The sequence below is a fragment of the Phoca vitulina genome, unplaced genomic scaffold (genome assembly GCF_004348235.1).
Source record: "Phoca vitulina isolate PV1807 unplaced genomic scaffold, GSC_HSeal_1.0 scaffold44, whole genome shotgun sequence".
NCBI lineage: Eukaryota > Metazoa > Chordata > Mammalia > Carnivora > Phocidae > Phoca > Phoca vitulina.
Window position 1 is genome coordinate 10262755 of NW_022589747.1, and position 71773 is coordinate 10334527.

The 71773-nt window shown below is 40.9% G+C and overlaps 3 protein-coding genes across 3 annotated transcripts; 2 read left to right on the forward strand and 1 right to left on the reverse strand.

Moving 5' to 3' along the window:
- Positions 1 to 18131: 18131 nt before the first annotated feature.
- Positions 18132 to 22831, reverse strand: MRPL32 (mitochondrial ribosomal protein L32). The gene is made up of 3 exons (XM_032430512.1): positions 22667 to 22831; positions 21104 to 21285; positions 18132 to 18850 (listed from the first exon to the last, which is right to left on the reverse strand). The coding sequence occupies exons 1-3, from the start codon at positions 22794 to 22796 to the stop codon at positions 18596 to 18598; spliced, it is 567 nt and encodes a 188-aa protein (XP_032286403.1). The 5' UTR covers positions 22797 to 22831; the 3' UTR covers positions 18132 to 18595.
- Positions 22832 to 22935: 104 nt separating this feature from the next.
- PSMA2 (proteasome 20S subunit alpha 2) lies at positions 22936 to 33099 on the forward strand. The gene is made up of 8 exons (XM_032430521.1): positions 22936 to 23077; positions 26717 to 26793; positions 27491 to 27623; positions 29088 to 29210; positions 29936 to 30017; positions 31524 to 31597; positions 32672 to 32729; positions 32818 to 33099. Exons 1-8 carry the CDS (start codon positions 23037 to 23039, stop codon positions 32932 to 32934), a joined length of 705 nt encoding a protein of 234 aa, XP_032286412.1. The 5' UTR covers positions 22936 to 23036; the 3' UTR covers positions 32935 to 33099.
- Positions 33100 to 38142: 5043 nt separating this feature from the next.
- Positions 38143 to 41556, forward strand: CUNH7orf25 (chromosome unknown C7orf25 homolog). The gene is made up of 2 exons (XM_032430522.1): positions 38143 to 38313; positions 39276 to 41556. The coding sequence occupies exon 2, from the start codon at positions 39297 to 39299 to the stop codon at positions 40560 to 40562; it is 1266 nt and encodes a 421-aa protein (XP_032286413.1). The 5' UTR covers positions 38143 to 38313; positions 39276 to 39296; the 3' UTR covers positions 40563 to 41556.
- The last annotated feature ends 30217 nt before the right edge of the window (positions 41557 to 71773 follow it).

The window sequence follows — 71773 nt, forward strand, 5'->3', positions numbered from 1 at the left end:
ATGTCACCACTTGGAGAAGAGGCTCCTGAAGAATCACCCTGGAGACCTGACTAACTAAACTCTCTGTTAGGCTGTGATGTGCATGAGCTATAACCCTTTCATTGAGATATGACAGACACATTATGGATTGTATCAGTGACTGGCATCAATCATCCTGACTAACATAGACCATGACCAAGATTTTCATCTACTGCTTAAAAAACCAGTGGATGGTACCTTTTAAAATAAAGCTTACATTAGGGCAACTCAGTTTGGAAAATATTTATTAAGTGTTTACACTGTAAATTCCTTTTTACCTTGGGAAACTCTTATCTGCCCTCTACCTGGAATTTTCTTCTGCTCATGGCCCACCTCTCACTCATGCTGCAACTCTCAGCTTACCTCCCATGCCCACAGAGAAGCTTTTTCCAAAAGCAGGCTCCCTCACCATTTTCTCTCATAACACCTTGTTGGTTTCCTTACACAACACTAATAACAATGTATTTTTTTTAAAGATTTATTTATTTATTTTAGAGAGACAGAGCACACAGCAGGGGGAGAGGCAGAGGGAGAGGGAGAGAATCTCAAGCAGACTCCCCACTGAGTGTGGAGCCTGACACAGGGCTTGATCTCATGACCCTGTGATCATGACCTGAGCCAAAATTAAGAGTTGGCTGCTTAACCGACTGAGCCACCCAGGTGCCCCTACAATTTCTAATAATACATTTTTCTCTGTGTGTGTGTTTATTCTCCATTAGAGAGTAAGCTCTGTGAGACTGAAGCTCATCACTGCAGAGTCCTTACTCATGGAATGCAGCACATGGTGGGAGACAGTTGTATGAATGACTAAATGAATGAATACATACATGCTTTGGTCATTAGCACTGCAGAGAACAAAGTTGAATACAATGAATTAATGATTAATAGTGAGGCTTAGTCAAGTATATAGATAAGGACAAGATAAAATGCAACGTGGTATTTTTCAAAAGTTATAGAATAAGAAGCGAACCTAAAGGAGTTCTCAATGGCCAACACTGGAACAATTTGAGCAACCAAATAAATAATATAGTATTGGATTATAATCCAAAGTATAAAATAAATATCCATGAGTCCATACTGACATAAATAAATGCTTGAATAAATAAATAAATGGGAAGAAGAGACAAACCTCACATACAGAAGAATTCTAAATAGCTCATGTAGGTCCTTCCCCTCAAGGAGACAGCATCTAATCCCTGACACTTGAATGTGGGTGTGCTTAGTGATTGCTTCCAAAAAGCAGAGTATGGAAAGAGGGGAGAAAGTAGCTTGACAGTGGAGGAACTTGGCAAAAATTACCTCAGCTAGGTATTTTGTTATAGCAGTCTGAAGACAGTAAGCCTAGGTATGTATATGTGTGTGTGCACACACACACACACACACACAGGCAGACACACACACACATGCACACGCACATATATGTATATATGAATTAATTATAAAGAATTGGCTCTTGCAGTTATGAAGGCTGGCAAGTCCAAGATCTGCAGAGCCAATATATATACCAGTTCAAGTCCAAAGGCTGGCATGGCAGACTACTGTAGAACCAGGAAGAGCTGATGCCCTAATTCAAAGGTCATCAGGCAAAAGAAATTCTACGTCACTTGGGGAAGGGTCATCCTTTTGGTATATTCAAGCCTTCAACTGATTGGATGAGACCCACCACATTGTGAAGGCAATTTGCTTAACTCAGTCTACTAATTTACATGTTGTTCTCATGTAAAAACACCCTCACAGAAACACCCAGTTGGTTTGCTCTGGGTTTCAGTGCAAAAAACAAACAGAAAAGCAAAAATAAAACTATCCAAACAAACAAAAATACCCAGAATAATGTTTGACCATTAAATTAACCATCACAGAACCTAGGGAAACATGATAAATAAATGTAATGTGGTTTTCTAAATAGGATCTTGGAACAGAAAAGAATATTAGGCAAAAGTAAGGAAATCTGAGTAAAGTACAGACTTTATTTAATAATAACATATCAATATTGGTTTATTAATTGGGACAAATGCATTACACTAATGTAAATTGCTAGTAATAGAGGAAAATGTGTGAGGGGTATATGGGAACTCTCTGTACTAATTTTGCAATTTTCCTGGAAATCTAAAACTATTCTAAAATAAAAAATACATTTAAAAAAATGATAGAGTAGTATGTGTATAGGAAACACCACGTCTGAGTAATGGTGTCAAGAAAGGTTTCCTGGACAAGGTGGTTTTTGAAATATCTATTTCAAATGCAGGTGAGCACCAGAACGTGGAAGCCCTTGAATGTCAGGCTGGAAAGTTTTTATCTGAATGTCTTAGTTGGAGCTCTAGATATTAAAAATTAGATCAGAGAAAAAGTGGGGAAAGGGAAGCCAAACAGATTATTGCTGGGTCCAAGGGAAGGTATGGAGGGATCCAATATGGTGCTAACAGTGGAAGCAGAAAGAAAGTAGTGGATTTGAGAGACACCAAGGAGTGAATTGATGGGATTTAGGAGCAGGCTGGATATAATGAAAGATCCAAAGGATTTTAAAGGATTTTTCAGGGATTTTAGCTTGAGAGACCTGAAGAATGGTGGTGACCAAGATTAAGGTAAGACAAGACCAAGAGCAGATTTAGAGAAGAATGAAATTTTACATTTGCATTATCCTCAAACTATTCTGGACAGGACATCTGGAAAGCCTTGGAAAATATACATGTGGTATTTGGGAGGTTGCCTCTGGTTAGAGTTAGAGGTATTGGAGTCCTTGTCAGAGGTGGGAAATAGCTGGAGTCCTGGACATAGAAGAGATGCTCAAAGGAGGAGGAAGGAAGAAGGTAAAGGACACAATGCTGGAAGACATGGATCTATAAGGGGAAATAACACAGAAACCAGAGGACTTTAAGAGGCCAGAGGAGAAACAGTGACGTGACTGAAGCTTAGTATAACTGCCTGCCCCCTCCCTGAAGAAATAAAGCAAAAGAAAACCAACAGCCCTATAAAATACGCTGCAATTGATCAATCTAAACAAAAAACAAACAAACAAACAAAATTCAGGAAAGGAGAAGTTATAGCCTATTGGGAAGTCTTTTACTGTTAAGTAAAAATGACCATTGAAGGTGTGGTTAACAAATTGAATGCAAAGGCAAAAAAAAGATTTGGGGGAATGGGCAGTTGATATAAAGAAGGGGACATTACAATAATAATCTAGACCTGTAAGTTAGAAATAAAATAAAGAGTGAATCATAGAATTAAAGGTATCTTTATATTTAAAGAATAAGCAGGGCACCTGAGTGGCTCAGTTGTTAAGCGTCTGCTTTCGGCTTGGGTCATGATCCTGGAGTCCTGGGATCGAGCCCCACATCGGACTCCCTGCTCAGCAGGGAGTCTGCTTCTCCCTCTGACCCTCACCCCACTTGTGCTCTCTCTCTCTCTCTCTCAAATAAATAAATAAAAGTTTAAAAAAATGAAAGAAAAAAGAATAAACAAAATTTATTGTATTATCCTGATATAGTTTATTATTTACTTGATACTCAAGTGCAAATGGTATTAAACTGATGGTTTAAAGCATGATTTTTAATATCTGTTACTTCAAAAGAGAAAATAAATGAAAATATATATCAGATAGAAAACAAATTATACAGCAAAGAAGAATAAAGAGGAAACAATGTTTTAATATGCTTTAAGAGGCACCAGAAATATAGAAAATTTACTAATTTGATTGCAAGTGCAACTCAGTTAGTAAACACTATTAAAATGCAAAAATATCAGATTAGGCTAAAATGCCAGTTCAAAAGAAAACAAAATATTGTAACACAGAAAAGTTAAAAAATAAATAGGCAAAAATGTAAAATGTAAAATGATTTGTACACAAGGTTGTTCATCACGACATTAATAATACCATAGCAATACAAACACTCAGTGTCTACCACCATGACATTTGTTGGATGAACTGTGGCTCATCTACACAGTGCAGAACTGTGTGCCCTTCAGGCTTTTACTGGTGTAAGGATGATCTCTCTATCCTGCTGCAGAGATGCTTCCGGGACACATGGCTGCAGGAGTCACTTAGGTATTCTCTCTCCCCAGACAGTGACAGGAGTGCACTTCCATGCCCACTTGGATTTTGCTTTTGCCAATTCAGTGTGAGTGGAAGCATTGTGCCTCAGCTCTGTGTGGAGTTGTTGCGAGGCCGTGTGCGATTGGACTTTTTTCTTTTCCTTCTGCTGAGCCCACACAGAGTTCCAGATGGTAGTTGCTCCTTTAGCTTGGGTTCCTAGCTGATTGGCAAGGGGCATGTAACATGAGTGAGACACAGACTTTTGCTGCATAAAGCCCCTGACATTTTGTGTCAGTTTGTTGCTGCATCTTAACACAGTATCTTAGCAGATACATAAACTTGTAACCAGAAGTAGGGTGCCTTGGGATGGGATATTGTCTAAGGCCCAGCAGTCGAGGGTTTGGAAACTTAGTGGAAGCTGGAAGGATGGTGATCCATGCTACGCAGTGGTAAAACATCTGGTCACATTTGATCAAAGAGGATAACGCGTGGAGAAGGACCTTCTTGAGGTCCAAAGAGTCATAAAAAGAGTGGCCTGGGAGCCCCTGCAGAGACCAGAGCAGTCCTGCTCAAGAAACAGCCCCTAGGTAGAAGGTCCTCATGACTGCTGCCCAGTGGGATCTCAGAGTTGCTATGGAGATTGCTATGTTCCTCCCATTGGTCCACTTTCCAACTAGGAATGTCAACCATGACAATCTTACTCCATCCCTTCAGGGCACGTTGTTGGGTGTATGAGTGTGTGTGTGTGGTGGGTAGATGGTCAGATAACTTGTCATTTTGGTTCATAAGTCTCTGGATCCAGGAAGCATATCAAATGTGAATAGATACAACCACCTTAGAGAACTATTTGATAGGTAAACATAAATATGATATGAATTATTAAAAATAAAATATATTTATATCCCATAGCCCAGCAATTTCCCTCCTAGATAAAAAACCCAAGAATGCATATAACCACCAAAAGACAGGTACAGCATCTTTATCCAAAATAATCCAAAATAAGAAAGAGTCGAAATGTCCATCAATAGTAGAATGAATAAATAAATTGTGGTATTTTTACAATAGAATACTATTGAACAATATACAGGAATGAACACTTACTACATAACAACATCTCACGGATATGATGTTGAGTGAAAGGAGTCAAACATAAAAGATTATATACTGTATGATTCTATTTATATGAAATTCAAGAACAGGCAACTATATTGATAGAAATCAAAATAGTAACTATCTCTGTGTTGGGAAAAGGGCACAAAGAAACCTTCCAGGGTGCTAGAAGTGTTCTGTTATACCTCAGAGACAAAATTTCAAATAAAATAAAATATAAACAAAATAAGAAAAGCCACGTCTGGATCCAGCGTAGAGACATACACTGACCCCGAGTGTAGGGGCTACCACCAATCATCCAAAGAGTCTGGACTTGGGACTAAGGCCGGGAATGGGTTAGTTAGCATCCTCAGGTTAGACGAGTGTATTTGTATGCAGGAAAGAATTTGAAGCAAATATTTACTGCCAAGAAAAGTGGGCTCTGATAGTTATTATGACTGTTCACAGGTGTGCTGGCTTTCTCTCTTCCCAAGCATATAATAAAGTTGCACTTCTCTGAAAATAGCTATGGCCATATTTTCTACAGCCAGTGAAATGTGAGTGAAATGTGGTGAGTCCTTTGAAAAGCAGAGCAGGATCTGCCATGTTCCCTTCCCTCTGCAACTCACCAGGTAGAGCTGCTCCCTCTGCTCGGGGCCAGAGGGAGCACCTGAGAGGGACACGGACTCTGAGATGAGAAGCGGACTTGTGTTTCAAACCACTGAGGTCTCGGTATTGTAGGCAAACGTACGCACACAGGCAGACACCAGCCTATCCTGACAGCTGGCAATCGTTAAGTAGAAAAGGCCAGTGGTAAGAAAACTATTTTTATGTATCCTTATATGAAAGAAGGGGGAGGAATAGGAATAGATATGTATATTTGCTATTTTCAGAAAGAAACAGTGGAAGAATACCACAAAAATTAATTTTTTAAAAATTATTGATAATGGAAAAGAAGAAAGAGTTAAGAGGACACAGGGAGAAGCCAGACTCTTTGACTACACCTTAACATACAGTTCTCCTGACAGCGACAAAATTATTTAGAGCTAAACACACACACACACACATGAAGCTGAACAAGATCAGTGGACTGAACAATGTTGATATTCTGGTTGTGATATCATACTATAGTTTTACAAATGTTACTGTTGGGGGAAACTGAGTGAAACGTGTGCATGATCTCTCTGTACTATTTCTTACAACTGCATGCAAATCTACGCATATTTCATTAAATATCAAAATAAATCAAGAAGAATAAAAAGCATTCCCTATATATGACAGCAAATTGTATCAAATGATTCAATTGTAGTTCGAGTTAGTGACCTAATCATATGAAGAACAAAATTATTTCAAATAACTTTAGAATAAATATTTTGATTGCACATCCTTAGTGAAATATATTACAGAGGCAAAGTAAGCTATGAAGAAAACTTTTTTTTTTTTTTAAGATTTTGCTTTTAAGTAATCTCTACACCCAATGTGGGGCTCGAACTTACAAACCTGAGATCAAGAGTCACATGTTCTACTGACCGAGCCAGCCAGATGCTCTGGCTATGAAGAAATCTTAAACTTTATTTAGTAACCTTACCATCCTTAGTAATAGCGGTATGACTATGAAATACATTTTTCTAAACTGTAAGTTAAAGCAAATAAACACTTACGTTAATACTGTTAGGAACTAAAATTCTCAGCATTCTGCAGCAAAGCTGCAAGCGTAAAATCAAAGAAATAAAAGTCCTGTAACACTGCATTCAAAATGAAAATAACAGTATGAAGTCATTATTATTTTCCTTTTAAAAACAATATATTTCTGGGCACCTGGGTGGCTCAGTCGTTAAGCGTCTGCCTTCGGCTCAGGTCATGATCCCAGAGTCCTGGGATTGAGCCCCACGTCGGGCTCCCTGCTCCGCAGGAAGCCTGCTTCTCCCTCTCCCCCTCCCCCTACTTGTGTTCCCTCTCTCGCTGTCTCTCTCTCTGTCAAATAAATAAATAAAATCTTTAAAATATATATATATATTTCTCAGTTTTTTTCCATTTAAAAATCCTGAAAGCAGTGACAAACTGGGAGCAATCAGCACCCCAAGCAAACAGATCAGAACCTCTAAATATTATTCACTCTGGTGATAGATTGCTTGCAATAATGGTCTCAACCATTCCCCTGGTATTCATATGCTTGAGTGTTTCCCTTGGAGTCTAGACTTGGCCATGTGACTTGCTTTGGCCCATAGGACATTAACAAATGTGATGTAAGCAGAGACTTGAAAGCACTTTCTCCTTCAGATTTATCCTCTTGCTGCCCTTGGCGACTTTGTGATCGTCAACATATGAAGAACCCTCGTAAACTGACTGGATGAAAGAAATATAGCCTATTTGCCCCTGGTGTCCTAGCCTACTGCCCACCAAAGGCTTGCCATGTGAGCAAGACCATCTACATAAATTTCAGGGATAGTACAAAATGAAAATGTGGGGCCCTTTGTTTAAAACATATTAAGGAGAGCATTTGTTATGATGAGCATTGGGTGTTGTGTGTAAGTGATGAATCCCTGAATCCTACTCCAGAAACCAATATTGCACTGTATGTTAACTACCTAAAATTTAAATTAAAAAAAAGAAAGGAAGAAAGAAACAAGAAAACCAGCCACAGCAGAGCCCTGGGGCCAAGTATGAGTCTCTTCAGAGCAACGGGCTCTGTGTGCCTGAAACGGTCACAAACCTGGCCCTGCATGCAAATAAGACTATCTTAGATCACCTAGTTACCTACATTGTTTATAACAGATGTGTGAGAGAGCTCGGCAGAGACAAGATGAGCGGTCTCAGACAACCCACAGAATCATGAGCTAAAATATTGGTTAGTTTCAGCCACTAAGTTTTGGGACACTTGGAGCAGAAGCTACCTGACCTGAGCACCAGTGTCTAAAATATTATGAACTACTGTCTAAAGAACATCAGGAAAAAAACTATAAATATATATTGAAATCTAATTAATAATATCCTCAATGAAGTATTTAAGGGGAAATGTACTGATTTCTTTTTTTTTTTTTAAGGATTTTATTTATTTATTTGACAGAGAGATAGAGAGAGAGCACAATCAGGGGGAGTAGCAGAGGGAGAGGGAGAAGCAGGCTCTCCGCTGACCAGGGAGCCTGATGCGGGGCTCCATCCCAGGACCCCGGGATCATTACCTGAGCCGAAGGCAGCCGCTTAATCGACTGAGCCACCCAGGCGCCCCGAAATGTACTGATTTCTATAAGTTACTTTGAAATTCACTAGAAAAATAGCAAAGATTCATGGATCAATACAGCATGGATAGATGGATACATGTGAAAAAACAAGTACACTGAAATGTTAATGGCTGAATCTAGTAGACGAGTATATCAATGTTCACTGTACAATTCTTCCAAACTGTCTTTATGTTTAAAAATTCTCAAAACAAAATCTTGAATAAGAAAGGATGCAAGAGCCAAACACTGATTGAAACACATATTAAATATATAAAACCCTGTGTAGTTACAATGATACTCAAAAAATGACTTAAGACTGGTCACCATTATTGATAACAAGGACACCAACTCCATGTTCTAAAAATTGGCCAGTAAAGGGAAGGAATTCCATATCTACCCTGTTTTTCCTATATGACCAATATTTATCCTCATTGATAAGGGAAAGTTTGTTTATTTACAGGGTAATTCCAACTAAAAATGAGTGGGTGATAGAAACCCATCATTTTGCAAGTCCTAATGAACTAATTGATTCAGGCAAAGCTCCACTAATAGATGAAACCCTTAGATGAAAAGTTAATGGGGAACTTGACAGTGGAAGAATCAGACTGTTGCCACCAGAACCCGCTGATCAGACTTCACATCACTGAGAGTGGGTCAAACACACATTAGGTGCCTTCTGATGTAATATATCAAGGACACAGAACTACCTATGTATTAATTGTGTCAAATACAATTGAATCTGCATCCAATCAATCACTAAGGTTAACTTCCTGTTTACATGGAAGGGGACAGTGGAAGAAGCTAAATAACATAAGGAAGTAAACATAAAAATTCAAAATGTGAAATATTCTGCAGAACAATAAACCAAGGCATGACAAAGATGGGGGTGGGGACCACACTAGATGAGCAGTATGTAAGAGACCTAATGATCAAATGTACTGTGTGGGTTTGTTTGCTTCCTAACTCAAACAACCTACCTATAAAATGATATTTTTAATTAATTAATTTATTTTTTTTAAGCCAGGTGTGGAGCCCAGTGTGGGGCTTGAACTCATGACCCTGAGATCAAGACCAGAGCTGAAATCAAGAGTTGGACACTTAACCGACTGAGCCACCCAGGCACCCCAAAACAATATCTTTAAGCAGAGAAATTTTCATTTGGATTGGGTATTTGAGGATAACAAGGAATTGGTATGTTTTGTTAAGTGTGATAACATTGTAACCATTAATAAAAATATCCATATTTGTAAGGGTGAAATGATAAAATGTCTGGGATTTGCTTGAAAGACTAAAAGTTAATTCAAAAAAGGAAAAATGAAGTAAGTATAGCAAAATCTTGATACTTGTTGGCATATGGGGGAGTTGTTATAGTGCTTTTTTTAAATTTTATTTTATTATGTTATGTTAGTGTTATGTTCCTTTTGAAAAAAATTTTATTTATGTTTGAAAAACTTTTTCAAAATAAAAATAGTAGTCTTCTGGATATTCAGGTGAAAAACAGCCATGTGACTTGCTTTGGCCCATAGGACATTAACAAATGTGATGTAAGCAGAGACTTGAAAGCACTTTCTCCTTCAGATTTATCCTCTTGCTGCCCTTGGCGACTTTGTGATCGTCAACATATGAAGAACCCTCGTAAATTTCACAAGAAATTTTTAAATATTCAAAATACAAGGAGAAAACTTCCAAAACTCAATTGTCACAGAAAGCTTTAACACATTACTCATAATTTGTGACAACAGATTAAAAACATATTTAGATTTGACTCATTTTACTATCCTTTGGATGGATGGATATTTACAAAATAATGAAGGCAAAATTCGAATTGGACAAACAAAAGAGGGTTACTTTTATAAATGAGTAAAGAAGTTGCTTCTTTCATTTTTAATTTTTTTTTTATTTTTTAAAGATTTTGTTTATTTATTTGACAGAGAGAGCGAGAGAGGGAACACAAGCAGGGGGAGCGGGAGAGGGAGAAGCAGGCTTCCCGCTGAGCAGGGAGCCCAATGTGGGGGAACTATTTTCCATTAGTGTTTTAGAAATGTGTGATTCATTAGGCTTTATTTGTTTGTTTCTATCAAATTTTATACATTATAGCTTCTACCACCGTGTGTGTTGTTTTTGTTTTTGCATTCTTTCTCCCAAGTCCACTTTTCTCAAGTAAAAATGTTAAGATTTATATTTTATCAAGATTTAATTCTTCAATTTTTATTCAAAAACAAAATTTACTTTTGTAGTTTTGTCTATTTTAGTGATAATTTTTAGACAGTCACTATGAATTGAATACAAGTTTACGAGTTTATAATTATTTCTTAGACACTAAGAAAATTGTGAAAATTTTTGTGATAGATATAAATAAGGAGATAAATAAAAAGACACAGAATCTGAGAAACAGATGGGCATAGGGTGAGGGGTGACAGAGAAAGACATGGTGACACAGAGTGACAGATACACAGAGGAAAAGCATGAGCTGTAGCATTCTAGGCCTCACATCTGCAAACAAGGTAGGAGAGGAAAGAGATCTCCCTTGCACGATATCCCAAAGAGCTGGCACTTCTTTCCAGAAGTCTTCTGGAAACCTATCCTTACTCCTCACTGGGTGACATGCAAAATCTCTGTAACCAGGAGATTGTCATGATCTGACAGGCATTCCCTTTTTTTTTTTTTTTTAAGATTTTTTATTTATCTGACAGAGAGAGAGACAGCGAGAGAGGGAACACAAGCAGGGGGAGTGGGAGAGGGAGAAGCAGGCTTCCCGCTGACCCTGGGATCATGACCTGAGCTGAAGGCAGACGCTTAATGGCTGAGCCACCCAGGAGCCCCCTGACAGGTATTCCTGAACCAATTTCACCTCTAAGGATGAGGAGGTAATCTTCAGGCTCTTAAACTAATCAAAGCCCAGCCCTGGCATGGATGTGGATGGAATGGCTGCTCCATCATGGGGTCTTGGGTGCAACAGATGTTTGGAAGGTAAGGTGATAGGGTTGGCCTGGGACAGTCCCTGTGTATGCCCATTGCCCTAGTATAATGACGTATATATCCCTCCATTTCACTTTCAAAAGCAACTTGGTTTAGATGACAAATTATATGGCAATCCTATTAGGAGAAACCCACAAGGTCAATTACACTTATTACTCTTTGTATAAACTGGTACTAACTCTGAGAAAAGCATTGTTACTTCCAGAAGTTACAATGAGAATGTGTGATTATCTCAATTTTCAATGAATCTTGGTATTTATATTATTAAAGAATTAACATTTAAGGGAAGCCTGGGTGACTCAGTTGGTTAAGCGTCTGCCTTCGGCTCAGGTCATGATCCCAGGGTCCTGGGATCGAGCCCCGCATCGGGCTCCTTGCTCCGCGGGGAGCCTGCTTCTCCCTCTCCCTCCGCCTGCCGCTCCCCCTGCTTGTGCTCTCTCTCTCTGTCTCTCTGACAAATAAACAAATAAAATCTTAAAAAAAAAAAAGAATAAACATTTTAAAAAGTCAAGCATGGCTGGTATTATGGTCCGAGTAGATAGTCCTAGACCCACCTCTAATATTCACTAGCTTTGTGATCTTTGTTAGGTCTAGGGTTAAATTTCCTGAGCTCCAAAATGAAGCCACTGGACTACATCGTTTTCTTTCAAGCTCTAACAACCTATTCTACTATAAATATCCATGTGCCATCTGGGAGGCTGGCCAACATTTGTTCTATAGAATTAAAAAGTACAGCTTTTAGATGAGCACGTGCCAACACCAAGGAGGCAATGAGGCACATGGGAGAGCCCAGGCTGGCTTGAGCTACCAGCTCCCCTCCAGAAGCTCCCGGCTGGGGGCGAGTTTGTGTCGGGTTTGCCATCTATAAATCCCAAGGCAGTCACCATAGTGAGGAAGCCCCTAGGATTTAGGATTTAGAATCGGTTTAATCTCAAACCTTAGCCTTTTTGCTCGTCTGACAATGACAAGGCTTTGCTTGTGTGTCTAAGTCTATCTCACAGCATGGCTTAATTTCTACTGTGAGGCTCCAGTCCTCCTTCCAGGAGTAGAGTTTGACAGGGGGCTGGGTGGGATGGGCAGGGCACAGACTCCTGCCCACTGTCTCAGCCTCCTGCCCTCCTCTTCTCTGGCCTAGGGCTTTTTCATCTGGTCCCTGGGGCAGGGCAGCCAACCTACTAAATAAATATGTGCCTTCCCCAATCATTTTTCCTGATTTAATTCTTTGCTTTCTCCCCTAAAGGCCAAGATTTTGAAAAAGTCTCTTTTTCCCTCTCTTTCTGCTTTTCCTTCCTTGAGAAAGTAAATAAAATGTTCTGGCTCCCCAAATCAGATAAACACCAAAAGATACAGGAAGTATCACAGAAAAAAACATTAAATTTTTACAGCAATATATGCTGTAAAATTTTAATTAGCAGTCTATATAAAACATTCAGCACTGTGCCTCACGCATTGCACACACTCACCTGTAATTATCAGTATCTGCTCTACAACGTCATTTTAAAGGGTATTTAAAACATATGCAAAATGCTTGACATGTCCAATAAACATCACTCATATTGAAGAAAAATGATTTTGAGCTTAATATAAAGACTAAAATTGTTTTTGAATCAGGAAGTTAACTGGAAATAATAATTCTTTAAAAGCTTTGAGAATTTTCCTCCTATTGCTCATTTTTACCTCCTGTAAACCACATCCTATGCTAACTTCCAAAGTACCATTAGATGTCCCCGGCCTTCGTGTTCTGGAAGCTAATATCAGCAAAAATAACCATTAAGCCTCCCAAATGATACCTGACTTATAACACCAGCCATTAAACCATCAATACACTGGACTGAATGGAATTATTTGCTTTACCTAAATCTAACGGCAGGAAAATGGGAAAAGCAAAAGTATAGATTAGGCTGTGGTGAGAACAGATTCAGAGACCCAGGCTTCTAGGCATATTCCAGAAAAGTATGGACATGAACCAGGCTTCTCAGATTTCTTCCAGCTTCTGGGCTACTTCAGTAAACAGAACACGTCCGAGGGAGGTGAAAGCCATTCTGACTAACTAACAGGACACAGTCTCTGTCCACAGCCAATGGTTTGAGTCAAGGGCACTGGGGTGGCCCTTGCAACGAATGTGTGGGACTAAGGGAGGAAAACCAAAGAACCTTCATGAAGGCTAGGAAATAAGATTGGAATACATAAAGAAAAATGCCATGTCGCTATGTAGAAAGACTACGCCAAATTCACTAAGTTTTACGGTTAACATCTCATGCAGTCTCAAAGAATACAGAACTAGACTTCTGTCTGTCCATCATTTCATCACCAGTCTCCTCTTTTACTGTATAATTCCCATGAGCATTAACATGTTTGAGCTCTAGGTTTGCAGCACTCCTCTAGCTTTTACCTTATTTGTCCACTCCCTTGCAGAGGAAAGCTTTTGGAGAGAACTCTCCAGGAATACTGCTTCCCTCCTCAGTCTACCTATTCTTCAGCCCACTTCAGTCTGGCTTCTGCCACCAACACTCAATGATACGGGTTTTGCCAGGTCACAAAAGACATTTGTCATGATCACGGGGCCTCTTCTATCCTCATTCCGGCCGCATTTGACAGAAGGGGAACTCCCTCTTCTTGACATGCTCTCCTCTCTTGGGATCTGTGGCTGGACAACCTCCTGATTTCCTCTTCAGTTTAGGGTTCTCTCCTCTCTCTTGAGTACCTGCCCTGGATAATCTCATTCACCTCCATGCCTTAAATATATGGCTTTGGTAGAAACTGACGAACGTCTCCAGCCTTGCAGGACCTGGTGGGCTGTTATTTCTCTAAGAGGCAATGCAGTTCACGTGCTGCCCCCTAGTGAGGCGGCTCGGGATGCCTGGTACATTGCGGCACTTGGCAGGGTTTGGTTTCCAGGCTGAAACTGTCAAGCTGCTTCTGAGCTTAGGTAACAGGGTCCAGGAGACCAGATCGCTTTGGCCTCCTAGCTTTCCTCCTGACCTGGCTCCAAACTGCATCCCTAACACTCCCTCGCAACTTCACGAACATGGAGAGGGGGAAGGCAAAGGAGGTCAACGGGACAGGAGAGGAGTAGGGTGACACAAGGGCATGGCCCCTGCAGGACGTGTTTCCAAGCTGATATAAATAGCCCCGGGCCACCAGAACACGCTCTGTGTTGCCCTCTGCTGTAGAGACGAGTGAAGACAGCGGCTGGAAGAGACACCACTCCCATTCGAGAGGCAAGAGCTGAAACAGAATGCAATATAGGCCACGGGATGACACTGCTCCTTGCGAGCTGCAGTAAAGGCAGAACATCTATTTTTGTGTGTTTGCCAGGGAAAGAAACACTCATCATAGATAGTAGAGTTCCTGAGCACAGATTTAGAAATTCTGACGGACTAATCCTGTCCCTGAAACGTACCAACTGCGTATGGGAGGGTGGGGGCTGGGATGCAAGAGTTCTGTGAAAGGAGTGTTAGTGATCCCCACACCAGGAATGTCTGAAAGTCCCCTATTTTTGTACTTCATAAAAGAAATCTTGAATTTACAAGTCATACCTCACAAATTATGAAAAAAAATGATTCATATTTTTAATAGATTTATCACAATTTCTTTAAATGGGGGTCATCCATAGTACACCTAGTTATCAAAACTCAGTTTACCCACAAAAAATATATATATTACATAATGCAAAAGTCCTCACGTAGGTATCTGCCTGTTTCATCGGAGTTAAGGTTTTGAATAAAAGCATTTGAAGAGAGGAGAGCCAAGACTTGCCCTGTTTTGAAACGATTCTGGCTGCTGTGTAGGGGACAGACTATAGGAGATCAAGGTGGCAGCAAGGACAGCAGTTAGTGGGAGACTCTGATATTCTAGACAAGGATAATGGGGGCTCTGACTGGGGTGAAAGCAGTGCAGATAGTGGTGAGTGGTCAGATTCTAAGTATATTCTTAAATATAGAACCAGTGGGATTTGCCGATGTGCTCAGACTGAATGTGAGAGGGGAAGAGACAAGAGATAGCAAAGTCAAGGATGACTGAGGTAGGTTTTGGAACTGAGCCAACTAGGAGAATGGAGTTGCCATCAGCTGGGATGGAGAGGTCTAGGGAGTAGGGGAAGTAGGACTGGGAGAGAAGGAACTCCGAGCCAGGGATCCTGAGTTTAAGGTATCTGCTAGACATGCGACCCGAGATGCCATGTAGGCAACTGAGCATGAGTCTAGAGTTCAGGGGAGAGGCCCATGCCAGAAACATCGGATTGGAAGGAGTCAACATACAGTGTTATTTAAGGCCGTAAGTCTGGATGAGATCACCAAGGATGGAGCCTTGGGCACTCTAAAGGCTGGGGAGAAGAGGAGGAACAGTAAGGGAGTCCAGAGGACACTCAAGTAGGAGAAAGGCAGTGAAGCCAAGTGAAGGCACTGGGAGAGGAGTGAAGCCTGCCGAGGTGCTGGTCAACAAACAGCTCCAGATGGGTGATTCCAACAATCTGAGAGACGGGGTGCGCACTCCACTGTGGAGGGGGCAGGCACAAAGACTTGGACAGACTGTGAAGGCCTGAGAGGGTTTAATGAGGAGCCCGGTTTTGACCAGGGGAGTGGTACAATCACAAGTGTGCTTTAAACTACCTTGGGGCGGTGACACTTGGAAGCATATATACTAGGTAGTGTGATACAAGGTGTAGCGGCAGAGAAAGGATTTGTAACTTTCGCTTATATACTTTGCATTGTTTCATTAACTACAATCATGTATCACTTTTGTAATTTAAAAGCTATTAAAGAAAATTAATTAGAAATATGAGAAGACTGGAAACTAATAATTGGAAAGTGCATAGTAACAACAATTCAGGAGAGAGATGATGGGGTTAGAACGAGGATGCCGGCAGGGAGATGGAATGAAGTCAGACACTAGATTTTCAGAACCTGATGATCTGCTAGGACCTGGTTAGAGACAGGAAGCTGGAGTGTAGCGCTATTAAGCTCAGAGGTGACACGCACCTCACCAGCCTCTCCCAACCACATCATAATGTGAACCCTCGTGGAGACTTACTCTCCAAAAGTGCCTGGGAAAATGTCTCTGCGTCTTGAGGGCAGGGGACAGGCAGGGAGGGGGATCATTTCCAATGTTCAGAAAAATTAACAAATTAGTTACATGAGTCATTTAATTCAAACTCATGATGCTTTTTTTTTTTCCTGATAGCAAAAACTGGTAGTATGAAGTAATAAAATGTATTCAAAGATGACTTTAAGGGGACAACCTCTTCAAAAAAAAAAAAAAAAAAGATAAACACTCTTTCAGGACACTGTTTCCTAACAGAAACTAGACATCTGGTTTTGCTATCTAATTTGGGGATGTATTTTATGTAACATTTAGCTGTCCAAACAAGAAGTGACCCTGCCCACATACGCTCCCTGGGTCTCCCTGCATGTAGAGCGCGCTGCGAAATCAAAGGACAATGTGTTAGCTGGGGCACACAATTCAACACTCTGCTAAACAGACAGCTGAGACGCTGAGTAGGCAGGGGACGATTCAGGGGTGTACGGAGATGGCCTCAGATTTCATGACTCACTGATTCTACCCGAAGTATATTTATCTTAAGTTTGACACATGGCAATTCTAAAGCTCGTCAAGAGTTTAAGAAATAATTATCTGCAGAGGAGTGCCTTAGTGTGAATACCCACATAACCCAATTCCTCCAGAATCTCCATTTCATGCTTAGATAGAACCAAACCTTAAAAATTATTTACTGGGATTCTAATACTTTAGAAGTTTTAAGGATTTGTTTTTACTAAATTGTACTTCAACACAGTATTGGTCTATACTGTACCTCATGAAATTGATTCATTTTCCTTCTAGGGATCCTAACATGGATTACTCCATCACAGAGTTGTCGTTATGAAGTCCCACGGGAGAGACGGCCCTCAGGTTTTAGTACCAACATGGTTGTGTGTTTCTGGAACATGTGTCTTACCTTGTAAGATTTATCCATATAGGTTCTTTCAAGGGAAAGAAAACTTGAGTTGAATTCACTGCCTGTTTCCAATAAGTATTCAGGCTAATGTGGCATGCATTTTATTTAAATCTATCTCTAGGCTTTATATTATTTTACCTACTGATTTTCCATTTAACTGTAATTCCCTTACTTATCTCAGTGTGTGTGTTTTTTTAAGAGATTTATTTATTTTAGAGAGAGAGTGGGTGTGCACGAGTGGGGGGAGGGGCAGAGGGAGAGACTCTTACGCAGACTCCCCACTGAGCAGGGAGCCTGAGGCAGGCTCCACCTCAGGACCCTGAGATCCTGACCTGCCCCGAAACCAAGAGTCGGACACTCAACCGACTGCGCCACCCAGCTGCCCCTCTCAGTGTGTTTTAATAACTTATCTCACTTTTTTTTTGAATGAGGCAGGAAACACATAAAATAGCAAACTTCGGGTTCAGGATAGATACAAGAATAGGGCAGGGAGAGGGAAATTTAAAATGAATTACGTTAAGTTAAAGAGACCATTGCTACAAAGAGATACATATGATATAATGAAAAATAAACTAAAAGGATATATTAGAAGAAAAATGCAGAAGACTACATTCTTAATACATGTTCTGTATACTAGTGAATCTACTCATAACTCCTTTTAAAAATCTCTCCCCAAACTATAAAATACAAATCTCATGAGCCATCTAATGAATTCTGAATGTCATTTTGATTTAGCATAAAATATGAAGAACTATTTCTAAGGAAATTAACATCATACAATCCCATATAAAGCAAATTCCACCAAAGGCAATTTTAATTTGCTAAAACAAAACAAAACTGAACAGAACAAACCTCCTTTTACTGCCACAACCACCATCTTAAAAAACAATACCCAAAATTCAAATAACCCATTTCCAGGTGTTACTTAAATGAAAGTATCTGTGTATTTTTGTGTAAGAAAAACCACTGGCAAACAAAATCAGAATCAAAACACGTAATTCTTGCTATGAATTTTAAATCATTTGTTTTATTTTTCTGTACTGGAAATTTTATGTTTACTTAAAACCTTACAGTATAACAGAAAGACATATTAACCCATTGTGCCTCTGTATAAACAAATATTTTCAGAGTTTACTCCTGGTATTTTCTTCAAATTACCCCACAAAACTAATTGCTTTGAGAGAACATTTTACACTAGATTGATGATTTAAAAACAAGCTCGAAACCAACGTGAAAACAAAGAATTTTCCTCTCTTTCAGGACAAATGTTTTATATGAAGTTATCCTCTTCAAACACCTTTGGTCTTAATTCTGGGTGAACCAGGATGGTCGCTTCCTGTCTCGTTCAATGATTCTCTTACCGCGATCTTGTTCAGACGGCGCCTCTCCTGTGTACAGCACCACAGTCTCCACGGCAGGAACCTTAAAAGGGCCCCCTTCTTGTTTCCCTATCTGTCTTCTGATTTCTGCAGTCTCCTTGCACACCTTCTCATAGCAATAGCCACAAAGGACGTGCTTCAGTTTCAGGTGACCACATTCAGGACAAACGTCAATATTGTTCTTTAAAAAAACAACGGAAACATATTTTAACAAGAGGCCTAATAATGCACATGTAATCATGGACAGGAATAATGCTTACACTTGAACTTTCTTGGACTGTTCATGTTGCATAAGGTCATATACCATCTAGTTCAACCTCACTTTAATTTTTTTTTTAAAGTAGGCTCCATGCCCGTTGCAGAGCCCAACGCGGGGCTTGAACTCACGGCCCCGAGATCAAGACCTGAGATGAGATCGAGAATTGGACACCCAACTGACTGAGCCACCCAGGCGCCCCTCAACGTCACTTTAATAGGGAAACTGAGGACAAACAAGTTTGAATTAATAGAAAAAGTGGGACTAGAACTCAGGTCTACCAACTACGAACTTGGTACATTTTTACTTAAACACAGCAGCCATATTAGGTAAAATGATACTCTATTCTCCCACCTTCAAATACTAAATATCTAATAAGGAGTTCTTCAACACAATGGGGGGATCCATACAGCCAGCATCTTAATAAGAGACCAAGGGAAACGGAACTCACTTTTTTTTTTTTTTCAATCTACCCCTGGGGAAAACAAGGTGACAAACTTTACAGCTGGCTTCCCCTGATTTATCAGTGTGACTTAAATTCCTGTATGAAGCTGCTGGTGTACTATAGCATATGGTGTAATAGCTGGTATATGGTATAATTTTTCTTTTTACGAACGAACACTGATTATTCCTTAATGTAAAACTCCCCCGTCATGCTACAATTTGAGAATGAGTTTTTACACACATCTACCCAACTTTAATAAGACAATTATAACCTCTGAAGAAATCTTTTCATTGTGCTCTAAAGGTAGATTTGAAGTAGAAAAGAACAATTGTTAAGTAGGAGCAGCAAAGAAATTCCAAACACTTCATAAGATTAACATATAAACGTTTGTGAGGCAATGACAAAAAAGAATTACATTTTCTGAAAGGAGCAAAGAACCTTGCAAATGACTTGCCTCACCAACTTCTCATTGTCCTTGCTACACTGGACACTGGACTGCATGTCTAACTGAAGGTATGGGAACGACAGTCGGTGCTCTCTTCCTGATCAAAGCACCAGCATAATATACTATGTGTAGCCGGAAGCAATTCAGTGAAGAAAATGAATCCACAGGGTGCTATTCTTCTCCCTCAGAATAAACGCAATGAGGAAATTCATGGAACAGCTTACTCTCATTCCTAAAATTGTAAATTCTCTCAACCAAATTGTATATATTATTGTTTTAATGACATACTTTTCAGTTTCAGACTTTAAGTCCAGTTCCAAATGTGACTCAGTAATACTTTTTGGCTTGAGTTCTAAGGGCCTGGTTTAATACTGAATGTTGGAAATTTATGAAAAGTCAATTCTCTGTTCTTGAGTTTCATCTGTAGGGGAATGTCATGGAGCAAACAGTAACTCAGATCATGGCTGTTAAAACCGTAAGTTAACAAATCAAAGGTAATGATAAACACTGTAATTTTTGTTTACTAGATCAATGAAGAGTATTTCCATGGGGGCAGGGAGAAGGGGTGGAATGGGAGTGGAGATCTGGAATTGTCCGAGGACAGAAACACACCAGAAAGTTTCAAGAGAAGAGTGTGAGTTCAAGAATCAGAGTGCCTAGGCTCACATCCTCCCTCTACCACTTAATAGTTGTTTGTGACTACAGGCAAATTCTTTTTGTCTCAGTTTCTTCAATCCTAAAAATGAGCAAAGCTATTTTTACTTTGAAGGGTTATTGTGAGGATTTGGTGAGATAATTCACATAAAGCACTTAGACACATCACAGGCACTTAATAGATGTTAGCTATTTTTATTACCTACCTAAGGATTTTTTTTCACAGTATTTTATTTGTCACAGGGAAGGATAGGATAAATACGTATGGGTTAGTAAAACTTGAGATCTAATATACCTACTGCTTCTGACTTTAATTTTAGACTCTGCTATGATTAAGATATTTACCCACATATGACTCCAAATCACCAGCTCCTAACAAAATTCACATAGGTTATTCACGACCTAGTCCTCCGTCCAGACTCCAAACTCTCTCCTTGACTGTGGTCCTAATATTTAGGCTACAGGACTATAGACACATAAACATACACAATGAGAATGCTATTATTTTATTTAGGCCAGAGGGAAGTACATGTATAAGCTCTAAGAATGATTTACCCATAGGCTATGTAAGTACGAAGAGGAGATGCAGTGGTGGATGTGAGAGAAAGCACACCCACAAAAATCAACATATTACCTTAACTTTAATAAGCTTCTGAGGGTTTCTTCTCCTACAGCGGTTAACTTCAATGCTGCGTCTGTTCTTAGGAGCTGCCATCCAAAAGATACTATCGGAAAGGCTGAAAATCTCCTTACTTCCATTGGTATCATCTGCTGGTTCTGTAAATACAGCTGGACCTTGGACTGCTAATGCTGGTCCTACAAAAACAAAACGTGGAAATGCACCACGGATTTCTAGTTTCTAAATGACTCTTTACATATCATCCTCCTTAACAATCAACAGTGATATGTCAATAGACATATATAAAATTTAGAGTACTACACTCAAAAGACATTAAACAGAAGCCTTGGCTATTAAAATACACTAAAACTCATACATGAAGCAATTTTAAACAACATGAATAGAATTTTTTCTTAGAGGCACCTGCTGAAATGAATCAGTAAAATTCTACCACCGAGTTTCTCACCTTCTGAAATACAGAACTCAGGGGTTTAGTAGTAAACATGAATAATCACTCAAACTGTCCACATTCTACTTGGTAGGCAGTTCCTATTTACTTTACAAGTAAATCTAAGCTTGAGATTCTCAAAATATATTTCCAACCTGCACTCAGATAACTGCCTCTTGGCACCTTTTTATTATATTCCAACTGAGTTAGTTCCTTTGTCACACAGCCTGGTAGGCCCTTTAAGTCACTTAGTTCTTCCTAATACTTGACTACTGTCTGTTCTCTAAAGAAAAGCACTAGCTCACCACTCTGCATGATATTTACTTATAGGACTATCAACGTTTCAGTTTTGCTTTATCCTTTTCCTGCTCTTCTTCAGACCTAGAATATGTCTTTTGGTTTTAGGAACTCTTAAAAACAAACAAAGCTGTCTAACATTTAGCAACTGGTATTCCTTTTCAATGTATCTGTAAGTATCGCGAAGCACAGCTCAGTGGTGAACAGCACAAGCTCTGGCCGGCCTGTGTGACCTTGGGACCTTCAGGAGCCTACTTCCTCAGCTGAAAAGTGGTGATACCTAACGGGTCGGTGTGGAGATTCCCCAGGAAGCACACGTAGGCTTTGGCTTATCGTGGGCTCTCCGTTCAGACTCCCTGGGTAGTATTATGTTCGGGACACCTTGGAAATAAACGTAGAATGTAAATGTCAAAGTAATGACAATTTTAACATCTAAGATCCTTCTAACTAAAATTAGTTTCCGGGGAAAACACAGGGATCAGCAGGATTCAACTGCAGAGCTCAAACAGCACAGAGGAGGACAAGCTGCTTCAGGGGGTGGGAGACTAACATGGAAACAGGATCTAGATCGTGGCGAACCTGATCTAAGCTAACAAGCTTGGTTACATTCTGTGCATGAATGGGACAATCAGAGGACTTTTTCTGTCTTTTGGGGTTGGGGGAGGCAAAACCAACTGCTTCCAGTTTCTAAGTAAGGAATTACCCCGGACAACGTCCCCTACGCGCCGCGGAGGATCAAAACGCGGGAGGAGAGCGAAATATAAGCGGTGTCTACCAAGCTGCCTGGAGTCCCCTCATCCGATCTCTTCTCCACGGCGGCCTGCCTTACGTACCCCACGGAAGACTGGAAAAACCTGGTCCGCTCTGCTGAAGTTTCCGCTGTAGTAGTTCCCAACAGCTCCGGAGGAGTCCTCGGGCTGCCGGCCACGGTGGGACGACAAGCACCAGCATGGCCGACGCCATCTTCCTCGCCCGAAGACCACGCCCACTTCGCTGCTGCGTCCCGCCCCCACCTCGAGCATGCGCAGAGACGCAGCGTCCGGCAAACCTGGCTGCTGGAACTACAACGCCCAGCATGTCCCTGGAGCGTCTCTGACTCTCCTCCAATCAGAGAGAGGAAAAGGAAGGCGTGGTGAGGGGAAATGGAAAGAAACCGGCCCCAGTGCGCATGTGTGCGGATGTGCTTTGGCACTCCAGGTAAAGATGGCGGAGCGCGGTTACAGCTTTTCGCTGACTACATTCAGGTATGGAAGGGGCTCCCAAAGTCCTCCGCGGAGCCGAGGTTGTAGGAGTTCCCTCTGCCCCGTTTTTTCCGTCCTAGTCTCTGGCTTGATGCTTCCGGGGGGCCCAGTAGGAAGTAGAGATGGAAATGCGACTTTGCAAAGTCATTTTCTTGGCCCGCCCGCGGCCTGGGAGCAGCGGTGCCGGGAAGCCGCGGGAACTCGGGTTTGGGGATCCAGGGCGACCTTGGGGCTGCGGGAGGGTAAGGTCCTCAACTCGGGATTTACTTTCGCTTTGGGGACTGGAGAATAAGGCAGTTTGGGATTAGCTGCATCCGGGTGTCCCGTTCGGAACTCAGGATTTCCTTCCTGACCTGTAGGCCTGATTGGGGAGCTTCTGGACCTTGGAATCTTGGTCAGATCTTTGGGGTCTCTTTTTTCTCTTCGGAAAACCGCATCGTTACAGTTAGGTCTGAGTCTTACAGTCTCCGTTTGGTACTTCGAAATCTCTTCCCGCTTTCGGTTTCTTCCATGCCCCTGTTAGAAGTTTAAGGACTAAAAATGAAAGCGCTAATCTTTCTGTCAGCTAGTGTTTGTGGGCCCCAGACTACGAGGTTACATTTCCGTTTTGGCCATTTTTTGGGGGGTGAGGAGGATATGTTTACTTTACAAAAGATTGTAGGCTTTTCTGTTATAGAACAAGGGATTAATAATAGTGTATTTTTTAAAATACAGTTGAGATAAGCTATTGTTCCAAATATAAGAAGACCGTCAGCGGAGGGTTTAATAAATCGACCCGGTAATGATTTAGTTTGACCCTTTTCTTACGGATCAGTAATCTCCCATTTAGTTGAAATACAGTTCTCTCTGACAGCTGAAGGCAAGCGGGATCCAACTTGTTGAGTACTTTCTTGTGTGGGTGCACTTAGCCTACTCTTACTTCTTTCTGCTACCATGTGTGTTACATGTTATTTCAACATCTTACAGATGAACTAACCACAGGCCGAACAAATTAAAACTTGTCCAAGGTCATAGATGAGTAGCTGAGTTCACATTCAAACTGGGTTCTTTCTGATGATAAAATTAATACACTTTCTGTTACTGTATGGTGTCTTTTTAAAACACTAAAATACTCTCCTTACACTTGGCAGTTTTCAATAATAAATGAGGATTTTTTTAACTTTTGTCTGTAACAACATACAATGATAGAGAACAATATTTGCTAAAGAATCACTTCATATTTGTGAACAAAGCAAACTTGGTTCTTTAAGAAAGTGTAATCCTTTCTTTAGGATAAGTGGAGCTGAAACATAACACATCATCAGGGACTGAATCCATCTGTAATAATTTATTAAAATAAACTTGTTTTTTAACATAATGGTTCAACTCTGTTTTGATTTAAAAATTTTGTTTCTAGCCTGTTATAATCAGAATTAAACTATAGTGGTGGAAGTTATGAGGCTATATGATAGGATGAAAAAGTGTTCTCGTGGATTACATTCAGTTGAGGATATGAGTAAACAAATTGGTGTCTACTAATGCATTCTGAAAAAAAGTTTTTCTCTTACTCAGGAATTTTTATTAAAAGGGAGTAAAAGAAGAAACATAGCTGTAGATTGGATAGTCAGGAAAAGCCAGTGCTTGGGGGTGAATTGTGAGACCAGAAGGTGAAAAAAGCTAACTGTTTGAAGATTTAGGGGTAGAGAGACTGGTGGACAGAGGAAAGAGGATATGTGAAAGTCCTGAAGTTGGGAAAGAGCTTGAACTACGGGAATTGATAATAAGGCCAGTGTGCTGGAGTATAGTGAGCAACGAGTTAGCGTGGGTAGGGCCACTCTCGCACAGCCCTGTCGGCCAGAATAAGAAGTTTGTATTTTAAGTGAACCAGGAAGTTATTACAGGATTTAAGTGAGAGGTGATGTGGTGCAATGGTAACTCTGGCTAGGGGGATTGAAGTAAGAGTGGAAAAGAGGAAAACTAGTTAGAAGGCTGTATCAGTTATCCCAGGTAGAGATGCTGGTACTTTGGAATGGGCTAGTGGCATGACTGACTACAAAGATTGTTGATTGCTCAGTGAGCTCACAGACTGGTGAGCTTTCATATAGGAAGTTGCAATGGTAGATGTGTATGCAGGTGATTGTGGGGACAGAGAGAAGGTATATTTAAGTTTACCTGAGCCTTTAAAATGTTCCCCAGGAGTATTTGAGTTAGATTTTGAACAATAATTGAAAGCTGAATGGACCCAGTGAGTCATGATAGGATTATTGAAATAGTGACTAATAAAGTAAAACATGTGCAGCCTAATTTTAAAAATTTAAATACCTATTGTTTTATTTCACTCAAGGTAACTAATTTTGTCATTTAAGAGTCTTTAAACTGCCACACCTAGGCTTATTCCATATATAGGTCTGGTTGTGTCTCTGTCAGCCAAATGATTGTGATTCCTGGTACTAGGTTATATGTTAGAATACTGACCGAACAGAGCTTCCTCACACTTTGTTGAGGAAGACAAACATTGTAAGACTAATTTAAGCATGATGAATCTTAGCCAGAGAGGAAGTATGGGACATCATAGGCATGAGCGTATGGGATTCAACCTAGTCTGGATGGTCAGGACAGCTTCTCTAAGAACATGACATTTCTACTAAAGATTGAAGGATGACCAGGAGAGTTCACCAGAGGAAGGTGAAATGCATTCCAGACAGATGTTAGTTTATCAAAGGGGTTTTTGAATTCTAAGAGTGGTCTGTGTGTCTGGAACAAAGTTGAGGATTGAGTGACAGAGTATCCATAATTTTATGAAGATGAAAGAAATGACCTTCTGAAACTCAAGGTTATATTTTCATTAGTGGACTGGAGATATGGACCAAGTTGTGTCATTCTAGACAAATTACTTTCACTGAAAAACTTTTTCTTCATCTGTAAAATTAGGTTAGTCTGCGAATTTGTGATGTTTTAACTTAACAACTGGATTGAAACAAAGTATGATCTTCAAAGCCAGTTCAGGGCTAGTATTTGGCTACAAAACCCATGGAATCAGATATGTTAAGTATCACCAGCTCACAGCTTCTAGAAATAGCCTTACATAGAAAATATTTTGTCATGGGTGATAACAAGGTCTTACATCTTAGGCCATGCCTACTTTCCAAAATGTGTAACTCCCCTCGTACGAAATAAATGCTGTTGTTTGGTATTTAACAGACACATACATGTTCATAATAACATTACTGTTTGGTATTTACTTACTGCTAATTTTGTGCCAGGAACAAAAGGCATCACTTTATTTAATCTTCACAACAATCTTTTGAAATAGGTACAGTACTATTATCCCCACTGCGAAAACTGAGACACAGTGGGGCTAAGTAGCCCAAAGTCACAAGGTTGGGAAGTGGTAAAAGGCAACAGTAATGATGATGGTGCTTTAAGAAGCAGACAAGGGGGGGGGGGGGGGGTGTGGAAAGAAAAAATAAGGGCTTCACTATGAATATGTTCACATTGCCTGGTAAATTCAATTTCTGTACAGCTTTATAATGTGAAAGCTCAGCTATTCGTTGGTATTTGGTTAATGGATTTGACCTAAATATCTGCCCTCTCTCTGAGATATTTCTATTATACATATTTGAAGATATGTGAATTTAGCAAATACCTTTGTTTCTTTTTAAGCCCATCTGGTAAACTTGTCCAGATTGAATATGCTTTGGCTGCTGTAGCTGGAGGAGCCCCTTCAGTGGGAATTAAAGGTAATTAAATGTTTCATTCATTTCAGTTGCCTGTTAATAGTTATCCTAAAGTTCTTTTGGAATTAATGAGTAATTAATACAAATAAATAGCTAGGGCAGCATAATTTTTAACAGTTCTTTCTGTTGATTTACAGTATTTTGAAGTTTAAAAAAAGTAATAAGCCAGTAAGTCTAAGAAGATGGTTAAAATTTTTTTTCAAAATAAATATAGCTCCTTTATCTCTTAGTTGTAATAACCCACAGTCTTTTCCATTGAGAAAACTGAATATTCTTTTGTTTTTCCACTAATTATATATAGTTTTTATCCTTTCTATAATTTAGAAAAAGTTAATGATAAAACTTAATCTAAAGATACCGCCCCTTTTTTTTTTAAGCCTGTATCATTGATTAAATTTCAAATTATAAGAACAGTAGCCAAGTAGGCAGAAGTCCGTTATTTTAAAATGTATGGACCCTTAGGTGTCCTGGAATACTTGAAGAGATGTTGGGTAATTCATTTAGCTATAGGGATTCCTTAGCACAATATAGATGACCAGTGAGGGAAAAATGGATTTACCGTTTCTTAGGTGATTTTAATATAGAAAAGATTTTATAAGTAAGAGGAAATAAAGGAGTTTGGATGAATTGCATCCATAATTAGAAAACTGTTGAGGCAGTCTTTAAGTGATTAAACATTTGGCACTTTTTTTTTTTAAAGCTGCAAATGGTGTGGTATTAGCAACTGAGAAGAAACAGAAATCCATTCTGTATGACGAGCGAAGTGTACACAAAGTGGAACCAATTACCAAGCATATAGGCCTGGTGTATAGTGGCATGGGCCCAGATTACAGGTACTTTTACACTATTTGTTGTTTTTTTCACCATTGTACAAACTGTTTGTAATTTGTACCTTGAGGAGAAAAATCAAGGGATGTTTTTCCTTTAATCTCCCAACCCTTTATTTTTGTACTTTGTTTAGCACCTGCGGCATCATTGGCAGCAGAATTTAGCTTGCCTGCATGGACGACACTAAGGGTCGCTTTAGGGATAACTCAGTGCCACTCCGTTGTAAAAGAGGAGATCCAGTACTTCTCTTAACCTCTGTTTAATGATCTTTCCCTTCTGATCACAACCCCTCTTCTACTATCCAAGGACGAGGCTGTTCTCTAATGCATTTTAAAAACAAAAGCAATAGAACTTACAATAAACTGTATTTAAAAAAAGTTATCAGGCAGCAAAAGAAAGCAAGCATTACCATTCAGAGTTAACCCCAATATATTTATTTGTGTTCTTAGCAAAGGGACAGAATTCTCAAAGGCCACTGGAGTGAAACATCAGGGCCTTTGTTATGTCAGGGTACTAGCAAGTTGAAAGAGATTGGCAGCTTTCTATGTTTGTCATTTAACAAGTAAAAAGGGTATTAATTACTTCATTCCTGATTTTTGGGAAACAATACAGGTAGAACCAAAGTTTCACTTTAATGAATCAGAAAAAGCAACAGTGTTGCTGGGATGTGGTCAGGCTTCACTACAGTAGGTCCTGTTACCATTGTATGGAAGGGATGCCACAGTGTACTCATGGAATACACTGACAGGACGGGACCGCTGAGGATAAACTGAGTCTTATGCCGAGGGGTAATGTGCATGGTTCAGATCCGCAGTACAGGAGCGGGTAAAGGTACATCCTGTTTGTCTTGCTAATGTATTTGATTATCATATACAGTATTCTTAATATTTTTTAATAATTAAAAAAAACTTTTTAGGTTATGAATAGTTTCTTGCTGTTCCTTAATCTCTAAAGGGTACTCTTTGAAGTGAAATCTGTGGAAAGGATTGAAGCAGAGTGAAAAAAATGTGTGTGTACGTGTGTGTGTACGTGTGTGTACGTACGTACATACGTGTACTATCATGTGGGTTTTTGTGAGTTTTGGCTTGACTGAGATATAAAGACAAGATGACTGCCCTCGGGAAAGGGGGCACAATCTTGAAGAAGCCTTGGAGGAAGGTAGAGCTCCCATTGTGTACACTAAATCTATTCCTGCCGAGCTGACTGGTACCCCTTGTCCCTAATTTTCTTCCGTTTGTCTTATCCTTGTCCCATCTCCTATGGCTCAGCTCCTCTGTGTTGCTCTGGTGTCTTCTTGTAAGTTAACTGGAATCAGATGTCAGAGCAAGACTAGCTTTGAGCTGGTTGCTACTACTACACAGATACACCTAAGTCTTGTGCTGTATGTATATGTCTATAGGAGGAGAAGAGTCGTTAAATAGCAGAGTGTCAAGATTTTAATTAAATCTTACTTCTTCCTTGTTTGTTAGAGTGCTCGTGCACAGAGCTCGAAAACTAGCGCAGCAGTACTATCTCGTTTACCAAGAACCCATTCCCACAGCGCAGCTGGTACAGAGAGTAGCTTCAGTGATGCAAGAATACACTCAGTCAGGGTAAGTTGATTTTATTATTTGAAATGTGTCATGAATTAGAAAAAAGAAACCATTTTAGAAGAGTGGATGTATTTAAAAAGAGGACTTACTATTCCTGTATTTATTTAATAGGTGGAGAAGATCACTTTGATGGATATTTCTGATCTTAATTGGATCTAGAACATTTTCTTAAGGAAAAAATTAGAGTGGTTTCTTGATATAATTGCAGAAAGCAGCTTCTAGATAATTTTCTTTTGCCAGTGATTAAAATACTTCTTTATGGGCAGACAGTGATTGCTGCTTCCAAACTTATCTTTCCAACGAGAAATGATTATAAGCACATGATGAAAGCAATAACTCTTTGATACATCCATATTCTTTTAATTCTCGAATCTGGGTGTGCATGTGGATGAGGTAGTATAAAGGTAGTTGCTAGTGGAAAAGCTGCATTTTTTGAAAGTTGTCATTTTGCTAAGACACAAGATGTTACTCCAGATTAACCCCAATATTTGTGTCTCTCCATTTACCAAAATGATTTGATTAGTGTTCCTTAGTACCATAAAGAGAATTTGTTTTGAATTGATTTGTTCAGAAGGGTATGAAATCCTTCTTAAGGAATTTACAAGACTAATTCATTTTACCTGATGATATGCTTCATTAATACTTAAGAGTATTAATAAATCCTTACCTTAGGTTGACTTTAACACCGTGAAGATGCCAAGTAATTTCATTTTTCTTTTTTTTAGTGGTGTTCGTCCATTTGGAGTTTCTCTACTAATTTGTGGTTGGAATGAGGGGCGACCATATTTATTTCAGTCAGATCCATCTGTAAGTATTGTCAGACATATTGGAGGGATTTGTTAAAGTACTCTTTGAACATCTAATAAAAACAGTAACCACAAAAAGTTTAAAATTTAGCAGTATGTCCTTTTTTTTTTTTCCACTGGGGCTTTAGAACGTATGGAGTAGTACATATTCATTTGCACATTTAAAATGTTGGTAATACAGTCTTGTGATGAAGAGGGTACATTAGTTCTGCCCTCTGTTTTTCTGCCTTCTCTTATTCATTAACCTCACATGCTTGAATGATTTGTTGAAATAGTTGTTATCAAATCTCTTCAAGTCGGTGGAATTGTGTTACTTTGACAAATGTGATGAAAAACTTGTGTCTAGAGGACGGTGCTGTACTCCTTGCTATCCATTTAACCCTGGGGCTGGCTCAAGGGGGACTCTTCCTGCACAAACACAGATGTAACGCGTGAAGCCAGTGCTCTGCAAAGTGGGTGAGCTTGTCTCCTGGAAAGCAGAAGATTGGTACCTGAGTTAGAAGCTGTTTGTAGACGCTGCTACTGCTTCACAGCCATCCCATTTGCTGTGAGGAAAACCGGAGGAAAGAAAATTCATGAGTAGGAACGGATCTTTCCAAGTGTGTGGATCATTAAATAATTACAAGTTCACCCAGTGTCAGTCTTCAACTCTAACCTTGTAATCTAAGAAAGCAAAAGAAAAGTATTTTGGTTGGTAGTTACTTAAATGACAAAACTTAAGTATTTTGAGAGGTAACCGTGTCTGTGACCCCATCTCTGAGCTGCTGAAGCTAAACGACAAGCCCTCTTCCCTTCCTTCCATTGGGGTGGCAGAAGCCACCGTCACTGGCATCCAGGTTTCATTTTTTGCCCTTTTCTTCCCTGTTCCTTCCAAAAGGCAGTTGTTTTAAAGTATGTTTCTTTAAGTATTTTTCTTGTGTGTGTGCATATATATTTTTTCCACCAGATGAGGCCATGTTATACACAATATATTGCTGCTTTCATTTAATGTTAGGTTATGAAATATCAAAACTATGAAATATTTTTAACGAAATGCTGTCTCTCTTTAATTTATTCAGCAGTAATAAAGACTTGCTCATCATTTTTCATACATATATGATAGATTTTTAGAGCCCTTCAATCCTAGTAAGCTGAAATAATACTTTGGCTTATTTGCCTTAAGTTAACCTGTTTCCTTTAACCGACTTTTTCACATAAATTGTATACCATGAATTACACATATTCAAAATGTACAATTTGATGAGTTTTGATGGGTGTAAATACCTGAGAAAGCTGTCACCACAATCCAAATACTGAACCTCTCCATAACCTCCAGAAGTGTCTTCATGCCTTTTTGTTACTTACCTTTTCTAAAAATAGCCTATTTTGTGATATATTCCACTGCATTCCAATATTCTGTGAACTTAGAAGTCAGAGACAAATCTATAGAACTAAAGAAGAAATGACAGGGTGCTATAGTAAGATTAATGATCTAAAATATGGCTTATCCTCTTCTCTTCCTGATTAGGGAGCTTACTTTGCCTGGAAAGCTACAGCAATGGGAAAGAACTATGTGAATGGGAAGACTTTCCTCGAGAAAAGGTAGGCTAACTGTAACTAGATTTAGCCAGCTTACTTCATGGTTCTCAGCTCTCTTTAAATCATTAATATGAATCTAAACACGTTTGTTTTATTACTTTGTATTCAAATACTCACTTGTGTAGCCTAGTTAGAAATAAAATAAACAAAAACTTCTCTCCACCCTGGCTTCCTAGTCTTCAGTATATTAAGTGGTAATACTAGATATTTAAGAACTTTTCTTTCTACATTCTTATAGTTGTTTCCTAAATGTTGTTTCTAATTTTTACTTTGTTTCTTCTCCTACAATCAAAAAAACAAAATGAAAAATCGTTGGATTTGGAGTAAGAAATTTGGGAGGAAAGTCTAAGTGAGTTAAGTGATAATAGTTTACATTATGACAATTACAGAAAAAAATTGTGAAGCCAAATACCTGGTATTAATGGTAGATTAAATATATGATATATATGCTTGATGAAAAGTGGAGTACCATGTAAAAATCTGTCACTTCCGTAGCACAACAACCTGCTCTTATTTCCAGCTGTATTCTGGACTCAGCATTAGTCCACCATTTTGAATGGCAGAAGTTTGTAATTGACTAGAACCAACAGATGAACCTTCTCAGTACGTTTTCCATATAATGTTAAGATTACTAAAAATCTTAAACCTGGGATTAATTGGTACACTTAAATAATTTTAAGATCTTTCTTAAAGCACTTTCCTTTTACATATTAATAGTGAGTCTTCAAACATTTCACATGAAGTTAAAACTTACAAGAACAAACATAAGAAATTTTAGCAAAGGCCTGATTTCTTTATTTAAAAAAATATAATATTGCCACGATATTCTGATTATATTAAAATATTTATATTCCTGTTAGGGTTTCAAGCTTCATGAATTTAGGAATGCATGCCAAATAATTCTTATTTGGGGACAGCTATTGCAGTGAGTGGACTAAAAGAATTAATCTGTAGCTTAGTATTTTTAGGAGTGTTTTAGATTTTTAAAAATTCTTAGTGCTGCTGTTATCAGGTTTAAATAATCATAAATAATGTAAATTGTGCCATAAATCATTGTTTTTTCAAAAAATTCTTTAGATATAATGAAGACCTGGAACTTGAAGATGCCATTCATACAGCCATATTAACCCTAAAGGTTAGCACAATTTCTAACAATGGGATTTATAATGAGTTTTATAAGTAAATGCTTGGAAAATTGACCTTTTGCCCTCCCTCTTCAATAGGAAAGCTTTGAAGGGCAAATGACAGAAGACAACATAGAGGTTGGAATCTGCAATGAAGCCGGATTCAGGAGGCTCACTCCGACTGAAGTTAAGGATTACTTGGCGGCCATAGCATAATAACTAAGTGACTGAAAAATCTGGAATTTCAGATAATCCCTCTACTTAAACATGTTTAAAGTATGTTTTGTTTTGCAGACTTTTTGCATACTTATTTCTACATGGTTTAATGGACTGATGTTTTTAAAATGACACTTATAAATCATAATAAACTGTTAAATCCAACTTCCAGCTTTTTAGGAATTAGTAAAATTTTGAAATAGTCATTTCCTGCTTTTTATCACAGTTGACTTCCGGAAACTACATTGCAGAGCAGAATGGTGAAATCACTTGTTAGTCTTCTTGCAATTTTGGTTCAGTCAAATCTTGCTACACTCTTTACTGTCAGATGTTGTCTCTGTGTCGGTAAAAAGCAAATGCTGATTTTGGTAAACATCACTGCGTTTAGAGCTGGGAGAATCTGCGTGCTTTCGTGGATTCATGAGACGATAGGAAGCATAGGTGTTTTTAGGCACCGTTAGGTGTGCATCAGTGAAACCCTAGGACACAGGTTGCACTCGAGCTGTGAAGCGTACTAGGCCCAAGAGTCTCCTATAGGAAATCCGTGATGCAAGTAAATAAATGGTGGACTGGTTCCTGTTGGTTTCTCCATCACAAGTAGGTAAACGTATTTAAAAGGAGTCCCTTAGATTCTACTAGACTTTTTAAACTCAAGGATGAACATAAGTGCTGGAAATAAAATCCTAATACTTAAACATCAAAGCTATGGCTTAAGGCTCTCCCTCATTCATGTAAGGTCAGTGTAATCAGAACCTTTGCTGCAAATTAAGGCTCGTACAAGTAGGCAAATAATGTGAACTCTGTTTTTATTATATGTGAAGACATACAGCTTAATTTTTTTTTTTAAGATTTTATTTATTTATTTTGACAGAGATAGCGAGAGAGGGAACACAAGCAGGGGAGTGGGAGAAGGAGAAGCAGGCTTCCTGCTGAGCAGAGAGCCCGACATGGGGCTCGAACCCAAGGCCCTGAGATCATGACCTGAGCCGAAGGCAGACACTTAACGACTGAGCCACCCAGGCGCCCCAAATTTTGTTTGTTTTAAGACATTTTAGGATAAGAGAAATCATCATTAGTCTGGCCCACAGAACAGAGTTCATGAATATCATCATTTCTTACTAACAGACCTATAGTAGGCAGTTCCGTGATTCAAATGTGGCGCAAAAGGTTTTAAGATTTACCTGAGTGTAGGAGAAAAGAGTCTTACCTTGAAGTGTTTTGGTCAGGAGTCCCAGGTCTCCCCACCATCATGATAGCTCTGTATCTTAGGATAGGAGGCAGTGGCTTTATTACGGGAGATGGGAGATGGCAGCTTGACCTCTGACATCAGGATGTTTGTCTTGAAGGCCTTATCTAATCATCTCTCCTATGGGCTCTTGGTCTATTGAGACTCCAGCACACTAGAAAGAGAACCTAGTAGTAGAAAGGAATGGTTTTTGGGTCAGGTCTTAACTCTCCCACTTACTGGCTCAGAGGGTTTTCTAAGGACAAAATTTGATGATGCAAATGAAAGGTCTGCAGGGTTCATGGTCAAGTATTCTGTAAGGTTTAGCTGCCTTTGGATTTGTTTAAGCCCTCTCTAATGTCTGATATTCAAAACCAGAGGAATACCAAAATTCTGCAAGTCAAAGAAGGGAAAAGTAAAGGCAGGCATATTAAGGAAAAGAGTGTGTGTAGATTCCTACTAAGGGCTAAAAGAAGAAGCCCACAGAATAAAGGGAGGAAAAATTCACAGAAGCAGCTCTATGTCCATATTCTGTTCTCGGGCTCTTGCTCGTTCATGCAAAGCCTCGTTCAACTGAAGCTGCCTAGAACACTTTTACCTTTGTTCTCAGTTGATTCTTTTCATTGACCTTAAAATTAAGCCATTCCTTTTTGTCCCACTTCTTGGGGAACTCAGTTCTTTGGTCTTGCGACCCACTGCATCCCTGAATGTCTCACAACTCCTCTCTCATTCTAGCTTGTGGAGTTGAGCTTCTTTCAACCTCCTTAAGCATCACAGTGCTCCTAATGTTCATAGCCCCTCTCTGATATTGGTTCACTTTTTATCTTCCCACTCTTAAAAACTTTGCTTCCGCTGGTTCTGCCCTTTCTCTTTTCTAGTTCCTCAATGAGCCACGAATTTAAGTTTGCAAAATAATTATTAGTTATGAAACAGGGAGATCTTTAAAATTCACGTGGGGGCAGGAAGGAGTTGGAAAAGGGGAATAAGGAAAAGGAGTAATACTGATCTTTATAATTATCAAGTGCTGGTTCACTGGGGTCTGGGTGATAAGGAGGATCAAAGGAGTTTTCATCTGTTCAGTGATGTTCATGGACAAAAACCGCCAACTCAATCCTTAATCTCACCTCTTTATCAGATATCCAGGTGAGTAATAGCTTTCTAAGCATGAACATATTTTAAAAATTGGATGATTTTGGGGCACCTGGGTGGTTCAGTCGTTAAGCGTCTGCCTTCGGCTCAGGTCATGATCCCGGGGTCCTGGGATCGAGGACCCGATCCCTGCTCGGTGGGAAGCCTGCTTCTCCATCTCCCACTCCCCCTGCTTGTGCTCCTGTTCTCGCTGTGTCTCTCTGTCAAATAAATAAAATCTTAAAAAAAAAAAAAATTAGATAATTTTAACACTTCATTTGAGGCCATGCCCCTGAGTTCCATTACTTTTAACTTTTTTAGGTATTCCAGGAGGTACTCTCCTCCGTATTTTAAGTAGTAGGCTTATACAGTTACCTCTGGATTCTTGAAGGATAGCCACTATATAAACTTTGTATTCTGCAAGATGAGAATTTAGAACTCTTGTACCATCTTCACTTTCTCTCTGTCTCAGTTTAATTAGATCACAATGTTCAGTTTAAAAGTTTTTATTATGGCTTTGTAAGTATACTGTTATTATATTTCCTAAATAATTTTCCTGGAGATGATAATTGCTTCACTTTTTCGTATTCTGTGTAGCTGTCACCAGTTCTTCCCAGATTCCCCCAACAGGATTGTAAAACCTTTTGCATACTGTTTTCCTCAGTGTATCGTGTCAAGTGAGTTTCATGGTTCTCTCCCTAATCCTCCACGGTTCTCTCCCTAATCTCTCCCTAATCCTAATCCCTAACCCTTCCTCCCCTCCAAACACCTCCAGAAGTTTCTCTCTTGGAACCCTCTTTCTGCTCTGCTCCAGGCTAGTTGCAGGTTTGAAACTATATTCTCAGTTGGCTGGGTTTTAAAAATTCTAGGTTAGAAACAGTCTCCACATTTTGTAGGCATTACTCCTAGATTCCCGTGTTGCTGATGAGGAACCTAATGCTGTTGTGTATGTGTGCCAAATCCTTTCTTTATAACTTTTTTTCCCCCTCTGCAGTTAGGACCTTTTATTTGCAACATTCTGAAATTTCACAGTGATGTGTCCTTTTCTGTGGGTTTCTTAACATTGTGCTGAGCATTCAGTAGGCCCTTTCACTGTAGAAACTAAAATCTTTCAGTTTTGGTAAATTTCCTAGTGCTTGAGAAATTTCCTTTTTGTTTCTGCTGTATTTTTTACCTGTCTTTATTGTACATTGTAGTACAGTTTTACCCACCTTTTCCTACTCTTATTGGTATTTTGAAACTGGGGATATCATTTTTAATTTTGAAAAACTTTTGTATACTCTCACCTCCCCTTAAAGAAGTCCTAAAATCCTCATGTTTCATGAAAGAAATACCTTTTATCTGAGGATGCTAGTTACAGAATACTTTTAAAAACCGTTTTGTTCTGCTTTCTGGTTTACTTCAATTCCAAACAGAAAAATGTTTGGAAGTGCTGTGTTTGTGAGTCCCAAATCTACTTACTGGGGGATGTTGCTGTAAACCATTGCTCTATGGTCTTTCATTTGCTCCCTTTCTCCAGAGAAAAATAGGGCTTGGGGAGAGAAGTGTCAGCATTCTGGGAGGGGCAGAGAAGGAACTAATAATAGTTATTTCACATTCCACAGAAAACTGTTACTCTTCATAATGTGTCTGGAACCCCTCTGACTCCCTGCCTTCAGCATGGTAAACTCTAGTTTTTGCCAGGGGAAGGATGGCTAACTGCCCAGCTGCACTGGACCTGAGAGAGGACTTGGATGTTTGTTCCTACAGACTTGTAAGCAGCCCATTTTCAGTCCTGCCTCACTGCTCCCCTCCCTCCTGCCTTCTAGGTACCTGCAGTTCCAAAGCCTTTCCGGGGTTCTGCTTCGTGAGTCACCTGCTGCAGACACTTTTCTCCACTGTGCAAACCCCTCCATTTACAGAGAGGCTGCCTGATTTAAATCACCTCTTTGTGGTGGACTTAGCTTTAAAATATATCTACCTTTTACTTTGTGAAGAGGATTAAATAAGTTAATATGTGAAAAGCACTTAGAATAATGCCTGCCATAAAATAAGCATTGAAGAAGTGTTATTGCTCTTTGTCTTCCAAAAACGTGTTGACATCTCATGCAGTCATTTCTTGTTCTTGTTACTTTTGTGGGTTTATTCCTTTTCCTTTCCTAAGGCTGTCAAGTAAGGTTTGGGAGTAGACGTACATAGGATTGTTAATTTGAAGTCCTTTTTTAAATTTTTAAAAATTAGCTTTACTTTATCAAAAGTCCTAATCTTTTGGTTGACTTTGGACACTCTTACTAGGCTAATGTAAGTTTCTCCCTCAGAAGCCATTCGATCATTTGTCCTCCAGAAAGGCAGCCCATCTCTGGTACTACACTTTCTGTGGAGAGCCCAGAATCGCGCAGTAGAAAGTGCTTTGGCTTGGAATCAGGAGTCCCGCCTCTAGCACATAACACCTCTGAAACCTTTGACAAGCTTTCTACCTGCCTCTTCTATTAAAATGAGCTGAAAATTTTTCCAAGACAACCACTGCCTGCCACTCGGTAGGGGTTTGAGCTTGACAGCAGAAATAAGGTAGTTGGGCGCAACCGGGAGATACTCTCCACCAAAATGCACGACTTCCGCCCCAGGAAAAGTCCAAACCGAGCCTAAGGGCTAGGGCTCGGGGTCAGCCTGCCCGGGACCGAGTGGCCGGCGCCCTACTGGGAGTGATGCCCGGCCCCGAGACCTCCACCTCTGCTTCCCCCGGGCGAGGTGGCCGCGAATTCGCGGTCTCTTCCGCTGCGAGAGTGGGAGAAGCCGGGTGCCCTCAACAAACATGGCGGCCGCGTTAGCGTCAGCCACGCTCGGGAGGCCACGCTACCGCCCGGGACTCGCGGACTCGGCGTCACCCGGCGCGGGGCCACGTGACGCAGGAGGCTCCCGAGGCGGCGGCGCTCGCGCGGGCTGAGCAGCGGCTAGAGTGGGGTGGGGTCTGCCCGGCGAGGTTTCCCGGCGGGTCCCGGCCTCGCGCGCGCACGTGCCTGCTCGCGCTCGCGGTCCTGGCGCTGCCGGTGAGGAGCCGGGGCGGCGGAGGGAGGGAGCGGGGCGCCACTTCCGAGGCCGGGAGGGGGCTGGGCCGGCCGGTCTGGCCGGGAGGGGGCCGGCTGCGGGCCGCCGCGCGCCCCGGTCCTGGCCTCCACAGCCAGCGCTGGTCCCTGGGGTGTTTGAGCCCGAGTCTGCGTGGCCGGGCCCAGCTGTGCGGGCGGACCCGGGACGGCTGCAGGGCCCGATGCCCGCCCGGAAGGCCCCGCCGACCTCCGGGTCGCCGCGGGCTGCCCTCGCGGGCTCTAGTTTACCTTCGGGCTTTTCCTTCGTGCGAGCCGGAGCCGAGTTGGTGGGCCCCTCCGGTCTTTTAAAATGTGCTGGGTTGACGTCAAATGCAGGAACGAGGCCGTCTTGATTCCGTGGCGGGCGTACCGTGTGCCCGTGGGACAGCACGAGGCAGGCGGTAAAGGAGACCCGCTCACGAAGGAGGAGAGGGTTAGAGAGGCTTAGAGTGGTCGTTTGAGGAGACACTTTTGGTTTGGACAGTTTGCTGACCAGCTAGTCTGTGTGGATATTTTTAATTTAATCACGTTCTCTTCACTTTCCGAGCCTTTTATTAAAATTGTTGTACAGCCAAACAGTAAAGCAGCTGATAAGGGGATTCCTTATGTAGTAGGTTGCCGAACTCCTGCATTTTATCCTGACCCGGGACATGTTGAACATGACCTTCAAACTGAAGAGATAAAGGTCTAAAAAGTGTGTCAGAATCCAACATACCAAAAGAAGAGCTCAGAAATACAGGGATCATCCTTTCCTTAGTTGTCACAGGAGGGAGTCACTCCAAAATCAGCCATGCAGAAGTCCAGGGTCATGGATTCAGCCTTCATAAGCTGTGTTGCTAGATTGAAGTTTAATAATCCTCAGTGAAGAATTGATTGCCATGATTTTTGAGGACTGTTTCGATTTGCCTTTTTTTTTTTCCCCGTAGGAAAGGAATAATGCTGTCAGCATGTCTGCACACTCCATGCTCTGTGAACGAATCGCCATAGCCAAGGAACTGATCAAGAGAGCAGAATCACTTTCTAGATCAAGAAAAGGTGGCATAGAAGGTGGTGCAAAGCTGTGCAGCAAATTGAAGGCAGAATTAAAATTCCTGCAGAAAGTAGAAGCCGGGAAAGTAGCTATTAAGGAATCCCATTTACAGAGCACTAATCTAACACACCTAAGAGCCATCGTGGAATCAGCAGAAAACTTGGAGGAAGTTGTTAGTGTTCTTCATGTCTTTGGTTACACAGATACCTTGGGAGAAAAGCAGACCCTTGTGGTGGATGTAGTTGCAAATGGTGGTCATACTTGGGTGAAAGCCATTGGCCGAAAGGCTGAAGCTCTCCATAACATTTGGCTGGGCAGGGGCCAGTATGGTGACAAAAGTATCATTGAACAGGCTGAAGACTTCCTCCAGGCCAGTCGCCAGCAGCCGGTGCAGTACAGCAACCCTCACATCATCTTTGCATTTTACAACAGTGTGTCCAGCCCCATGGCAGAGAAGCTCAAAGAGATGGGCATTTCTGTGAGAGGAGACATAGTGGCAGTTAACGCTCTGTTAGATCACCCTGAAGAGCTCCAGCCGAGTGAGAGTGAGTCGGATGACGAGGGCCCTGAACTTCTGCAGGTGACCAGAGTGGACCGAGAAAATATTCTAGCAAGTGTTGCGTTTCCAACAGAAATTAAGGTTGATGTGTGCAAAAGAGTAAATCTGGACATTACTACTTTAATCACATATGTATCTGCCCTCAGCTATGGAGGCTGCCACTTTATCTTCAAAGAGAAAGTGCTTACAGAACAAGCAGAGCAAGAGAGGAAAGAGCAGGTTTTACCACAGCTGGAGGCATTTATGAAGGACAAGGAGTTGTTTGCTTGTGAATCTGCTGTCAAGGACTTTCAGTCTATTCTAGATACCTTAGGAGGACCTGGGGAGAGAGAGAGGGCCACTATGCTAATTAAACAAATTAATGTGGTGCCAGACCAGCCTTCTGAGCGTGCCTTGAGACTAGTGGCCAGTTCAAAAATCAATAGCCGCTCATTAACAATTTTTGGGACGGGAGACACTCTAAAAGCCATCACAATGACTGCCAACAGTGGTTTTGTCAGAGCTGCCAACAACCAGGGTGTTAAGTTTAGTGTGTTTATCCATCAGCCCAGGGCACTTACTGAGAGCAAAGAGGCTCTAGCCACCCCCTTACCAAAAGACTACACAACTGACAATGAACACTAATGGTATCCTTTAAATATTGTCATGGAAAACCAAAGGCTGGGTCTTCCCATCTTAAATGGGGAGGAGGAAAAAAGGTCTATAGTAAAAATAATAATTAGAACTCTTAAACCAGTAGAGTTGATTGTGTGTGTCATCTATAAAATATATAACCTAAAGTAGAAAAAGCACAAGAGACAAGCTTATTTATCAAACTGCCTACATTACAGCAATTAAGAACAGAACTACATCTCTATAAAGCTTTTAGCTGTGTTACAGTACTTTTATTTGATTCAGTAGGGCAGCAACCCCCTAGTGGTAATCAGCATTTCATGGGGTATGGCTACACTGCGTCTCGCATTAAATATCTGGAGAAAACTGAAGCTTGTTTTTCGTTATATTGGTTCATCTGTTCATGTGGGTTGAGGCTGGGAAATTTATAATTAGTTTTTGGTTATAAAGTTATGGCCATTATTAATGAAAAGAAACTTCCTTGATTGCTATATGTCAGGCATACTCTGGTGGGTGCGTTTACGAAGAGTACGTTAATATAGAAGAAAATAAAGTGAATACTGGTCATGTGAGTCCCATGAACCTATGTATACACCTTTGTGAAAAGAAAGAGCAGTCCCATTACTATACACCTGGGACATTTAATGTAAAAATATTAATTTGAATAAATTGTAAAAGAATTAGAGAAAACATTTTAAAGGAATTCAAATTTTACTTTTAAGTACAAATAGTTCCCATATTGCAAGTATTTGACTTATAAATACTGCCTTTACTCTTTCTTTTGCAAGTGGCAAGTGACAACTGCATTACTTCACTCTGTGAAATGGTGGTAGGAGATTCCATGCCTGTTGCATGACACAAGTTGTAATGAAAAATAAATTTTTATGTCCCTGTTGCCTTAGGTGCTTTATTTGCAACAAAGCAAAATAGATTAGCAAAGGAGATATGTATTGACCGTATTTTAAAAATTGGGACATTAGGTCTTAGAGCTTAAGTATTAATGTGTAGGAGCCAGTATTAGGACACATTGCCACAGCCTGACCTCGTTCTTTTGTGCCAACTTTACTGTTTTATGAGAAGGGAACTCAGTTTCCGGCCACAGTGTTTGTTGGCGGGGGCGGGGGTGGAATTTGATTATAGGATGTCCATGAACACTGCAATGAAATGCAAAAGTAAACTTGGGGCTGTTTTTCTTGGGAGAGATTCCATTATTAACTCAGAACACATTTCCTAGGGGAAAAGGCTCTGATTGGGATTCCAATTTAGTAAAGAGAGGTGGATTTAACTTGTATTGCACCTGAAATTGTATAGTGTTAAAAATTGGGCTTAGGCCTTTTTGAGCACCTATTAAGATACTAAGTTGCTTCGTACTGAGCATTTAATAATTTGGTCTAAAAATGAATGATTGGTCTTTGCTCTAAGGAATTCTTAGTCTGATATGGAGTTGAACAGCAACTGAAGTGTAATGTATTGAGTGTTGTCATGTGCCAGGCACAGTAGGAAGGGCTGAGCTTTCAAGGAGTAGCAGGAAAAAGGTAGATTTCTATCCCTTTCCACGATGAATTAATACCGAAGAACTTGAATCTTTGCCAACCAGAATACATACAGCCACAGCAGTCTTGGAAGAGACTGATTTCTGAAGTGGCCATAGCTGTGGTTCTCTCATGATCATTTTCCTTTCCTAGACATTCAGTGATTACAGTTGCTAACAATGTAATCAATGCAAGCAGTAGATATGGACGTGGTGGGGCACTGGATCCTGGAACATAGAGTAAGGAGTAGTGCCTTCTCTAGAAACACACACACGACCTGCGTGTATCCTAGACCCGCCACAGCTGACCAAAATTTATATATATACGCGCGCATATACACAAAGGTAAAATATAACTAATAAAAGAATTAGCAAAGTTAAGAGAATTGTTAAATACCAGTTAAAAACTGTCAAGTCCAAGGAATCACGGTTTTAAAGCAAAGCGAATGTCCGAAAGATTACGAACGTGAAGATGTATAATGTAGAAGCTATGATTAAGACCAAGAATTGGAAGTGGTGGGTGAAAGAAAAAGCATGTCAAAAATCCTCATCTTATTTAGAAGGGAGTCAACAGCAACTTTGTGATTTTTGCCATTGAAAAATAGCGCAATATAATTTGAGGTGTCAAACAGGAAATGTGACTGATGGTACAAGTTAAACCAAGCTGACTCGCTTTCAAATGAAGGGTGAGTTTGGAGAATAAATGCAGTTCATATAGGGAAAGACAAGTCAAAGGAATTCTCAAGGAAGCATAAAAACCAGAAAGCATAAAATAAGAGACATATAAGACCAAAAAGGATATAAAATAGCTGGGGAGAAGATAAATTATTACAGGGAAATATACTGAATATACTGTTTGGGTAAATTTGGAAATCTCAATGACATAGGGATTAGAATTAAATAGAAAGCCTAAATAACCAATAACCATTGAAAAAAATTGTTGAAGTTATTCAATAATGACCTCCAAAAAGATGTCCAGGCCCAGTTAGCTTCATTAGATAAGTTTTGGTTACTTCTAAATATCAAATAATGCTTTTGCTCTAAAAAGTAGTATGGAGCGCAACACCATAAGCAGGGTGGACAGTATTCAACATGGTAGCTGGGGTGTTCTCTTTACAGTCCCACCCCTGTCCTCAGAGGAGAACTCTGGCCTGCTCCTGCTTGAGGGCAGAGCCTTAGTGGAGGACTGGAGCCCGTTCGTGTAATAGTAGCCTGGTCACCTCAGATCATTGCTGTATCGGGAATGTTTTCAAATTCATTTTATGGAATATAAGCATAGTTCTGATACTAAAACCTGACATAGTGTCCTAAAAAGAAAGCTGCAATAAAATTTCAGGTTAAGAATATATGCACAAACATCCCAGTTCAAATAGAGCCCAGGCAGAGAATACCTCACCCTGTGGGGATTTTGTTTCCCAGAGGATGAAAGGCAGAGATGAGTCCCCAACCTTAATCCTGGGGACTTGGGGATTAGCCTCCATGCTGGGATAGAATCAGAGACATAAGGCTTGCTTGAGACGAGGTAATCCCAAGACCCCTGCACGAAGCCAGAACCTTTGAAAATCTGCGGCTCCCATGAAAGAAGATCTTGCAAACATCGCCCAGGGAGACGGCAAGGAGATTAGACTCTAGTGACTGTGAGTGGAAGAAAATGAGAGAAATGAAGCCCAGCCCGTGCTTTGCATGGGTTTTGAGTCCAAATTCTATTAGTAGCTTTTGAGGGAAGACCCAGTTATGTGAAATTAGTATAAAAATTGTCCCAGGCAAGTACTGTCCTTCAGACACCTGACAGAAACATATAGGGCATCATTCTGGACTTGGGGACACTTCAGTTTCCCAAGCCTCACAGAGCCCAGTGGGATAAAAACTGCTTGGCAGAGCTTTTCAGTGAGACATGATAAAAACATATGAAGAAACCCGCCATGAGTCAGCTCCTCAGTATTGGAGTCTTCGATGTGTTCCACATGTATCTTCTGAAAAAAAAATGTATGTTCTGAAAAAAAAAAGGAATATGTATGTTCTGACACATGTATGTTCTAAAAAAAAAAAAAAAGAATAATTCAGAGTGGCAGATGGAGGCTAAAATACCACTTGCAACAAAACATTGCATATAGCTAAGTTGGAGAATGTGGTTTCAATCTGCAGAAAGAGAGCAGGACCCCAGGGTTCCGTAGACGCTACCTACCTAGTCCCAGGTAGTGCTGGCCATGTGACAGGGGAGCTTGTCCCCTGCAGAGCTGCAGAGAACACCTCACCCATGGGAAGCTTGTTCCCAAGAGGAAAAAGGACCGAGATGAGCCATCCATCCCAGGCAGTCCTCTCAAATTTGGTGATCACAAAAATGACTCTTCATTCCCATAGCAGAAAAGGGACAGAAGTGTACTGGTGTGGGAGAGAGAGAGCCCCCACTCCCCCCCCCCCCCCTCAAGGAAAACAAAGTAGGAAAAAGGCATTTCTTTCTCCACGTAAATAAAAAATGATTACAGAACATAAGCTAAAGAGAGCAGTAGGCAAACAGGGCTTCTAGAAACAGGAAAACTATCAGTAAAAAAAAAAAAAAGCTGAGAAATAAACTTTTTAAGAGTTGATTAGACAAAACTAAAGCAAAGGTTCTGAACTGAAATATAGATCTTAGTAAATTTCCCAGAATCAGCAAAAAAGTGAAATGATGGAAAACATGAGAGGATGACACGGAGGACCTAGAAAGGTCCAGCAAGGGTCCCAGCAGACACGGCTGGCGCTCTGAGCCAGGTCCCCGTTCTCCCTTCCTCTACCTGCCTGTCCTGTAGAGAATGGAAACCCTCATTCCCCCGTTCATGCCTTTATCCAGAAGTGCCCGAATTCCTTGCTAAGGAGACAGAAGTGGACCCCTGTTCGTCCGCCTCCTCCTCATGCCTTCTTCCTGGTCAGTGTGGGTGACGGCAAGGCTCGCTTGCAGGAAAATTACAGCTAATAAGGGTAAAGGAGATGGGAGAATTGGGGAAATTGCCATGTTGCCGTTCTAAATTAAATAACTTTATGAGACGAGAGAAAAGCCAACGGAATCTTGTAGACTTTGGTGCCGAATGCATATGCTTTCTTCAAGATTTGTTGCTGTGTGAAAAAAATAAAACCCCCATGTGTTGAAGCCACTTTGGCTTTTTCAGTTACCTGTAGTTGAAATATTTCTAACTGAAGTTAAGGTCGGGCAGAATTTCCTTCTTCTTTTTTTTAATGATTTTATTTATTCATTTGAGACACAGAGATAGAGAGAGAGGGAGAGAGCATGAGCAGGGGGAGAAGCAGAGGGAGAGGGAGAAGCAGGCTCCCCGCTGAGCCAGGAGCCTGATGCGGGGCTCGATCCCAGGACTCTGGGATCATGACCTGAGCTGAAGGCAGACGCTTACCCATCCGAGCCACCCAGGCGCCCTGATTTCCTTCTTTTTTATGACTAAATAATCTTCCATTGTATGTCAGTGTGCCACATTTTCTTGATTCATTTATCGCTAGATGGACACTCAGGTTGTTTCTGTGTCTTGGCCATTGTAAAAACTGCTGCTTGCTATGAGCATGGGGGTGCAGATATATTTGCAAGCTGATTTCTTTCTGATAAGTACCCAGAGGTGAAATTGCTGGAGCACTTGGAAGTTCTACATTTTACTTTTATCTCTTGAGGAAGCTCCATACTGTTTTCCACAATGGCTGCCCCAGGTGTGCCCGCCCACCAGCAGTGCACCACGAGTGCCTTCTCTCCTCATCCTCGCCAGCACGTGTTATCTCTTGTCTTCTTGATGGTTGCCGTTCTGACAGGTGTGAGGTGATGGCTTGCGGTGGTTTGATTCCTGAGCTTAGAGGAAAAGTCTGTAGCTTTTCACCTTTGAGTAGGATGTTGCCTGTGGGCTTGACATATAGGGCCTGTATTATGTTGAGGTACAGTCCCTCCACACTCAGTTTTCTGAGAGTTTTTAATCATGAATGAATGTTGACATTCGTCAGATGCTTGTTCTGCATCTATTGAGGTAATCATGTGATTTTCATTCTTCATTTTGTTAACGGGGCATATCACATTGATTGACGTGTGGATGTTAGACTATCCTTGCATCCCTGGAATCCCCCACTTAATCATGGTGTGTAATCCTTTTAAGGTATTGTTGAATTTGGTTTGCTATATTTTGTTGAAGATTTTTAGATTTTGGCTTGTAATTTTCTTTCCTTGCAATGTTTTGGTATCAGGATCACGCTGGCTTCGTAGGATGTGTTTGGAAGTGTTCCCTCCTCTTTAGTTTTTTGGAAGAGTATGGGGATTGGTATTAATTCTTCTTTGAATATTTGCTAGAAGTCACCAATGAAGCCATCTGGTCCTGGATTTTTCTTTGTCAGGAGGTTTTTGATTACTTATTCAGTCACCTTATTAGTAATTGATCTGTTCAGATTTTCTATTTCTTCATTAATCAGTCTTGGTAGGTTATATGTTTCTAGGAATTTTCCCCATTTTTTCTAGACTGATCAATTTGTTGGTGTATAACTGTTAGTCTTTATGATCGTATGTGTTTCTGTAGTGTTAGTTGTAATGTCTCTTCTTTCATTTCTAATTCATTTATTTGAGTTCTCTTTTTTTCATGGCAAGTCTAGCTAAAGGCACGTATATTTTGCTTAACTTTTCAAAAACCCACCTTAGTCTCATTATTCTTTTCTATTGTCTTTTTAGGGTCTGTTGATTCTGCTCTGATCTTTCTTACTTCCTTCTTTCTACTAACTTTGGGCTTAGTTGGTTCTTCTTTTTAGGTTGTTTATTTCTGGTTTCACAATTCAAGGGTTATCTCTTCTGGTGTCGAACAGGTAGATGCAGTTTCTTTAATATATCGTGCCACGTGTGTCTGTGGGGGGCGGTGCATATGTGTGTATGTTTGTTCTGGATCCCTCTAATTCTTCAGGGTTAGCACATTTTAGTAGGGCCGTTATCAATAGCTTCTCCCTTCCTTCCTTCATCATCAGATTCTCTCTCCAAGCGATTCCACAGCCTTGCTCTCTCCCAAACTAAGTGCCTGCTCAGCACTGCCGCTTCAAGTAAGGAGGACTTTCCAAGTCTTTTCTTTTTGATTCTGCTATTCACAGCCCTCAGACCCTCCTGGTCTCAGATTGGCTCTTCATAGCTCCCAGTTCTAGTGCTGCCCTCTGCTTTTGGGAATGGAATCTTTTTGTTTTTCTCTTGGGTCTCTTTCCCCCAGGACCCTCTCACCTCTCTGCTTTTCCATGAAGTTTCTGCCAAATCTGCTAGTCTTAGATGTGTATTTCCCCCATTCATTTCTAAAGTGATATTTATGTTCTTCTCTGTATTATAATTATGCTGTAGGAAGAGGTTGTGAGTGTTTTATTTGCTCTCCTTTCTGTTCCATATGGTTTAGAGGAGAACATGTAGTGAAAATGACAGCAAGGCTGGCACTAATCGCTTAATAGCCCTCCACTGAACAGATATATCATAATTTTTATGAACTTCTTTACAATCTATTGAGGGACTTTTAGGAAGTCTGTAGTGCTTTGCTATCATAAACATGTCCAACTGAAAAAAATATGTTCTGAAAAAAATATGTCCAACACTAGGGCTCTTGTTGTGTAATTTGTTTTCTAAACCAAGAAATTTGCAAATAGGATGCTAAGACAACAGGACCGTCTTGTTGAACCTGGCTGTCCTGGGCATATTGGACTCTACCTTGCACAGCATATGAATTCCTAACAATAGAAGTAAAGTATTGAATGTTATGTGCCTATACATTTTGCAATTTACTGCCAAATTGCACTCCAATAAATGTCACCAATTTATAATTGCAGAAATTATTTGCAAAAGTGTCTTTAACCTACATTCTCACCAATGCTGAGTATCATACAAACTTTAGAAAATTTTAATAAATATGATAAAAAAGATTTCATTATCTAAAAGAAAGTGTATTTAATTGTGAGTCAGGTTGCTGATAGGTTTATTTGCCATTTACACTTCCCTTGCTCTGAATTGCTTGATATGTGTTTTGAGCATTCCTATTTCTGTTTCTTTATTGATTTATAGGTGCTTTTTGTATAAGAAGGAAATTAGTTTTTTATGTGTTATGTATTGCTAAATCTTCTGGTTTGCCATTTTTTTTGTTGTCGTTGTTACTGAGAAAATGCTGTTATGTTTATCAAACACCATTGCCTTTTTGCTCCTGAGCACACAGTTGAACCACATTTTTTCAGCCTCCTCTGAAGTTAGATGGGGCCATAGAACATGGGTAGAAGTGAAATACGCCACTTCCACGTTTGGCTTTCAACCTTCTTGCCTAATTCTTCACATTCTTTTTCTCATCTCTGGCAAGATACAAAAGAAACTAGTGGAGGATTCTGAGTCTGTGGGTTGGTGAAGGTACCAAATAAAACAAACTGGATTCATGATGTCCACGGTGTTGAAAAAGAAATAACGGGCCCCAAATGGAGTCACTAGTGCTAAGCCTCATATCAGTAAACCAAGATTTAATACCCTTAACCTAATTGCAGCTTCAACCTCTTTCAGGATGTAACCTCTAACCAGTGAGCCTGGAATTACCCATTCCGCACTAGTGAGATCATCTACCCAGTAGACCCTTTCTATTCCCCCGAGGAGGGTGACCTTGCCTGAAACAATACATTCTTTGCTAATAACTTCCTTTATCTGCCCCTTTCCACCTTTTTTTAAAAAAATATTTATTTATTTGAGAGAGAGAGCACGAGTGGGGTGAGGGATAGAGGGAGAGTGAGAAGCAGACTCCCCTGCTGAGCAGGGGGCCTGACACAGGGCTCTGTCCCAGGACCCGGGGTCATGATTAACCAGCTGAGCCCGTCAGGTGCCTCCCTCTGCCCCTTTCCACCTTTAAAAACCTTTCCTTTCCTGCAGCTCAGCAGAGCTCCTTCTTATTACTAGATGGGATGCTTCACAATTCATGAATCATTGAATAAAGCCAATTTGATCTTTAAATTTACTCAGGTGGATTTTTGTTTTTTAACAATGGTGAGCAGCATCTACCTGCTTACCTCCATTGTATGGTGATTTGAGCAAGAAATAAAAAACTGATAATCCGCTAATGAATATACGCTTTGCTTTAACTGATGGTATTTTTTTGTCTTGGAGATGTTTTGCATTTCATACAAATTATTAGTATCTCTTCCTTCCTGGATTCTGCATCAGACTTGAAAAGGCTTTCTGAAAGTCCTATTGTCGGATTGCCAGTTTCCATTTCCATAAATAATATATGGCAGTGCTTAACTCCCTATAGCCTTACCAGAATTAGGCCTCTTTAATTTTTTCAGTTGTTAAAAAAAAATGAAATCCCATTTATTTGATCACCAGTGAGTCTGGGATTCTTTATATATGTTTAACGGTCATTGTGTTTCTGCCATAAATTGCTTGTTAATTGCTTCTCTCTCTCAACTGATTGATTTTATTGATCTTTTCATTAATTTATAAAATCTTTATATAAATTAAGGATTATACCAGTTATCTATTGTTATATAACAAACTATTCCACAATTTGGTGGCTTAACATAATCACCATTTTGTTGTATCTTATGATTTTATAGGTTAGGAATTCAAGCAGGGCTTGCCTCTGTGATTCTTCTCTTCCAAGTGCGTTGCCTGGGGTCACTCAGAGGTGCTTAGCTGGAGGACCCACAATGGCTTTGCTCACAAGGCTGTCACCTTGTCAGGGATGACTGGAAGGCCATGCTCAGCCGGCCCCTCTCCCTCTTCACGTGGTCTCTCCAGCAGGGTAGTTGAACTTTTTATGTTGCAACTTAGGGATCCAAGCGAGAGTGTTCCAAGAGACAGGAAGTGAAACCTAACGTCTCTTAAGGCCCAGCTAGGCCCAGAAACCATTATAGCGTCTTCCCTATTCTAGCGGTTAAAGCAGCACCCGGGGCTCACTTCAGTGGGAGGCGAATAGGGCCCAGCACTTGATGGAAAGCCTGTTATAAAATTTGTGGGCAGTTTAAATCCATCATGAGGATTCAAACCTTTTCCCGTTAAATACGTTGCAGATATCGTTTCCTGATTTTTTTTTTTTTTTGGTCTTTCAGTGTATTCAATGGTGTTTTTTTTTTTTTTTTTGGTTACACAGATATGTTAAATTTTTATGTAATAAAATATGTTGGTTTTTTATTTTTCATTATGGCTTCTGGATTTTATGTCATGTTGAGAAAGGCCTTCTCCATCCAAAATTATTTTTTAAAAATTCCCCTATACATCTTTCTGGTGTTTGGTTTTATTTTAGTGTGCATATGTTTGATGTATATGTAACTTACATATGAAGTCAGAACCTATAAAATATTTTCCAAAATGAGTATCAATCTTTTAGCTCTTTTTATTCAATTATATTATTGCTCCATGAACAAAATTCTATTTTGTGCTTCCATATTATACTAATAGCATTTTAGATGTACCTCAACATAATTTTGAGGACCAGCCCAATATAAATGAGCTCTACTCATAGATGTTTAAAGTATTCTGCTAAACTGTTGAAAACTATTTTTTTTAAAGATTTTATTTATTTGAGATAGAACGAGAGTGAGAAAGAGAGTGAGAGAGCATGAGTAGGGTGGGGGGCAGAGGGAGAAGGAGAAGCAGGCTCTCCACTGAGCAGGGAGCCCGACACAGCGCTCCATCCCAGGACAAGGACAGAATCTGAAGGCAGACACTTAACTGACTGAGCCACCCAGGTGCCCCTAAACTGTTGAAAACTATTTTAAGAGCATTTCCACTGGCTATAACTGAATTGTGCTTCCATTTTTTTCTCCATTGCTGAACTCCATTCAGCTTTTAGGGGTATTATCTTCACACTTCATTGTATTTTGAAAGATTCTTTGGGTGTGATCTGTTCTTTTCTCTCTTTCCAGAGTTTTGGCTGATTGTTTGGGTCATCTTAAGAAGAAACCAATTACAGATATCACTATAAAAGATTTTTCAACTTGGATGTTAAGGTTACCTCAGGAGACAAACACTTTTACCACAAAACATTTCATTTTAGGAAAGACTTTTTTTGTACCTCCAACTAAAGATATGTAAACAGAAGGGTCATACAAAATGACTATAGATCCAAACTAAAATTAATTTCAAAAAAATTTTTTTTTTGGTGGACGACTGCATATGCCAGTGAACTCTAGCGCAGACACAACACAGACATACGCAGTGTATGTATACACACACATACACATCTGTATGTATATATTTTGCATAGTTTTCTCCCTTTAAATAAAAAAGCAAAATGAAATTTTTTTTCTACAAAAGTTTCTTCAAAGAATCTCTGCTAAAGAAAATAATTGTCCATAACTTCTGAATTAAGGGTGGAATTCTTTTGGAGTGGTGTGTGCGTGGAGGGAAGAGTCAAGGTGGGCAGAGGTTTGTGGTTCCTAAATCTCTTGCTCAGAAGACAAAGCAAAGAGCTTTGGAGGCTTCTTTTCCTGGGATATTTCGATGTGGATGAAAAAAGAATTCTCAGCCAGTAGGGCTTCCTTAGAAGATGAAGATGGTGCTAATAGCTACAGTATTACTAACAATAGCAATATCAATGACAACAAAAATGTCCTCTCCTCTCCGGGCCTAACTCAGTCACAGAGTGAACTAAATAAATTACTTTAAAGATTTTTTTTTATTCATTTGAGACACAGAGACACAGAGAGAGAGAGAGCATTAACAGGGGGGAAGGGAGAAGCAGGCTTCCGGCTGAGCAGGGAGCCTGATGTGGGGCTCGATCCCAGGACCCTGAGATCATGACCTGAGCCGAAGGCAGATGCTTAACGACTGAGACACCCAGGTGCCCCTAAATAAGTTATTTTAAATTTCAATTCTAACTCCATTGTTTTCAGTTTTTCTTTTTCTTAAAAAAAGATCTTAAATGTAAGATTTAATGATCTTACATTAATCTCTGAGGATGCACTAGTCATTCGGGAGACCCCCTGGTGTGAAAGACACTGTTCTCCGTGCCAGGAATGCAAAGGTGAATGAGATTGTCTTGGTTCTGGTCCGCATGGAGCTTTATGTATATCCCGATAATTACAGTCTCAGGACTAACATGCAAGACACACTGATTAGCCTTAATATGGAATTTATAAATCCAGGGTGAATGAATTGCCATCAGTTTGGTCAGAAAGTCAGGATACTTAAGAATCAATTTGCTACGTGAATGTTTTCCTATCTCTGGTGCAAGTAAGAATGCTGGAAATAAAAAGGACTTTGCAGATCATGTTTGCCCAACCCACCACTGAGGTGAAAACAGGGTTCTAGAGAAATGAGTAAGAGAGACGGAATTCCGGTTTGCTAATTACCAGCTCCTCCCACTGGGGGGCAGCACCACGCAATGGTTCAGACCTTGGGAGCTGCACAGGTCCGGATTTCATTCCTCAGTTGGCACCTTGCGTGAGCCCTGGGCAAAGGACTTAACCTCACCAAGCTTTAGTTTCCTTATCTGTAAAGTAAGAAGAGTACTTATTTTATAGGATTGTTATGAGGATTTAAATGAAATAAGATACTGTATGCACAGCATTTAAAACAGTAACCATCAGTTCTTACGATCATACTTCCTATACCTTTTATATATAATTGCCCTTAATTTTTGTGCTACTTACAGGTGGTCGGCGCCCCTAACCCCCGCGATGTTCAAGGGTTAACTGTACTCCCCTTTCCTTAACTCCTGGTAGTGACTCTGGCGATAATTCAGACATGGCCAGGGAAGATCTTGTGAGGCTTGAGACTGGCACTCCATGACCCCACAGCTCCCCAAACAGGGTCCTAATGAGTTTTAATGAGGGCTATTGTCCTTTTCTGTGATGAAGAGCACATTGGCCTGGGATCTTTTCTGCACGTCTCTGTGTATTTGGGGGTACAGGGGTGTGGAGGGGAGGGGAGCCATGGGACCTTTGTGGGCAGGCAAACTGTATGTGGGGGGCAGTTTCAAAGCTGGTGGCAAACAATTCGATGGTGTTCCCCAGATTCAAGACCATTCATTTACACGTGTGCTGCTTGCTAGCTGTTCAACGAGTTCTGGGATTTTCCTCTACCCACCACCACACACGAACCCTCTGGTAGGCGTGGTGGGAAAGAGGATGCAGCCCCTTCTCAGCTGTGCACACCAACGCCACCCAGAGGAAGCATGCAGAACTACCGTGGCATCTAGTTAAGATGAGCTTAAAGTTCTTGTCTTTATCATTCGTCCTCAACTTAGAAACCGCCTGAAATCCTTTTTTGAATCAAAGTGGTGATACAAGTAAAATAAGCTCCTACTAAATATTCTGTGATTTTAATATCCATCAATTTATTATTCAAAGGCACGTATGACAAAAAGAGTGAATCACACAGTGTCATCAGCAAGCATTTTTAGATGTGATGTGTGAATCCATGTTCCATATTTTACCACGAACAGTACAAAGGAATTGAAAATATTTGGCGAATAGGCTAATTTGGGATGGAGGGAGGCACCTCACCATATTTATATTCTATGTGTCATTTTCTGACTTTGTCATCGGTTCTATTTGCTCCATTATTAATACCACCATCTGGTGAGATTCTAGCCCTCTTGGCCTTTCTTCTGTTGAAGATTCTTGTGATCTTAGTCTATAAAAGCAAAACAAATGGGTAACGTGTGAGTTGGGACCAGAAAGTAAATTTAGTTCTGCCTGCTTAAGAGGGTACCTGTGCATTCTCTGCTGTGCCTCTTTCTCTTTCAATTTTGCACAATGCGTATTGAACTAAGGGAACTTACTCTTCCTGCATAATTCTTAGAATAAAGAACATTGGTTCAAAAGAAAAAAAATTTGACAGTAGGACAAGGTTACAATCCTGAAGAAAATCCTGCTGGAAGAAAATCAAATGGGAGATGCTAATAGATCCTATTCCTTTTTGAATTTCTGAGATCTGAGGCAGGCTATGGCTTGACTACCACGCACGGGTTGTTCTTATTTCCACATTTATGAAGGGTGATAGGATGGGAGCCAAGCGGAGTGGTGGCTTGTAAATGGCGCACAAGTGAAGAGGGGAAACCAACAAAAACAGGCTAATAGAAACAAAAGCACAATTCGAACTGGAAAGTCAACCAAGTGTCTCTGTGTCCAGGCAGGGAGCAGAATGTGGTTACAGGCAATGGGATCCTCAAGTGGGTCTGTGGTTGGTGCTTCACCCAGCTCAGTAACACTGCTGGCACCCGGTGCCTGGGCTGCTACTCGACTGGTTTCCTCAGTAGAGACGGCAGATGGCCCCTCTGTGGTTGCTTTGTTTTCCACTGGTGCTGTAACCACAGCCTAGTCATCCACGGAGCCTTGGCTAGCTGGAGTAGTCCTTTCTTCTGTAAGCAGTGGACTTAGGGTCTTAGGTGGCAAAGTTTAAGATAACTGAAAAATAACAACAATGATAACAACTATAAGGACAACGAATGAAATGTGGCTCTATGTTCGATTGTTTTCTCCATTCTGCTGAGGTTATCCTATTTTTTTTTAAAAGATTTTATTTATTTATTTGACAGAGAGAGACACAGCGAGAGAGGGAACACAAGCAGGGGGAGAGGAAGAGGGAGAAGAAGGCTTCCTGCAGGGCAGGGAGCCCGATGCGGGGCTCGATCCCTGGACCCTGGGATCATGACCTGAGCCCAAGGAAGACGCTTAACGACTGAGCCACCCAGGCGCCCCAAGTTTATCCTATTTTTAAATCAAGGCAATTAAATAATAGAAAGGGGACAATGACAAAGTATTTCAGGAAAAATCTGCTTTCACTTCAAAATCGTGCCTGCATCACAATGGTCCAGTTAATGTAAGCCCTCCTCCACTCTTGTTCATAAGGATTGTTTTTGGCCTCTAACTGTTGGTACAAGTGATCAGATCACCAGGTATGGAAAGTAATGAATTCACCACATTTGTACCTCGTAAGACATTTTATATGATAAATCAAGGCATTGTCTGTCCATAAAATCGGCACTTGTATTTGAACGTGTCCTAGGAAGGGAAATAATCTTTCCTAACCCAGCGTAGTTAATTCCCCAAATAATTTCCTCTACCACCCTTGCTTTTCCTGGTTCAAATCTATTCAGACAGTGGTTTAGGTGACTGGAGTGTTCTGTGGATGACTAAGCACAGAACACTCCAGTCACCTAAACCACTTCCTCATCTCAGGAAGGTGTGGTCTACGTACACAGTCCAAAGGCAGGTATGGGATCAGGGTGGAAGATCACATGTTATGCTATTACAGGTCTAGAACAGACAATCGGTGAAATTATTATGGTCACACCAGGGACTGAGAGCAAGTTGTTGAATAGAAGCATCTGATTTTACATGTGAGCATTGAAAAGGAGATAGTAATTGTTATCGTGCAATTTAATATTGATTGCAATAAGTGGTTATAATAACTAAGTCTAATTAATACATACCCTAACAGTTTAAAACTACCTGTAATTCTAAAATGCACATATGCAGTTTATTGCACTGCTGATGGGGGATAGGTTTCCAAAGCAAACTAGTAATACGAAACGGGAGAAAGGAACAGGATGTTCTGGGCGCCATGCCAGACACTCTTCTGTCTCATTTACTCCTGACAAAAGCTCTGTGAATTGTTACACTTACCCATTTTTTACAGATGGCAAAACTGATGCTCAGAGGGGCAACTCACTTGCCCAGTGGAGCCTGAAGCCCAGGCTAAGTACAAAGCCCAATTGTAATAGTTTAAGAATTAAGGGCAGCCACCTGTTTTCAGTCACTCTAACGGTGGTCTCTACTTGATAACGCAGGAGGTGCTCATTGCAATATTTTAAAATATGCTCAAAAGAAAGCGAAGATGTCTGGCAGCCCAAAGTCAACTAGAGGGTAGAAGCACTACATTTTTTAAAGGACTGCAACATAAATTCATTTGTTCTGAAAATATGAGCCTCACTAAAGGGTTCCCTAAAGGAAATTAAAAATTCAAGTTCAAATTTGGGAGGATGCAACCTCAGCTGCCAAGCTGGAGGCATTAAGGCCACCAAATGTAGGTGAGAGGGATGACCTTGCCCAGCAGCTGATAATTATTAGCCCTGCATTTGGATCACAATGTCTGTGACTTCTGTCAGCCCAGGCCTTGATTACTCGTCCCCCTTTCTGTCCGTGTTTCCTTGGTGGGGCATGGAGGAACCACCTCCAAATGTATCCTGGGAGGATGTGTCCAGAAGGCAGAGGTATGAGCGAGATAGATGAGGTGTATCTTCTGAGCTCACCCTCCATTCCCACTGCTTCTCTACGTTGGATATTTCTTCTCAGATCTAGTTCATAATTTCTCCTGCCTTAGTACCATTCCTGAGGCCACCCGGGGTCTGGGCCCTCTCCAGGACCTGGGCTCACTCTCCTGTGTGCCACGCCCCTGTGCCCTTCCTGGGTCTTTGTTGGACTTGTAGCCTTTGTAACCTGAGTGGCCCGACGGGCCCAGGCTCAGAGGCATGCCGTGCTGTAGGAAGCGCAGGCCAATGGGCAGAAGTCGTGAGCGAGGACATTGACGGGGTTCAGTGTTTCAACCCTGGAAGCACTTGGAATATCTCCTTAGGACCCTTCCCATTTTACCACAACCCCCAAAGGATAGGCTCTTTCATTTTTCAAGCACCACCCTCGTCCTCCTCTTCCACCATTTCTCCACACCCACCCCGCATTCTTTCTCGGTCCCACCCTCTTTCTCTACGTGCTCGTCCTCTTCTTGCTGCCTTCTGCAGGAACTGGTCTTGTGTGGCAGACCCTCTCGGCTTAGCCAAGGGGCGTCTGGTGAGAGTGGGTGCAGTGCGGATAAGGGCTTAGGGGACAAGAGGCTGACAAGCACATGACTCTCTGAGGCAGATAAGAGTTGGGCAGACTGTGAACGCCCCCCGGGGCTAATGAATTCATTAACAAAGGCCTGTTGGCAAAGCCATTGTGCTCCTTTCCTAGCTTGGCACTGACCTCCCCCTGTGGCTGTCCTGCTGTCCTGTTGGGTGAACTATGGTCAGGGCAGGGCTGGGGAGCAGAGGTATGGAGTGCGCCACCTTGCCCCTCTGTACCCCACACAGGGCCAAGCCTTTTCTAGCATAAATGGTTATTGGGCAGCTTTTCTCTGCTAGTTTCGTTTGTGTGGGCAAATCTGGACTTTGAAATGAGATTATCAAAATAACCTACTTCCAATACCCATAGGATAGAGCACCTCAAAGTAAAGCCAACTTTTTGTTCTGATTACAAAAGCTTAAAAATGAAAGCTTCACAGAAATATGTAACATAAGACCTTGAAAGGTCTTTGTCGACCATTTGGTTATACACCCACCCCAATATGTTCATGTCATGTGCTATGTCATCGTTATAAATGAGGGGAATACTACAGATATCGCTGAGGAATCTCAACCCAACCTCCAATTAAAGTGCATATATCTTGGGCATTAATTATGTCAGTTCCAAAAACCTGTCTTCAGCCATCCCAGGGCAAAGGGCCAGTTTTTTCACACACACACAAAAAATGTTTTGCTTTGTTTTGTTTCTGTAGAAATGTACCTTTTCTCTTTCTAGATCAGGTTTTTGCATTATGTAAATAGAATAGTTTTTGGAGGAATTCACCATTGTGTGGTGCTAACTGAAGGCCCTGTGTATCTCTTTTATCTCCAAGATAAAGAGGCCCGAACAAGGATAAAGCAAGAGCCTTTCTAAGGACAGAGCCTACCACCTCCCCTAGAACCAGTGCTGCACATTTCTCAAAGTTTTTTTAGTTTTCGTTCCTTGAAATTTCAGGATGCCATTAAGGATTTAGAAACAGTCTGGTCCAGTCTTTAAGTAGCAATACATTTCCATAAAATATACAATATTAATAAATAGGCATTAGACAAGGAGCTGAAATCCTAGACTCTCTGCTTTGTCGCAAACATGAAAGAAATTCACGAGAATTCTAAATTGAGAAAAGAATCATTGTCCTACCAAAATAATTTCTGGTCTCTTTGCTGAAACTTTTGTTATCTGTTCCGTTCAATGTTTCTGTCACAGCCTGTGAGATTGTTACTGATCATGTACTTTCTGTCAGAGAAACCTCCTCCTCATGGAGATTATTCAGGATGTTTTTAAATAAACAGAAGGGAAGTCAAAAGGGCCTGAAGACAGGGGATGTGAAATGGCTCACCAATTAGCCATCTGGGTTAGATGTTCAGGAAATGTGAGTGAGGGGATTTGGTTTATGAGCACTTTATTTTTCCTTTGGAAGATTATTGTTGACTTCAACAAGCCCTAATGTGCATCTGATCCTTCTACAAGGTCTCAACTGTTGGGGGGTTTCTGTTGCTCCGTAGACATAATAGTAACCTCTTAATCCTTTGATTGGAGATGTCCCTGCTCTGACCAGCCTGCTGGCTCCATCGAAAGGTTTCACATTTCTCTTTCTTCTAGGCCCATCTTGCACCTGGGAAAATACACACAACCTACATCCCGGAGCGTCCTACCAACAGCTTTCTTATCACAATATTTTAGTAAGGTGTCTGAGGAATCAGACACTGCAGCCCCAGATGCTCACCTACTAGTGAACCCGAGACGCTCACCGTGTCCCCTGGCCCCTCAGGCTCCCTCCCGTCTGAGTCACGGACAGGAGCCAGGCCAGACGTCTGAGTGGCCTCGGTAAGAACTTCACCAGGGAGCCTGCTGGCTACTGTCTGTCCTCGTTGTCCCAAACTCCATAGCCCTGCTCTAGCACGTCACTGGTCTTAACGGGGACTGCTTTGGGAAAGGAGACGAACAAATATTCCTCCGATGCATCTTTCCTTTCTCTGTTCTCTTGCATCCATCAGGTCTCTTGTGTCACATGACATTGTTACCCTTTAGGGCCCTTCCTTTTAGGGGCTCTGAAACGTCTTCCCAAAGCTCCTTGAGAGTAGTGTCTGCTCCCCGGGGGGCTGTGCGCCTTCCCCTGGACTTGGTTCACTTCTGAGCGAGCGGGACAGAGAAGGACAGCCACACCAGGCGTTAGGGACGGTGCTGTTAGCAGGCGTGGGGGCCACATGTCCATGTGCCGAGGTGCTCAGTGCTGTGGAACTCAGTCTTGGTGAGGAAGTGGAGTCTCTGGGCTGATGAGTGACAAACCCACAGCGACGGGGTCCTTATCACGCTGCTGGGACGGGGGACCAGCTCTCCTAATTCCTGCCCACTTCCGTTCCCACCTTCTACAAAGACAGCTCTGCTGGAAACAGATACAACCAGGCAGGATGGGAACATGAGTGGTACAGAGAATTTTGAGTTAAAAACACATTTATGCTTCAGAAATGATGAAAATATACATGTGTCTTTAGATCAGGAAATCCACCAAGAATGTAACACTTCACCAACTGAGGTGACTTTCTATGACTTGACATATATATCCATACAAGGGTTTGTTTTTCTAAGAATGAGCTAGAGTTTGTTTCTACCATAGATAATCCCTGGGAAGATAACTTCTCTATAGTCTCCTAATTATAGGCTTCTACTACTCTGACAATTTCTAAATTCCCGTCATATTTTAAAGCATTGTAATAGATATTCCTGTTTTTGAAAATCCAAATTTGGAGCTTTGGCTCTAAAAGTGCCCTTGTTTTACTTGTTTTTGCCAGCTTTCACAGGTAACAGGCATTAACATATATTTTAGTATAGAATTACACTTATTTTTATTTTTCCAATTATAAAAGTAATATGTGTTATAAGAAGAAATCTGGGAGCCATAGAAAGTAGAAAGGATTTTAAAATATCCCATAATTCTAGTCCCATAGTTAGCATTTTAATACTTTCTTCCAGTCTTTTTGTCTTTTTTGGTGATGCTTAATATCATACATGTGTAAAATCTGTGCTGTATGTAATATATTATATGCAATTTCTTATATGTAAATTTCATACATAGGAGCATCACTGTATATATAAATATATATGGTAATTTGTACATTTGTAATAGCAACACTAATAAAGATTATTCAAATGGTATTATAAAAATATAGATAGTAAAGACAGTTTGTTTTTAAAATAAGGAATATGGTTAAAATGATGGAGCTTGTCTTCAGATTCAATAGTTACACTGAAAGACTAAAACAGCTATATTGAATATATGGTAGAAAACAGTTTTCTTAGTATGAAGTATCAATATGTGCATACCAGAACTTACGGTGAAATTTATAGTATCTGTTTACAAAACGCTGTGTTCCAAAAGGTCATTTGTAGATTGCGCTAGGGGATGGGAACTGGGAGGCAGAGAACGCCAGCCCTGCAGAAGGGCAGGTCCTCCCATGTCCACCCTCTGGCTGAGGGTACTGGGGTGGGCTCAGCAGGCTCTCAGGTGGAGGCAAGGAGCAGGCAGAGGGGAAGAATAGAATGGGGCTCCACGGAGGGTTTTCTCTGTGGCTGCTTCTCTCTTTCCTTTTGCCTTCCTCCTCCCTTCCCCCATCTCCTCCAGGCCACTACAGAGGGCAGCCCTGAAGTGAAAGGGGGTCAGGGAAGGGAGATGGAGGGGGGTTCCCTTCTCTTTCTTTCATTGTCTTCTCTCTTCTTCTACCAGATCTGCCTCCAGGAGACTAGGAGGGCTGGGCCTCAAGACCCAGGATAATGGGCAAAGAGGAGTAAGCACGGTGAGGGTGGACTTGAGTTTGTACAAGGATAGCAGGGTGGGGCACACAGAGGAGACCCTCTTAGCTTCTGAGAGAGAAGAGATATATGCAGGTCAGCAAACAGCCACTGATGTGTAAGGGGCATATGTGATTTGTGGCAGACAATCCAACTGGATCACTTTGATTAAAATTCCGGTCACATCAGTCAGTAGAAATATACCCAGCTCTCGGTGGTGAAAAGAAAAAAAAGCTAAATTCTATGAAGTGCAGGGAAATGAGGTGTTCTTTCTTTTGTTAAATTGAAAAGTTAACATACAGTGTTAGATTAGTTTCAGGTGTACAATATAATGATAAGTGTACTCTCAATCTCCTTCACCTATTTCACCCATCCCCCCAGCCACCTCCCTTCTGGTAACCACCAATTTGTTCTCTGTATCTAAGAGTCTGTTTTTGCATTTCTTTCTTTTTTTCTTTGCTCATGTGTTTAGTTTCTTAACTTCCACATACGAGTGAAATCATGTGGTATTTGTCCTTTTATGACTGACTTATTTCACTGAGCATTATACCTTCTAGATCCATCCATGATGTTACAAAAGGGCCACTCTCATTCTTTTTTATGGCTGAGTAATATTCCATTGTGTATATGTACCATAGCTTCTTTATCCATTCATCTGTTGTTGAACACTGAGTTGCTTCCATATCTTGGCTATTGTAAATAATGCTTCAGTAAATATAGGGGTGCATATATCTTTTCAAATTAGTGTTTTCATTTTCTTTGGGTAAATACCCAGTAGTGGAATTACTGGATCATAGGGTAGTTCTATTTTTAACTTTTTGAGGAACCTCCATAGTGTTTTCCAGAGAGGCTGCACCAGTTTGCATTCCCACCAACAGTGTAAGAGGGTTCCCCTTTCTCCATATCCTCACCAGCACCTGTTGTTTTTTTGTCTTTTTGAGTCTAGCCTTTCTGACAGGTGTAAGGTGATACCTCGTTGTGGTTTTAATTTGTATTTCCCTGATGATGAGTGATGTTGAGAATCTTTTCATGTGTCTATTGGTCATCTCTATGTCTTCTTTGGAGAAATGGCTATTTAGGTCCTCTGCCCATTTTAATAGGATTATTTGTTTTTTTGGTGCTGAGTTTTAAAGTTTTTTTGTATATTTTGGATACTAACTCCTTACCAATATGATATTTGAAAATATCTTCTCCCATTCAGTAGGTTGCATTTTTGTTTCATTGATGGATTCCTTTACTGTGCAAAAGCTTTTTATTTTGCTGTAGTCCCAACACTTTATTTTTATTTTGCTTTCCCTTACCTAAGGAGACATATCTAGAAAAATGTTATAACAGCTGATGTCAAAGAAATTTTTGCTTGTTTTCTTCTAGGAGTTTTATGGTTTCATGTCTCACATTTAGGTCTTTAATCCACTTTTTAGTTTATTTTGTGTATGGTGTAAGAAAGTGGTCTAGTTCCATTCTTTTTTTTTTTTTTTAAGATTTATTTATTTATTTATTTGAGAGAGAGACAGAAAGTGAGAGCAGGGGTGGGGGGGCAGAGGGAGAGAGAGAGAATCTCAAGCAGACTCCCCATTGATTAGGGAGCCCAACACTGGGCTCAATTTCATGACCCTGAGGTCATGACCTGAGCTGAAACCAAGAGTTGGATGCTTAACTGAGTGAGCCACCCAGGCATCCCTAGTTCCATTCTTTTGCATGTAGCTGTCCAGTTTTATCAGCATGATTTGCTGAGGAGACTGTCTTTTCCCCATTGTCTATTCTTGCCTCCTTTGTCATAGATTAGTTGACCATATAGGTATGGATTAATTCCTGGTCTCTCTGTTCCGTTCTATTGGTCTATGTGTTTATTTTTGTGCCAGTACCACACTGTTTTGATTATTATATTTTTGTAGTAATATCTTGAAATCTGGGATTGTGAGACCTCCAGCTTTATTCCTTTTTTTTTTTTTTTTTTCAAGATTGCTTTGGCTATTTGGGGTCTATTGTGGTTCCATATAAACTTTAGTGTTATTCTGTTTCTGTGAAAAATGCTGTTGGGGGAACTGAGATATTCAAACAGTCAAGAGCAAATTGGAATGAATGTTCACCAATTTAGAAGAAAGTGACTCAGACCATACACATTGACTTGGGAAATTTTAACATTGGTTCTTCCTCAATGGTTCGTAGACTTCCAACCTGAATGCCATTTTCTTTTAAGAGATTCTGGTGTGTGTCATCTCCTTATTCATTGGTGCTTCCTATCATGTTTGGCCAGGTGACGCCAGGTCATTAAATGTATCCAGATTAACTCTCTAACACCACTGAGGGCTTAGGTGGTCAACCCTTCAGTTGTGTCACCAAGCATTAGAAAACAAATTATAGTGGTATAATTGGGGGAAGAAAAGTTATATGAGACGTTATATTATTTCCAGATTATCCTGAGGGCAGAAGGAAGGCAGGGAACAAGTGATGATGTGGCTGAGCAGGGAAAATTACAGAACTTTTGGGGAAGAGTTTCCCTTGCAAAGTTGAATTGCACAGACACAGAAAATGTGAAAATAATCAAAATCAGGCATAAACAGTCAATAACTCCTTATTAAGTGTCCACAGGATGTTTAATATGGTTCCAAAGATATGATATAAAGTCTGAAGAAATTGTCCTAACTAAATCTTTCTAAAATGAGTTGGTTGGTTTCACAGTGTTAGGAAGAAAAAAAGGCCTGGCATCTATACCGACTCTCAATTCTGAGGCAAGCCCATTTTGTTCTTGGCTGGAAAACGGGAGTGAGTAAGTCAAGTCTAAAACAGTGAGACCTTGAGAAAGCCCTGGCAACTGCCCAAAAAGATGGGCTGTCCCTGATGGGAGTGGAGGGACAGCCCGGCCCCAGGGAACAGTTGCCACAGCAAACCACTGGGTTTGGGTCTCAACTTCTTACGTCTGGAAATTTGGTGTCATCCGTGTCAGGGGCCAGAGCAAGGGCAGAATTGCCCAAACAAAACTCACAGGAAAATGATGACAGGCAGACATGCTCATGTGTCAGTCAGTCTTTATGGAAGACTGACTCTCGAGCCGCCAGAATGCTCTTGTCAGCTGGTCACATGGTATCAGGGAGGTGGCGACGCCCACGAGGCCCACGCTCCCCTACAAGTGACCCAGGAGCAAGGGTACCCTGGTTAACCCAAGGGAGGCAGGAGGTAGTGCTGGTGCCCTGACTTGCTTTTCTACCTTTCATCCCTTTAGTTCATACTGCCTTTCATCAGAGTAGCAAGAATCTGTTTTCTCTTCTGTTTGGTCATTTCTTTCGTGTCTTAGCCTGGCTTCTTCGGATTCTGCTTGGGAGGTGTTGTACTTTTTAAAAAGTGCAGATGACACTTTTGAACAGATCGGGATTATTTTACTAGTGATCAAGGGGCTTGGCCTGCCGAGTCACAAACACTGGGTACTGACAATAGGGAGCACAATCACAGAGAACGTATCCTCTGCTCTTTGTTGGCTATGGAGAAAGAACTTTCTGCTGAGGAAAGTTGAGAAGCTCTGGGAAAATGTAGGGCAAGCTCTAGTACGCTAGTTTTTTTTGGAGACTCAGAAGGAAAAAGTGAACAAGCAGGGATCACTGACCGGCTTGCAAACCACATTCGGGGAATCCACATACCCGAGGTAGCTGGGCTGTGGGGTCTCCTCAAGGCACAGCTGCAGGTGGATGTTTCCATAGATGGGGGCCCCAGAGATTAGTAGAGCTGTAAAAAAGAAGAGTTGATGGTTGATAAGAAATCATATAGTAATATACTCTATTATCTTGCTAGAATAGTCCACACAATCCCAAACCTCAAATCTGTGCAGTCAGATGTATTTTGGTTTTCAGAATATTTTGGGTTTTAGGAAAAGGCATTATAACATGTATTATGTACCCCCCCCCCCCCAGTAGCATCTGGGACAGCACTCTGTTAAAAAACCACATTACTATTTTAGCAGTGAAATATATATACACATATATATATAGTCACATTAAATGGGATATGTAAAGAATATAAATCATTTCTCCTCAGTCCAGTCCAGGTTTTGTGGCCACTTGAGATTGTTTTTATGCAGCCTTAAGGGCTTTGTGGGTCTCAGAATTTCAGATAAGGGCCTGTGGACCAGAGTTACTGTTTATGTACCATTTGAATCCTGGACATATTTCTTATCAATAATGAGCTACAAAATTGATATCTTCAAACAGTTACCTGAACAAAATCCCAAAGTGTTTAATTCCAGTGTGTTTCTCTTTTTCTCATCCTATAACATTGGTTCCCAAAGTACATAGTACATGAAAGTTATCTCAAGAGTTGGCTAACTGTGTTTATTCCTTGGCTCCACACCCAGGAATCTGCATTTAAAAAAATACGTCAGATGACACTGATGCAGGTTGAATTGGACCCTGTCAAAGAGGCATCTCTTCCATTTGTTGCTTTGAGGTGCAATCTGGAAGCCTGGAGCAAAGGGCCACGCTGCAGAGGCCACTCCATTTCAGTGACAGTAGACGTCATCCATACATACTGAATCCCACTCACTTCTGGGCCCTAGACCATACTTGCTGGCGCTCATCCCTAGTCTTCCTGGGTAGGTTAGCCAGGCTGGAACCAGGAGCCAGGAGCATGAGGTGGGGACTTGGTCTCAGAAGAGGAGACAAATGAACTAGCCCTAGACCCCTACCCTGTGCCAGACGTTTTTCAAAGGCTGAGTCCCTGAACACCCACAACAGTGATGCTCAGGGACATATCTCCACTCTTGCTGGAGAGACAAGATCAGAGAGCTTGAGTGAAATGCCATCACATAGAGGTGGGATTCAAGCATTTTGGAGTCTAATCCCCCTATCCTTGCTTCCCTCCTCCCTCTCTTCCCTTCCTTCCAACTGCACATACAGAGTCTTGTGTTAACCATACTCCTCAATTCAATCCCATCCTTGGTCCATGTGGGGCCCTTTTCTGGTTTTATTTCAATTAATTAATTAATATCTTTATTTTTCCCCATCCTGCATTTTCCCCATCAGCTCTCTGGGTAATTTTGATGTACTAGATAGTTTGAGAACCAATGTTACAGGGTGTGAAAGGGAGAAACAGACTAGAATCATAAGCTTTGTTTTTTTTTTTAATGCAAATGTTTGAAAATATTAATGTTGCAGCTCCTTATTGATAACAAATACGTCCTTCCTGTGTAACTACTCTAATGGTCTCATGTGTCCTTGTGAACTTTATTGTGCTCTGGTGTGGGTATGAATTTCTAGGAAATATGAATAGAACTGTGCTATAAAGCTCTCATTTTGGTTCCTAATGTTTCTACTCAGTACTCTTTTGATCAACTATTCGTGTTGCTTTATTCACCTTTAGGTTATTGCTTCTAATTGCATCTGTCATATGTCATATTCATTTATCAGTTCTACAGTGGACTTCTCCGCAGCCTCCAACTTCTCATGACTACAGAGAACTCCAGGATGAGAATCCTGGTGTGTGTGAGAGTTCCTTGGGGTACATCCCAGGGAGTGGGATTTCTGGGTCCTGGGAAAGGAGCGTACTTAAACTCCAGAGTGACTGTTCCCCTTTACACTCCCTAGTTACACCTACCTATGTTCTCAACGAACGTATTTTCTCGTCACCGTATCTTGCGATCTTCTGGAATAATGTGGAAACCCCCTTTCTAGAATGGAGCTCAAGTTGTCTTTTGGCTGGCAGTATGGAAATGCCAGTTTAATCCCTTCAGATCAGGGTCAAGACTAGACCCTGGAGTCAGCTGAGTCTGTAGGTGGGGCCTCAGCTGAAGGAAGCCATGTACTTGGGTCAGTTTTCTAAGTGCTGTCCAGGGACCACTGTATCACCCAGCGCTGTCCTAGAGCCACTAAAAGACACTCTACACCCACCCACCTTCACCTGCTCTGCATCAGAGCTTGGGAACCACTAAGCTGGGTCAAGGTTTGAAAGAACAGAAATAGTTAACCTAATGGGTGGGACATTAAGCCATTAACTTTCATTCATCATCATCATCATCCCATCATCATCACTGTCAACACCAACACCATGATAATAGTATAAGAACAAAAATGTTGTCGAGCTGTCTGTACTATAGTCCTATTTAATTCTTATGAGAGGCTTATCCCCGAGGATCCCCCCACACTGGAGATGCAGACCCCTGCCCAAGGAGATAAAGGTCTCGAGCATACAACTAATACACCAAGCTCCTGGGACCCCAGCACCTGACTCTTATTCCCTTGGTGCTGTCTTTAATGAGCTCCTTCTGAGATTGGGGTATATCCTTGACCCCAGGTTATGACTCCCCCACTGTGAGGAGTAAAGCAGTTAAGATTGGGCAAAGGGACTAGTTAAAAATTGATAAGCCACAAAGGAGGCACAGGGAGCCCAGGAGCAGGGGCAGCCCCGTATTTGGGGCAGCAGGCCCTGGTCTCTGTACCCCTCCTTGAATCATTGGGTGTGAGTTGCTCCCAAGTAAGGGGTATCCCTCTGGGCAAGGAGGCTCCCCTGGCCCAGAGCAATTTGAGGAAGGGGCTCATATCAAAGAAAAGCCAGAGCTGGACAGTAGTTAAAGTAGTAAAAACAAATTTTATTCAGGACTATAGCAATAGAGGAAAGGAAAACTCAGTTTGAAACCATGCTCGATTCTGAATATTACATGGGTGGGGGTCAGTGGATAGAAAACTACTAAGAGGAAACATCAGAGGTAGGGGGAGGTTCTGGCTAAATGATCGTAGCAGGGTGTTCGCTGAGGGTAGGCTGGGGTGATCCATGTCTGGGGAATGGTGGAAGGTGAGGACTGATCAGATGTTAAGGGTGGGGGGGTTCTTGCTAAAGTACATAGGTGGGCCTACGAGAAAGCTCAGGAGCCTGACTAAAGTTTGGTCAAGCAAAGAATCTTGGACACTACAAGCATTAGAGAAATGATAAGGGCTTAGCTTTTGAACAGGATGACCGTCTGGCCCGGTGCCCTCAATTTGCAGGAAAGGATGTGGATGCTGAAGGCAGCCATGACCTCCCTGAGGCTTCATGGAGAAAGGGAACTCCCGAGGGGATTGTGCTGTGGGAAGAGCACGCCTGGGTGAGGAAGGCCTGGCCTTGGGGGTCCGCTCTGCTGTGTGTTCCTGGGTGGGGCAGGCCCTCTGCATAACGGAGTCAGAAACATGGTCCCTTTAGAGCTGCCCTGAGGACGGAGTCCAGAGCGGTCACTCCCTCTTTCCTGTTCTAATTCCCAGGGAATTATAGGAAGTCAGCGCTCTCAGAGAAAGCCAGATTTTTCACATGGCTCACTTTTTAGGATTGTTCTTTCTCCATTTGAACACATTAATAATCTGCTATGAAGCAGAACAAAGTGTCTCACCCTCTTACGTGCCAGACTTCAGTGGAAATCTAAAACATTTGCACAAACTGACACAGAAGACCATAAACACGTATAAAATATCTAACCCTTTTAGGACTGTTATAATTGAAGAGTTTTTGATTGTTGTCCTCTGACAAAGGAAACTTATTTCTTTAGAAAATTTGTTTTATTACTATTAGGATGGGAGAGCTGGATTGACATTCAGGAGTGTTATCAGACCTGGCAAAGCGAAGCCTCTTAGGACAGCTCTGGCTTGTTTTAACCCAAACTGGCCACACAGGGGAGCTCTCGGCCTTCTCTGCACAGCACTGCCGTCCTAATGTTAATCGGTGGGCACCGTAGCCATGACCACGTTTAGACCAAATGGATAATCAATCCCTCTTCTGGCAGGACCACCAAATCTGGTCGTCCGAGGTGGCCTTGTCACCAAAAATTAGTGTCAATTTAAAGTTATGTAGGAAGACAATGCAGACATTGCAAGATTCCCTTGTGGAAATTTTGGCTTGTGTGTAACACGTCATCTTTGAAGCCAAGGACAGATTTAAATTTGCAAATAAGCCCCAGACTGCATATGTTCTATTTTGCAGGATCAATACCTATAATTTGTCCCTAAGTTTGGGTGAGGGAAAAGATTTGTAGGGGTCTGTTGAGCTCTTGTAAAGCTTTTTTCTTATTGAAAATTTCAAATATATATATTTGAAATATATATTTCAAAATATATTTATTTCAAAATATATAATATACATAAGTATAAATATTTTTATATACATATATATAAAAAATAGTATAGTGAACCTGATATATCGTTGTTTATACATATTTATACATATCATACACAAATATAATTATTAATGCCTGGGTAAGCTTGTTGGAACTACACTCTCTTCAGTATTATTTTGAACTAAAACCCAGACCAAATCTTCTAATTTTATCTGAATATTTCATTATGCACCTCTAAAAATAAAATAATCAAAATACTATGATCCCACCCAAGTAATTAACATTCATTCCTTAATATCACCAAATATCCAGTTTGTGTTCACAGTTTCCTGATTGTCTTGTTAATTTTTTAATAGTTTGTTTAATCACAACCAAAATCTAGTCCATACATTGTGATATATCGATATTTCCTTTGTGTCTCTAATGATCCATTATGTTCTTTTTGCTGTTGAATAAACTGGGTCTTTCGTCCTGGAGGATTTCCCACAGTTTTGATTTTGCTATTGACTTTCGGTGGTGGTGTTTCACATATTTTCCTATCCCCTATAATTCCTATAAATTGGAAGTTTAGAGTTACAGGCTTGGTTAGAAGCAGATTATCCAATCGATTGCTGCTTGGATTCATTAATACTGAGAAGTTGCGAAATAGAGATGCTCTCTTTCTTTTTCTGTTTATTAGCTGGAATAACAAGACTTTCCCCCTCATCAACTACATGGAGAGCTTAGGTTCCAATTATATAAAAAAGACAAGATGAATGGTTGAGGCTCTCTTTTTATTTACCAATTTTCTCAACAGTGTGTTGATTCCCTAACATCCACTAAAGGTGACCAATAAGGTTTTTGTTATTGTATTATTATGAATTCACAGATTTGAACACATTTGATGTGTTTCAACCCATTGCAGTTATTGTGTGATCTTTGCCAGGTGTGGGTTTATTCGTGTTGACTTCTGAGCCCCTTTGTCATGATCCTAGTGGTCACCAAGAGCTTTGTTGCTGTTTGGTGAGGCCAGATGTCCGGGCTCATCTTAGACTCCTGGTTCCTTTGGTGAGATGGTATTTGTAGACCACAAGCTGGGTGTGCCACACATTTTTTGAAGAGAAGCTATTTTTCATCTCCTGACCATCATAAGGAGAAGGGGACCAGGCATCATCAACCACTCGTAGACTTCCTGGTAAGGTCAAGCGGCAGTGTGCCTTGTGCTGTCCTTCCATTTCTTTCTTTGTGTAGCCAGCCAATGCCACTAAGATGGTGCAGTCAGCAAGGGACTGAGGGCTGCTGCTGGTCAGCTCTGCCCAAGACATTGGGTGCACTTGTTTCTTCCTGGAAGCTAAGGGGAAACCAAGTCAACTGTAGACGGTAGCTTGACATGGTGGGAAGAGGGAGGAGCACTGGGCTCACTAACACGTAAATTCAGATCATGGCCAGCCACTCATTAGCTCTGTGCTGTGGCCAAGTCATGTAAGCTCTCTGGGCCTCAGTCTCTTAATCTATAAAATGGAATTGATAGCATCTACCTAATACATTTTTTATGGGAATTAAAATAGATGATATTTTCTAGCTTAATGAATTTAACCTGTCAAGAGCCTAGCAGAACACTGGATACACATTAATATAGGCTATTACCTCACACCCCAAATAGTAACTTGGGAATGATTTTTTAACCCTAAATAGTAATTAGGTACCCTACTCCAAATTAAATCAAGCATAGTGCGGTTGTGAAAGCAAACAAATAATGAGGAAGAAATATGGAACAAAGAAGCAGGAAAGCTATGGGCTGGTTTGGTGTTAACCATTAGAGTAAGGTCTAAAACATTTTCTGTCTTTAGAGAAATTTGTTAAGGGTAAGCACCTTCCCATTTCTCATTTCCCAAAAATTAGTGGCAAATGTATAATACACCTTCAATTTATGAAATCAGGCAGGAGTCCATTGCATAAATATTAAGCTAAAAAGGCCATGTCCGGGGGCGCCCGGGTGGCTCAGTCGTTAAGCGTCTGCCTTCGGCTCAGGTCATGATCCCAGGGTCCTGGGATCGAGCCCCGCATCGGGCTCCCTGCTCCGCGGGAAGCCTGCTTCTCCCTCTCTGATTCCCCCTGCTTGTGTTCCCTCTCTCGTTGTCTCTCTCTCTCTGTCAAATAAATAAAATAAAAAATCTTTTAAAAAAATAAATAAAAAGGCCACGTCCGGAGGGAAGGGCACCAGAGACTCCCGGGTCTCCTAGTCTCTGACACGGCACCATCTTTGTTCCTGTTTGGTGATCTGGGAAGTCACCTTCTTCCACCCCTGCTTTACCTCTGCCCAGTGACAGCAATTCCTTACTTTCCAAAGTCTTATTCTTTGACCCTATTTCTCACATTCAGAAAAATCCCCAGAAATTGGTCTGAGACCATTGCCCAAGTCAATATGTTTATGTGAAATCAAGCCTGTGACCAGCTCTCTTATGCCTTTTGGGTAAAAAAAATCAGAGAAATGAATGCAAGTAGAGGTATTCTTGTGTGTTGCATCATCAACATGCAGATAATCTATTCCAAGACTCATTATTATATGTTACAATATCTGTACAATTGTCAGAATACTCCCCTCAGTTGCGGGCGTCCCGTCTATGTGCACACATTCTGCTCACATCACTCACCTCACTGTGTTCTTCGTTTAGTTGACTGAGGGCACAGACAATGTTTCTTCTACTGTGAAGTGCCTAGGGTAGTGGCTATTACATAGAAGCTTAGAGATACTTATTTAATGGTGACCACTAAAGTCTGTTAAGATTCCTTCAAAAAGACTTGTTTTCATTTTAAAATACCATTCAAACTGTACAAAATTTAGAAAATAGTGACAAGAAAAGATAAATGATAATCTCATCACCTATGTAACTATTGTGAGCATTTCACTGTCTTTCTCTACATAATGACATTTTAGAAAGTATAGTTTGCACATTTTTTAGAGGGGGGAAGGGGCAGTAGGAGAGGGAGAGAGAGAATCCCAAGCAGGCTCCACGCCCAGTGCAGAGCCCGATATGGGGCTCTATCTCATGACCCTGAGATCATGACCTGAACCGAAATCGAGTC

Bases quoted from the DNA above. Each gene is read 5' to 3' on its own strand.
- MRPL32 (XM_032430512.1), bottom strand. From the start codon at position 22,796: ATGGCGTCGGCCATGCTGGTGCTTGTCGTCCCACCGTGGCCGGCAGCC. The intron at 21,286-22,666 runs GTACGTAAGGCA...TTGTTTTTGTAG, and splicing joins TTTTTCCAGTCTTCCGTGGG to GACCAGCATTAGCAGTCCAA. The intron at 18,851-21,103 runs GTAATATGTTGA...GTTTTTTTAAAG, and splicing joins AGAAGCTTATTAAAGTTAAG to AACAATATTGACGTTTGTCC.
- PSMA2 (XM_032430521.1), top strand. From the start codon at position 23,037: ATGGCGGAGCGCGGTTACAGCTTTTCGCTGACTACATTCAG. The intron at 26,794-27,490 runs GTAATTAAATGT...TTTTTTTTAAAG, and splicing joins CCCTTCAGTGGGAATTAAAG to CTGCAAATGGTGTGGTATTA. The intron at 31,598-32,671 runs GTAGGCTAACTG...AAAATTCTTTAG, and splicing joins AAGACTTTCCTCGAGAAAAG to ATATAATGAAGACCTGGAAC.
- CUNH7orf25 (XM_032430522.1), top strand. From the start codon at position 39,297: ATGTCTGCACACTCCATGCTCTGTGAACGAATCGCCATAGCCAAGGAA.